The sequence below is a fragment of the Cryptomeria japonica genome, chromosome 6 (assembly GCF_030272615.1).
Source record: "Cryptomeria japonica chromosome 6, Sugi_1.0, whole genome shotgun sequence".
NCBI lineage: Eukaryota > Viridiplantae > Streptophyta > Pinopsida > Cupressales > Cupressaceae > Cryptomeria > Cryptomeria japonica.
In genome coordinates this window covers 404612836-404684924 of record NC_081410.1, presented here as the reverse complement: position 1 = coordinate 404684924, position 72089 = coordinate 404612836, and the positions used below count along the sequence as shown (strand labels likewise).

The following is a 72089-nucleotide window of genomic DNA, read 5'->3' as shown; positions in this document are numbered from 1 at the left end:
AAGATAGCAGATGAAAGAAAAAGAGATGTAGAAGAAGTTTTGTCAAAAGCTGAAAAAGCCAAAAGGCTTACTAAAGAAGCCCTAAGAGAAAATGATGCAATCATCATTGAAAAAGATGAAGAAATCTGAATTCTCACTCAGGAGAATGAAGCCATGCATGAGCATCTGCATGACAAAGCAGAGGAAAAGGAGAAGATGATGAAAGATATTGAACAACTCAAAAATGAGTTGAAAGATGCAAATGAGAGAAATGAAAAGTTGAGAAAATTTAATGAAAGCTCTGAGAAGATAAATGAACAATTAAAAGCTCAGAGGAGAACAAAGGATAGAACTGGTCTTGGTTACTCCGGTACAGGTCCTATGGAAACTAGAGAATCATCTAAATCCAAAAGGACGAAAGATGATAAAAGGAACAAATTAGGAATGAAAGGTATGAAGTTTTCTAAATCTTCTTGCAATTATTGTGGTAAAGGGTCATAAGTCTGATGTCTATAGAAATCAACCGGTTAGTCAAAAGAAGTCTCACCTTTGATGGTTATTGCTATAGCTGTCACAATATGGACACACTGCTTATGAGTGTATATCTCGATCTAGCAACATGTCTAGTAGAAGAAGTTTTAATGGATATTGCTTTACATACAATAAATATGGACACAAAGCTGAGGAATGCATGTTCAAGACAAATGCATCAAGATCACCATCCAAACCAGTTAGCCCTAGTAGAAAGAGTAATCAGTTCAATGCCACTTGTTCCACTTGTGGCAATGTTGGTCTTGGTGCAGTAAATTGTAGAATGAGAATGGGTCAGAGAAATAATGCAGGACCATGGAAGACAATTGGTATGACATGTTTCAATTACCATAAGATCGGTCACTTAGCCAGAGAATGCAAGAACCGATCCTATAACCGGTTTGAAGATTAGAACCCATTTGGCAAGAAGCAAGGGCCAAATGACTTGAAAGGAAAGAAGACAGTTGAAGAGGTGATGAATAAAATGAAAAAGACATGAACTAAGAAGAAAGAAAGAAAAGGAGAGAATCATTCTGAAACTAAGTCATCATCCACCGGTGATGACAGTTCCTCTTCAAACTAAGCATACCGATGCTCAAGGGGAGCACATATGGTAAGATCATTATTGAATCCCCTTGATCGACATGAGGTTATGTCTATCTGCATAGTTTAGATGCATAAAAGTTTATTTAAAGCTCTTATTTGGTAAATGTTTTGAGGGTTAGTGTAAATGTTGTTTGTGTACGGGTATCGGTAACAAGCAACTGGTAAGAAGTAAATCGGTGTACCTTAAGTTGTAAATGGTCAAAATTATACAAACTAGCTGTTGTATTGAAGCACTGATAAAACTTAACAAATAAATAAAGAAATGACAATACATTTCATGTACCTTTCTTTCTTGTGAACATTATTGAGCTCTTGTGCGACCTAAGGCAATCAAAATATTGCTACCGCTATTTGTGTGAAGTGATCAAGCAATGTGATAGTGGTGATTGGCAACCCTAGACGAGAAGGTATTCAAACCCTATTTTTGAAAAAAATGTTTGAAGTTCATCATGGCAGCTTCTATGTCGACTCCTATGTTGGTTGAAGCAATTAAAGAACCACAACCCGAGTTCAAGTTGCATCCTATGAAGGTTGGAGAGATCGACATGATCGGTGCCCTATCATCTGTGCCCTTCGATGTGTTACTGGTTGAAGATATTCGCTCCTTCATCCATTGCTACCTTGAAGAACTTGGAGATAAATTCATTCAAAATGAATTCAAAGGGTTATGTGATCATGATCTGTTGAAGGCAGAACATTTGCATCTGAAGACCAAAGGTTTCTCGAATGCTGTTGATTTTCTCGATTAATTTAATGCCTATTGGGCCAGGTATGTGCTAAGCAGAGTGCATGATCAATTTCTATGGCTAGAAGCTGAAACACCAATCAAAATCACAAAGGATGTGATCCAAAGAGTAACAGGGTTTAGCGCAACCGGTGAAGCACTAACCCTAAGGACAATATCAACCAATGAAGTCACTTGGTTAACTCAATCTTGGTGTGACAGGAGAGAAATGATAATCACTCACATTGAGGATGTGAAAGTGAGGTTTGCTTCTGCAGTGATGGGATACATGATTTATCAATCAAGTCGCATGAACATTGTGCTTATCGAATCATCAAGGAGGATGCTCTATTCAATATCTATGAGATGATCAAAAGTCAATTCCTGGTGAACATGGATCAAATTAAGAAGGATAAGAATCAATCATTCAAGTATAGTTCATTATTGGTATGTATACTCTTCTATGTGCAAAATTTCTTTCCTGGTAAGGGCAATGTAGTGTGGTCTGAAGATAAACCTATCATGGTTCAGATAGGTGAAATGATTAGAGATTTAGGTGATAAGTTTGGATAAACAATGTGGGGTTATTTTAAAGAATTCCAAACCAAAATGCACAAAAGAGAGAGAATCCCAGTCGATATAGTTCAAAAGTACAAGGACAACATTTGTTTTCTTGTTGACACTGATTGTTGCATTATTCAAGTGGTTCAACCTAGAACCTTTTGGGTACCTGCTATGGGTTATGAGGTCGAGGCAGGCATTACTAAAGTATATGCAAACATGTTACTTTCTAAACTGATAGACAAAAAAGAAAAGAGATTTGGAACTTGTCGAGGAGGCAATCTCCAAAATAAAAAGGTAACTCAGGGAGCCTATCATACAAAGGAGAGTAAGGAAAATGATTGACACATTAGACAAAAAGTATGGAGGTGAAGCATCTAGTGCCACTACTTCCACCAGTACAAGTGAACAAACAAGGGCCAAATCAAACAAAGATGAAGAACAAATAGGAGAAAAGAAGAAAATGTCAAAGGCAAAGCCCAAGGGTACTGCATCCAGCAAGTCGAAAACATACACAAAAGAAAAGGACTCAAATACTCCTGCATCTTCCCCAGGTATAGGTAGACCAGTAGGAGTAACATATGCAAGAAAGAAAAATAATGAAGGGACAGTCGACACAAAGGCTAAAAAGAATCCCAAGAAGGATGAAAAGGAGGGTGATAACACTAACACCCAATCTAATGTGGAAATAAAAGAATTCAAAAGAAGTGATAGAAATGTAGTTCCAATTGTTGATGAATTGGTCCATGGGATCAAAGAGTATGGAGGTATATCTGGTGTTGGGAGAAAATATCCCCTCTGCAATGAGGAGGACAAAAGAAAAATTGAAGAAGCACTTATCTAGAACATGCATAAGTTCTACAAAACTCCTAGTGAACTCTATGGAATAATACCATCAGACTTGCAAAATCAAATTGAAGGGAGATGGAAAACAACCCTACCAATTGAGAAAGATCACAGAATAAAAGCACTAATGGAAGTGCAACATGATTTAGATTTCAATCAAGCTTCAATAGTGGCAGAAGCATGTATTCAATGCTTCAAAATAAGGAACAGGATAGGGAGAGTGGCCATAGGAGATGTCCAAGGTGTGCATGATGAGGGTGTTGCCTTATGGAAAACAATTTTGAGCCAACAAAAGGAAGCTGAGGAGGAAATATAAAAAGAAGTAAAACAAGGACAAGATATAGCTGCTCATGAAAAGAGCAAAGGAAAAAAAAGGATACCACCAATGAATTTGATGTTTTTACAGTTGATGATATCATAGGTAATGTTGTGTCAGATATTCCTAATCTGACAAAGAATGTAGAGAAATTGGTTGAACACAAATCAACTATTGAAACTATTGATATTGATGTTTCATCAGTAAAGGGAACTACTCAAACTAAGCATCCCGGTGAAGATGAAGTCATAATTGAAGATATACCTTATAAAGATAAACCTCATAGAACTTCGGTAACAATAAATCCTACTGACAATGAACCTCTTTTGTCAAAAAAAGGTGTAGAGGAAGGGAATCCAAAGGTGATAAATTCATCAATACCACTTGTTGAAGAACCAGAGAAGAAGGAAACTGAGGAGAAGGATGAAAAACAAAAGGAAGCAAAAAAGAAGGAAGAAGAGATGAAGGAAATAGAGGAGACCAAGGAAGCAAAACATCACAAGAAGAAAGAGGATTCTTCATCTGGTCAACCTGAAGGTGGTAAGAAAACAATGGTGGACACTCCTCTGGTAAAGAGGAAGTTAGATTTAGAAAAGGAGAGTGAAAAGAAGAAAGCTAAACTCACCACCATAGCTAGGGTGAGGTTGAAGAAAAGAGGAGGAAGAAGAGGAAGACTCTGTAATCGACATAAAGAAGATGACCCCCAAACAATTAATGAAAGTTTCTGAAAAATTGAGAGTTCAAGCTGAAAAGCAAAAAACTTAGAGCAAAGAAAAAGAAGGCAAGATTTCTCAATTCTACCAAGACAATTATGTCTGATCTCATTCCTAATATTACTATTGATGACAATGCACCCATGATTGATCAGTTGGGCACTCTTGTCAAAGTAATCGGTTTAGACGCAACCGATCTAGAGAAGGTTGCAGTTAGACAATATGAAACAAAGGGAGGTGAAAAATTAATGGAACAAATATCAGTTGGCAAATTTTCTCTCCCCACCAGCATTGAAGAGGTCAAATCTATACTACAGGAAGTTGGCCAATTATTGGTCAAATCATCAAGCTTCACTGATTTAATCAAAGATCTTGAAGATAAAAGAGCTCAGACTCAAAAGGAAATCCAAGATCTGATAGGTTCTTTTGATCCTCTTACAAGCTCTACAACAACCTTTAGTGGAAAGGTCAAACAGTTAACTTATGAAATCAAAAAGTTAAAAGAGGAAGAGGATAAACGAGCTCTTAATCTGTTAGAGCTACAATGCTACCTTGCACCAATCATTGATTTCATGCAAAGGAATGTCAAAGAAGCAGAAAGCCTCATAAGTGCACCTGATTGTAAGATAGTAGATGATATGGAGGATTTTGTTACAATTTTGCATGGACAATTCAACACCATGAAATAGGTGAAGCCTTCATGGGAATCCTCTTTGCAAGCTACTAAGGAAAATTTCAAAGACATTTTTGCTTTACTTTCATGAATTCTTTTGTATATTCTTTTCCATTGATGTCAAAAGGGGGAGTTTGTATATATATAGGAGGTAGATAAAACAAGGGTCAGAACCGACACATACATGACTATTTTGTAGCAAAGTCATTGCACATTTTTTGTAGTGTTTGTCACCAATGCCAAAGGGGGAGTTTGTTGGCATTATGATGCATTTTGTATGACCGGTGAAATGGTTGTCATTTTTGGCAACATCAGCTTCTAAGTCTCTATAGTCCATCGGTAAAGGAGTAAAGGGTAATTGGTGAAGAACAGTAGTCCTTATTCCTATCGGCAGTGAGTAGACCGGTATACAGGGGTTAACCGACTAAGTAGAAAGTAGACCGATATATAGGAGTAACCGGTTAGGCAGAATTGGACCAGTACATAGGCGACAACCGACATCACAAGAGTGTCAACCGACAAACTTAGAAACATCTAGTTGAACCATCAGTCTCCCTTTTCAACCGATGAGCTTTTCGGCATGAACAGTTGTCTTGACCGATATTCCCAGAATGATTTTTGGAGAGCGATTTGAGGTGCGATAACAGATTTTTGAATCTAATTTTTGGAGGGAAAGTTGGCGCCAGAACCAAAGGCTAATTAATATATTCACACCTTTCATTCTGATTGTGTGTGTTGTCAATGTGAAAAATATTTGTGTGAATATTAATAGGGCGAATGAAGTAGAGTGCAATAGATAGAGGTATGAATCAGTGAAGCCATCACCGATCAGAAGAATAGAGCACACAAAGTGGATCTATGAGACAAAGGTAGTGTCATCAGATAGATCAATCATCTTTGTTGCCTTCTAACAATTGCAACATTGTAAATCCCTTAACAGGGTGAACCTTAATCGATTCTTCATGTAAAATATCTTAATAGAGTCACTTCTAATATGAAGTTGTAAAATCCTCTAGCAAGGTGAACTTTAACAGGGTATAAGGTATTCTTAACTGGATATCATAAGTTTTACAAATGATCAGCTTTGAAAACTCACTTGAAGACTAACTCTCTCTCAACTCAAACTCTTGATTTTATAGACTTTGAGAGGATAAGATGATGTGGCCAGGATCAACGGTCATGATCAAATCTGTAGATTTGGATGGCTGTGAACAAAGGTGAAGGTTGAGAGAAAGGGGGAAGGAGAAGACAAGTGTCACTCATCTCACCTTGACTGGGTTGCTGACTGAGGGAATCTAGGGATGGTTGGAGAAGATTTAGGCATGAGAGGACAAGTGGACTCAAGTCCTTCCTAAGATGTAAGGATATTGGAGAGAATATAGAAGGAGGTTATGAAATATGTGTACGTACACAATATTTCATTAAATTTGGAAGTTGAAGATAAATGATGAATTAATATTTAATAAATATTAATTTCCTTAGCCACATGATGGATGAGTTGGCAAAGGGAAGATGAAGTGGAGATGGAAGGTGAGTTGGAAAAAAGAATTAAACAATTTAGAAATTATTTAATAGTTGAGACTATAGGATAGAAGAATAATCATTAAATATTAGATATTTGAATGATTGAAGGAAATAATTAAATATTAGATATTTAATTAACTAGAGAAATAGGATAGATGAATTAATTAATAAAATATTTCAATTGAGTTAATTAATAGAAAGACACGAAAATGAATTAAATTAATTAATTTTTTCAAATTAACTATTTAATAGAAGAATAATTAAATATTTATTTAATCTCTCATAGCCTTTTTTATGTGTATACATTTTAAATTAATTAGGATAGTTGCAGACCGGTTAGTTTGAAAGTTTGAATTGTGTATAAACTGTTTTGACTGATTTGCCCCCCCTCTCAGTCATCGATTAATACTAACAATATATATATGTGTGTGTGTGTGTGTGTGTGTGTGTGTGTGTGTGTGTGTGTACATATGTATATACATATACATGTATATGTATATGTATATGTATATATACACACACACACACACACATATATAAATATGTATATGTATATATGTATATATATACATGTATATACATGTATGTATACACACACACACACACACACACATATATATATATGATGATGATGATGATGATGAAGTTGAAGGATAATGACTGAACCAGTAGAGGATATAAGATTGAAATTTTGTGGCTAGATGACATGATTAGTTATTTGTGTTGTCATTGATGGCAACTGATGTGAAATGATGTTTGATGATGATCAATGATGTTTGGTTTGTCATATAGGTGATTTGGTTTATCGGAGACAGGGTTTGCTGACAGAGAACTAAAGTCTTTGAAATAGGACTTTAACCGGTAAAACTGAAATGTTTTGCTTGAATCGAGCAATCGGTAATGTTTGGTGATTTGAGGTTTGAATGGTGAACTTTTATCATGGAAAGGAGTATTTGACTGGAACCACATATTGTGATGATTACTGGAAGAGGTGTTTCAAATTTTTGATGAAGTTTTGTTAAGGTTTTAGTAGGGTTTAAGGACTGGTGAAGATATCATCAAACTGGTAATGATTTCTGTTATGATGGTGATCGATGTTGAGTCTACATAAAGGAGGTAGCATGACACAACCCACATGAAAAGATTTGAATGTTTTTTTGGCATGAATTAAGGAAGATTTTCTTGGGAATCTGCAAAACACTTAGTAGAGTGTTTTAAGGTTTGACTTTGGTATAGATCGAATTTTTGTGATGAGTTACGATCAACCAACGGTTGTTATTGCATTGTAATTTGATGTAATGATTTGTATGATTGATCTGAGATGATCTCTTATGATCTGTATTGTAATTCATAATGTAATTTAGGGTTTAGTGGTCAACCTAGTTGAGATGGCTATTTATGTTGACACAGCTGATGTTCATTGTGTCGGTGGTCTTAGAGAATGTGTTGAGTCGTCCAAGTCAAGTGTGAGATCTTCCTAAGAGTTGTAGAGTGTTGAGCATAAATGGATCTGATTTAGCAAGCAGATAAGTGCAAGTAACAGATCATTTTCTTACTGTTGTTCCCTAACAAGAGTAGCAGGTTAAAACCCTTAACTAGGTAGGTCCTAAAAGGCCTTAAACATTTAAGTCCCCTAACAGGGCAGCTCTCAAAAGAGTGCTAAATCCTCTCACAAGGTTGATCCTAACAGGTCATCAAGCTCCTAATCGGGCTGCTAGGCAAATCTCTTAACCGGGTGACTCCTTACAGGGTCTGCTCCTAACAGGGTGTATTGTAAGCTCCTAACATGGCTAAGATCCTAACAAGGCATACTTCAAAAGAGTAAAAATACTTGTGGGTACCAACTCCCATCGTGGTTTTTCCCATTTGGGTTTCCACGTCAAAAACTTATGGTGTTCATGTGTGGAACATTTTTCATGTGATGTTCTTGTTTATGTTTCATTTCATGCATTATTTCTGAGACACCAGTTATGTTGTTTTATCAGAAGTTTATCAGAGGTTACCGGTATTGATAAGAAGTTGTTAGAGAAAGTATATGATCAAATTGATATGATTGCTTAAGTGGTGAAAGTATTGATAGTTGAGATAAATAATTTGATAAATTTGGTAAGGAAATCTGATCAAGAGGTTGTTAGATCTGATTAAAGAAGTTGAGATATTTGTTAAATGGTTTCAGATATTATGTATGTATGTATGCATATATGTATATATATTTATGTATGTATGTATGTATACATACACACACACATATGTACATATACATGTATATATACATATTATATATATACATGTGTATATATATGTATATATGTATGTATATATGTATATATGTATATGTATATGTATATGTATATGTATATGTATATGTATATGCATATGCATATGCATATCTACACACACACACACACACACACACACACACACACACACACACACACAAGTGACAACTTTCTATCCATTTCAAGTGATTATATTAGTTATCGCAAAAGGCAATAGTCATAACCACTATATGTATAGTCATAAAAGGCAATAGTTAGTTATTGATAACTAACTAATTCTTATAACCAAAACTGAAACTAACACCTAATATGTTGGAGTGTACATTCCAACACTTAATAATAGGATGACTGCCAAAATGCAACAATGTTTTACATTATCAAAATAGATATTTACTTCTAGAATACATTCTCTGTATAGTTTCTATGAGGGACTATAATAACATTTAAATTCATAGTTTTCCACATGGTTATAGCCAAATTATAGTTAGTTAACTCCTTAAGTTTTTTAGTTATTAAAAAATTAAATATCACAAGCTTACTACACACACACACATGTGTGTGTTTATGTACATGTATACATGTGTGTGTGTGTGTGTGTAGACACACACACACACACACACACACACACACACACATAAGTGGAAGCTTTCTATCCATTTCAAGAGATTATATTAGTTATCGCAAAAGGCAATAGTCATAACTGCTATATAAACCATTGACATTAAGATCAATGGCATATTCCTAGTTGACTAGCCACATAATTATCTACTACCCAATTATCAAGGTCCACTGAAATATGCATAGAGAGAAATAAACTTTTCTTGATATGACAATACAAGCATTAGTTCTAGTATATAGAATCTTAAGAAGTGTAGTTGTAGTTCCCTATATTCTTTTGTTAATATTAGGAAGGACCAAGAAGTCATGAGATCATGAAAACTTTATATTTAAGGTAAAAAGGAATTGGCATGTACATGCAACGTCATATCAATATCCCATCCAAGGTTTGGTTGGTACACTAACTTGTTATCTCATTTTTATAACAAATGTGCATATAATGTCTTAGTGAATTACAATATAAAGGTAACAAAGGAGGATGTATATAGATTAGGAATGGTTATGGAGAATACAAAATTGTTATTAATGGACCATAAATGAATAGGATAAAGGAATGTTATGGTGAAGAGAAGAAAAGGGAGGAAATGACAAGGATTCCATGACTTATATGTTTGAAAATGGATTTCATAATCTTTACTTTTCTACCCTCTTGTTTTGATTATGTTGTTGCAATTTTCCTATGCTGGAAGTGGAGTGTGGATACTAAGTTTTGACAATTGTATCTTATGGGTGAATAGATGGAAAGGAAGCTTCTAAGGGAATGTATAGTATAAGCTTATAAGTGATTTCTCATTGAAAACATTGTAATAATTATGTCATGAAGGGGCAAGAAACATTTTTTCTTTCCTTTCAAAGTTGGACTCCTATGTTAGGGGATGTGAGTGACCTAGACATTTGTGCCCATGGGCACAAGAGTCTTTGATAACACAATAACTCAAAGTTCTTGGGGTGCCAAGGGGTGTATTTCTAAGGTTTTGTGTTGTTTGTAGCATCTTTATATGGTCACAAAAATGGCCAAAAATAGGTAAAAGTGAACCTCAAATATATTAGGGGTTTGGGCACTAAAGTGAGCATAGAAAAATATGGCAAGATTACAAATTCAGCATAGTTGCACCTTGCATTAGAAAGTTAAGGTAGAACACAAATATGTTAGAATATGTGTATGAATGGGTAAAGGCTATGGGAATAGGCCCAAATTTGCATAGAATTAAACCATTTTAAATATATACATGTCTTGAGGATATCTCTCAAGTAGAGATAATTAATACCTAAAATAGTAAAATATATAATTAATCTAAATGTTAATATTAAAATACGAAATGATAAATCTAGATTGTAAAATTTATTCTTCTTTTATAAATGTTATATGCTCCTTTGAAAATTGTCTCCTATACATCATTTTTATGATAGAAATTATATGTAGGAAGGTGAAACAGATTCCATCTCATTTTCCTTTCCTTGGAAAATGTGAAAACCAACTTTTTTGAGCTCTAATAAAAAAAATTCTTGGATTAATTCCGCGTTTTTAAAAATGGTTATGCGTGTTCATATCTAGAATTTTAGTTTTATTATGAGGACTAAAGATATTTATTTTAATTACTATGAACATTAATGGATTTGCACACAAATAGAAGTGATTATGCATAAGCATCATCTTATTTATTCCCTTATATCTACATAATATGCAATCAACAAACTTCCTATTTTTTATACTTCTCAAATAAGATCAAAATTTGCTTACATTGAACCTATTATCCCATAAAGGTGTACAGGATCTTACAAATAATAAGATTGATATTATAATTAACATATAATATTTTTGTAACATCTCACCATTAAGGAACCGCTTTGCAACTTTCCTGCTCTCCCGATTTTTGAATTTCTTCAATGGTCGTCGTTTCTGCAGGGGAGGGCCTGTCCTCCCTGGAACCTAACCCCCCTACTAACCTGCAGCTGTGTCCAGATCTGGCTCTCGTGTTGTGCTCCCAGAGTGTTGGGTGGGCTCCCTTGGTTGGTGTCGTTAACGTTTGTAATGTGGTGTTGTACGAGGCTCCCTCCCATTTGAAGATTCCACATGAGACATCCATCTTATATTCTCCTAACAAGGTTCCCAAGACTGATCGTGTGGGGCCTTTGCCTAGGGAAGCTCAAGTGAGTACCTGGAAAGGTGCCCTTGTTGAAAACACAAAGTCAGGGTCGTCGACTCTGTTGCCAAAGGTTACTGCTAGTGAGGATGGTCCTGAGATTTGTCTCCCTAACAGTATTATGGATAATATTGCTTCCTCCCTACACCTCTTCTTGGTGGGGAGATTCTTAGCCTTCAGACCCACAATAGATATGGTCAGAAGATGGGCTGGTTCTAGATGGAAACTTAAAGGTAGTGTCTTTGTTTCTGCTATTGTTGGGGGGGCTCTTTTTATTCAGATTCACTATTGAAGAAGACTTCATTTACATTATGTCTGGTTCATGGTCTTATGACGAACACTGCTTAACTCTCTCTTAGTGGAAGTCGGGGTTTGACCCTAGTGCAGACCTCCTCAGACTGGGGCTGATATGGATGAGACTCCTTGGCCTCCCTTTGGAGTTCTAGGATGACACCATTTTTAGATGGATTGGTAACTCTTTTGGTCAGTTTGTTGCTGCTGACAGTGTGACGGTGCAAAAGTCTAGACTAGTTTATGCTCGCCTATGTGTGAATGTGGTTGTTAACAACCCCCTCCCTAAATTCATAGCTCTTAAATCCAAATGGGGTAAATGGACACAGGCTATTATCTATGAGAACACCTCCCTTTATTGTCAAAGGTGTGGAAAACATGGCCATGTAATAGCTGACTACCCAGTCCCTCCACCTCCAGAGGAAAAACTGAAGGAGAAGTTTTCGTCCCCAGGTATTGTCAATGTGGAGGCAACTCAAAATGTTACCCCCCCCAATCCCCCGGTTACTGAAAATATTGAGGATCAGACCAAGAACTTGAAGGAAAGGGAGGGTCCTCAAGATACTATTGAGGAGGGCTACCCCTTCTTGGAAGGCAATCTTAATATGATGAAAACCCCTGACCGCAAAATGACACCTCCCTCCTCGGGGTGATGCTTGGGCCCAGACTTAGAAGAGGGAAAGATATACCAGACGAAGGTAGAACAAGAAGGACTGAAAATGCTTTATGCTTCAAAGAGAAGAAAGGGCACAACGAGACCACTCCGTTAGTGCTCAAGCAGCTGAATCCCAACACTATGGGAGACAATGGGAGAAGCATATGGTGCACTAGGGCTGGGCCCACGCCTTCCAAAGGGAACGTCCTGGATCTGACCTCCTCTTCTTCTGCTACTATATCTATTGGGGAGATCGTTGTCCTCTCTCATGGAAGTCATTTTGCCCTATCATCACCTATAGATAAAGAGAAAGAGGAATGACAAGAACCTAAAAGGAAAACTAGAGGAAATAAGAAGGCGGATGTTGGAATTGACTCTAAACTAGGAAGACCCTTTGAGAGGACCCTCAGAACTAAGGTAATGGCCAGAGAAATTGCCAGTGGACGGAAATTAACTTTGGAGACATCTCTGAAAGGTAAGAAATGAAGTTCCTTTCATGGAACTTAAGGGGTATAAACAGCCCCTAGAAGCAGTATGCTCTTAAGCAATGCATAGTGACCAATAAGGTTGATATTATTCTAATCTAGGAGGTGAAAATGACCCATCAAATTTTTGCTACTCTTGTGGATAGTATATGGACGAGTGTTGCCTTCTATTATAGTGAGGTGGAAGGTGCTTAAGGGGGAATTTCTACTCTATGGAATAAGAGCAAGTTGGATGGGCATGTTGTTGACCTTTCTCACAGCTTTCTTACTACCAGGTTCACTATGAACAACTTCTCATGGTACTTCTTCAACATTTATGCTCCTAATACTAGATATGGTCGGGCTTTGGTCTGGGAGGAAATAACGAGTAACTTGATCTTGACCTTCAAGGGAATCCTTTCACCTGGTCTAACAATAGAAAAGACTCTAATCTGATTCAGGTCAGGCTGGATAGGTTTTTGATCTCTGCCGAATGGGACCTTGGTAACAATTCCTCACTCTTGTCTCTCCCGCGCACTATCTCTGACCATTCCCCAATCCTCCTTTCTTGGATTGACAAGCCAACTTCGGGCCTTGTACCCTTTAGGTATGAGATTATGTGGCACTCTCACCCAGACTTCAAACAGTGTATCCAAAATTGGTTGAACTCCCCTATTCAAGGTTCTACTATGTTTAGAATCGCAAAAAAGTTGGAGATAATCAAAAGAGAGGTCAGAGCTTGGAGAAATCTTCCTTTGGTGATATCTTCTAGAGAAAGGAGGTTGACGCCAATTTAGAACACCTCCAGAGAACCATTGCAGAGGGGATCACCTCAATGGATACCCACAATGAGGAGGAATGTTGGAGACAAAAATGGAAAGAAATCATGAGCCTTGAAGAAATCTACTGGAAGCAAAGATCTAGAATCCAGTGGTTAACTAAGGGGGATAGGAACACCTCCTTCTTTCATAGATCTGCTTCAAAGTACAAAAGGAGGAACACTATCCGATCCATATTCAATAATAGAAATGAGGAATTGGTGGGGAATAGAAAGATTGGTCAATGGGCTTCTCTATATTTTGCTAATGCTTACACGAATGATAGGGCCAACGAACCTACTGAGGTTAGTGATAAGCTTCTCAACCTTATCCCTCAAGTTCTGAATGAAGCTGACAATGAGCTGCTAATGAGTTGTGTGTCTAAAGATGAAGTTAAAGAGGCGGTTTTTGTGATGGATGCCTTTAAGGCCCCTAGACCTAACGGCTTCCCTCCGGCTTTCTTTCAGGTGTTCCTGGGAAACTATGAAGTATGACCTAATAAAAGCTACTAGGGACTTCATTCCCACTAAGAACCTTTTGAAGATATTGAATAACACTTTCATTGTTTTGGTTTCCAAAGTTCCTAACCCAAAGCTTATGACTGATTATCCCCCTATCAGCCTATGTAATTCAGTCTATATGATCTTCTCTAAAGTTGTTGTCAACAGAATTAAACCCCTTCTTGAAAGATGCATCAACCCCTCTTAGCGGGGTTTTGTTCCAGTTAAGCAGATTCTCGATGCGGTCATTACTACCCATGAGGTCATCCACTCCATGGAGAAAAGTTGCAACCTAGGTATGGCTCTTAAACTTGACATCTCTAAGGCTTATGATAAATTTAACTGGAAGTTCTTGTATGTTGTTCTTTCCAAGATGGGATTCAAGGGAAGATTCCTCAATATTATCAAGGTGGCGGTGGAAAGTGTTCACTATTTGGTGGTTGTCAATGGCACCCCTTCGGGATTCTTTAAGGCAGGGGGACCCTCTCTCACCTTATTTGTTTATTATGGTGGCAGAAGTTTTGAGCAGGAACTTCTCCCAATTAATCAAGACTAGAAAAATCTCAGGGGTGAAAGCTGCTTCTACCCTTCCTCCAGTGGCTATGCAGCAATTTGTTGATGACACCTTCCTGTTTGGCCATTCATCTGTTATAGAAGCAAAATAATGGACACACATGTTGGAGGATTATGCCCTTGCCTCAGGACAACTGATCAACTATAACAAGAGCAAAATTTATTTTTTCAACATTGATAGAAACCTCCAAGGTAAACTTATGCAAATCCTTGGATGTTGTGTTGTTGATCTTCCTGATTCCTACTTGGGTCTTCCCCTCATGATTAAAGAGGTCACCCCCCAATTCTAGGAGTCTATCTTAGAAATAATGCAGAAGAAACTTGCTAGGTGGACTGACAAAACTCTAAGTAGTGCTGGTAAACTCCAGCTTCTGTCGGCCTCTCTTCAAGGTGTCCCGGTCTATTTTATTTCTCTATTCAAGATATCCATTGCTATGGCTGAGAAACTTGAGAAAATCCAAAGAATTTTTATGTGGACAGGGATGGAGGAAAAGTCCAGACTCAACTTAGTCAATTGGGAGGTGGTGTGCAAAGCTAAGTACATGGGAGACCTAGGGATCAGAAAAATTGTAGACCTAAACAAGGCTTTGCTAACTAAAATTGGTTGGAATCTTATGAAGGACAAAGTAGACCGGTGCAAGATTATGCAAGAAAAGTATTTTAATCACACCCCTTCTCTTCCCTTCTTTCTTCTAATGAGCTTCCACCTGGTTCCAAGATATGGAACAACATTGTCAAAAATAGGAAGCTACTTAAATAGGGCCTAAAATGGCAGGTGGGCAATGGTGACAAAATTAAATTCTCAGAGGACAACTGGATTGGCGATAGACCCCTGGCCTCTTCCCGCTTTAGTTGCCTCATGGGAACTCTCAAGGATTTGTTGGGTCCTCTTGTGATGAATTACATTTCTCCCTCTTGCTGTTGGTTGAGGCTTGCTGATGGTTTGGGAGATAATACTCATTGGGACCATTTGGTGGGATAGTTACAATCTCTTCTTGAGGAGGTAAGGATCCCATGTTTCCCTCATGCTGATAAGTTTGTTTGGGCTATGAATCCCTCAGGGTCTTTCAGTGTAAATTCGCCCTACAATCTCCTATTCACCCCTATGAATGATTGCTACAACTGGAGAGAAGTTTGGAATTCTTATCTTATCCCTAAAATAAACTTCTTTTGGTGGACGACTCTGCATGGGAAGATCCTTACTATTGATAACCTTAAAAGGAGGGGCTTCTTGTTAGCCAATCAATGTGTTATGTGTAATTGTGCTGAGGAAAGAATAAATCATCTTTTTATCCATTTCCCCTTCGTTTCTATGGTCTGGCACAAAGTTTTACAAAAAATTAATATTGCGTGGACCTTCTTGGAAGACTTGTAGCAGTTTATCAGCAACTGGAAGTGCCCCTCTGCCCACCCTCCAATTAGATAGTTTTGGAAACTCATCCCTCCCCACATTTGTTGGCATATCTGGAAGCAAAGGAACAACTGGATCTTTTATGAGAATAATAACTCTGCTGACACAGTGGTTGGCATAACAGAAAAGCTCCTCAAGGAGAACACTTTGGTCTGCAAATGGAAAAAACCGCAATCTGCCCCTCTGGTGATGGATTGCAATTGGATTAGGACATGGATTCTGCCTAACAACTTCCTCCAATATGAAAACTCAAAAAGAATGGACAGGCTTAACACTAGATGGTCGGCCTTGCCCCCCTCATGGCTCAAACTTAACTTTGATGGTGTCACTCGCAGTGGAGTTGCGGTGGGAGGTGGAATTATTAGGGATAGCTTGGGCAACCTGATTCTGGCCTATGCAGGGAATTTTGGCTCTGTCTCAAGTAACATGGATGAAGCCCTTGCACTCTTCTGGGGGCTTAAATTGGCTCTCGATATCAATGCTAAAAGACAAATCATTGAAGGGGACTCTAAGATGATTATTGAGGTGGCTAAAGGAGTTTCAGGGATTAGCTAGATGATTAACAATATAATCAAGGACATATGGTCTATGATTGTCTGGATTGAGGAATTTCAAATTCAACACATTTATAGAGGGAAATTCGGTGGCAGACTCTCTAGTTGTGGGGGGCCTTGAGATAAAAGGTATGAGGTGCTGGAGACACCTAGATTCACTTTCTGACAGACAAAAGTCCCTAATCGGAAGAGACCAAAATTTCTCTACTAGTTAATGATTTGCTATGTCCTATTTTATGGGTGGACATTTTGGGTTGTCTACGATGTCAAGCTACAGGAGGGAAATTTAAATTTAAATTGGGCGGGCTATGCCAAGGTGGATTCCAATGGTCCCCATTTCCTCCACTGCATTGGTCTGGTGATGACGTGTCCGGCCACCGATAATTGTGTTACCAAAGGATTGAAGCGTCAACTTTTAATCATTAACTTGATAGACCATAACAAGTACATCACTTATTTCTATAACTGGAACTTAAGATTTCCCCATAATAAAGATTTTTGCAAGTTGGTGGACGAATTAAGAGGTGTCCCTTTGCATGATTACTGGAGCTAGCGGACGCATGCCTTAGGAAACACCATAAAAGATAATTATTGCAGCTCTCACCACACTTTGGCTAATTCTCTGTCAATTTTTCTTATCTTTCGCTCTGGTTTTTCCCTTTGCATAACCATTTTCAGTTCTGCGCTGCTTACCAACTTCACTCTGGAGGAAGTTGTTATGGGGGGGATTTATTCCGGGTTGAGCCGGACATTATTGACGATTGCTTCCGCAATGACCCATGCGTTTGGATGTATGCCAAGGAAAGGGGCATTATCCCGTTCATGGAAGCCATGACTAGGTTTGACGAAAACCTCTCCATGCAGTTTGTCAGCAGCTGGAATGACAGGAGAGTTGTTATGGGGGATATTTCATTTGAAATCAATGAGGATGTCGTCACCCAGGCTACTGGTCTTTCAACTGAGGGAAGGAAGTGGAAAAAAACCAGTAGGGTCACGGATGAGACCAGTATGAACAACTTCTACAAAAAAGGGTGAGGAACCTGTTAAGACAAGTGGGGGTTTCAACAGAGAATGCCTACCCTACCCGTGGGACCAAGTGTGCAAAATTATTATGAAATGCTTTACCCTTGAGGGAAGGTATGGTGTTTTCTATTATTACGATTTCTTGTTGCTCAATCATTTTTGCAACCATGATACTATTTCTTTTTCATTCTTTTTATTGCACGCCTTAGAATCTACTGTTAAAGAAGTCCGCCATTGCATGAGTCAAGACAACAATTTCACTATCCTCCACCAGGGTTTTATGTTTTGGCTCTACAATTTCCACAGGGGTCTGTGTCCTCCTAAACCCATCTCTGTTCAACCTGCTCCCTCCCTCCATGGCCCCCTTGCTGGTACTAAAAAAAGTAACAAAAAGACCTCAAAAAATTCTATTACGCCTTGTCAATCCCTTGACCACGCCCCTCTCATTTCCCCCAAAATTGGGGAGAAAAAAAAAAGCAACCCCTCTGCTACTAAACCTACCTCCAAGAAACCCAGGAAAGAACCTAAGATCCTGTTAGTTGAGTCTGATGCGGAGGACAATGTAACCCCGCGGAGGTCCAACAGATTTGTTGGGAAACCCCGTATGAAACAAATTATTGTGAGGAACAACTATGTCAATGAGGGTGAGGAAGATTCTGAGAAAGCAGAAAGTGATAAGTTTGAGGAGGATATGGAGGCCACGGAGGGCTCAGAGTCCTCCAAGCTGGATACTAATGCCCCTGACTTTGAGACTATTAAGGATGATAACAAGAACACCTCCCCTTATTCTGCCACTCCCCCCCTCGCAAATCTCTAAGGAGGACAAGAGAAAGTCTAAGGGCGGGCAGACTGTTGCTGAAGGTGGAGAGAAGGAGGAGGTGGTGCATTGTGCGGGTTGTAATACTATCTCTGAGGACCTGAATGGATTGAAGAAGAAGCTGGAATATCTGGATTCTCGTGTCAACAAAATTGCGAAATTTTCCATTAAAGTCATGCACTCCTCGACCACTTCAATGTGCCTACTGCACCAAGAAACAGTGAAACTAGGTGGGCTGGAAGGTGACACTACGAAGGAACTGTATGAGTTCCTAGCTGAAGATTGGACTGAGCTTCTGCTCTCCCAGCACATAGGAGCTCGAAAATATGATTAATGGTGGATGCTTTTCTTTTTTGTTATAGTTTTAATTTCAGGATCAGCTTGATCCCTGTTAAGTTTAATTTCTTTATCAGCCATATGAGGCTTGCCAAGACTCATGCTACTTTCTTTAGTTTTTATAGTATGAACAATATGCTTATCTCTAAAGATAGTTGGTTTAAGGTTAGTATCTTTTTGTTATTTTGTTGTTTAAGTTGCTATATGGACGAGATTGTTTATAATTTTGGGTTATTCTATAGCTGTAGATGGATTTTGTTTTTGATGATTAAGATAGGGATTAGTTGACTGTCATTTGGCGGCTGTGTTTGTGCTGGTTATGCTCTCTCTGAGGTTTACTGTGTATTCCGGGTCAGCCCCCTTGTTTTGGTTGCTTTATTATCAAAAAACACAGAAGCACAAATTAAAACCAACAACAAAGAAATTAATAATTTTTCTATGCTAATCATGATTGCATATGTTTTAAGATATATGATTCTACAACAATATCACATTGTGCAAACTATAATAAAGCTAGTTCTTAAACATAAATATAGTAAATATGTGTTCATTAATGTGTTAAAACCATTTATTCTCATGCAAATAATACTTTCTTATCACTTTATATTGAGTATTCTAGCTAATACCATTATTTAAACTATTAGGGAAAAGAGAGAATAGTATGATAGCACCTTTTTACCAATCATAGAGCCAACTCAATTCCCTACTCCTTGTAAACCACCTAAACATATTGGACCATTCCCCTTGATAGATGGAGTGATGACTAAGAAAGCCCTTAATTGACATGCATGTTGTCAAATATAAAAAGAATTGCACAAAAGTGAAGTTTCTATCAAATGTTGGAAAAAAAAATTGATGTTATGTGATGTATTTGTGTATACATGAAATTAGACATCTTTGTAAGTCAAAGCAATGCTAGCTGAGTCTGGAGTATTGTATTTGAAACATAATTTTTTACCTTGACCTACATGACTTTGTAGAATATCAATATTGTATTGTATTATTCCGCTTGCCAATAAATAATTAAACAAGAAAGAAACTATTGATCTAAGGTTTTTCACCCTTTCAAAACTTAAATTTCTCCTCTTTAATCATGATATGCCTTCATTCATTTACCTCTCCTTAAAGAAAAACTTTGTCAAATAAAATTATCAATTAGTCAAGAGAAGTAATTAAAGTTATTAAATGGGTACATGTTTTGTAGTTGGGAATATAATCAATATCAGTTACAAGCGACCCATAAATGGCTTTTCATTATTTCTCTATGAATAACTACTACTAATGATAGTTCAATTGTCAAACACCTTCCATAATGGAGACCCCATTTTATAAGGGCATATTGCCTAACAAATCAAATAAACAATATATTCCGCATAAACAAATCACTAACAAGTGTTATAATAACTAGTTTAACATTAATCTCAACAAGCAAGATTTATAATAATAATGTTAATATTAGCGTTAGTTGTATCTGTGTGGCTGATATAATACATAAGTATACAAATTTTCCTATGGAAGATATTAATTTTGTTGCATATGGACTAAAGCTATAAATACTTTGACACATGTTTTTAAGTCAATCCTATAGAATGAGAGAATATAATAAATAACATCAAAAGATGCTATTTCTTTGTTATTGAAAAAAAAATGGTGCTCGATCATGTCACACAAAAGGGATACAAAGATCTGTTGTTTCTAAAATAGCAAACAAACACTAAATAACTAAACATAATCTTGCATTGCAAAAGTGCCTTTTATATGCAATATTTGATAGCATTTATGACAACAAATATAGATTACAAATTATAGTTAATGAAACACATCAAGGTATATTTTTTGCCATGAACTGTAATTATAAATTGATTTGTTGAGTTTTTTCCCTTTTGGAAAGGTTACCAAGTTCAAAAAGTTTGCAAGTTTTGTATATCTTTTCACATGCCTACCACTTCTAAGCTCAGTTGAATAACTAGAGATAATTCAAATAAGATTTAAATGGAAAGAAATAGAGGAGGCATTTAAATGGAAAGAAATAGAGGAGGCATTCAAAAGTTGGATCTGATCATCATTATCTACTCTCCTCACTCATGGCTCTTGAGTCAATTTCTTTCACATAAAAAAAAGGAATATGTTTTGTTGGTGGGGGTTTTCCTTAGGTTGAACCCTAGTTTATGAATTAACCTTGAAATTGAAATAGTAATTGAACTTGGAAATAGAATAGAATTGAAGCAGGATGCTTTCCTTTTGAGGGAAAGGCTAGATCTAAAAATGCTTGAAATTGATCTTGATACTTGATGAAGCTTGCTTGAATCCTCATACCAAGGTTTAAGATGCAATGTAGAATGTCTTCATAGAATGTTGATCTTGAATTATTGAACTTGACTTGACTTGACCTCTCCTTTAATGCCTGATGAATATTTTGATTGCTTGCTCACTTGGGCTTGAATTTGATAGAGTGAAATTGCTTTCCAAATTGAAAGATCTCTTCTAGTTCCTCTAGTTACCAAATGAGGGGGGTGGGCTTCCTTTTATACCTAATCGTGTCATAATTATTTGAATTTTCAGAGCAGGACAACATGAGGCTAGATCCCACCCACATGAAGTGACCGCTAAGAGGTCTAATTTTGGGATCCTTTTGGGAAGACCAAGGTGCCAAGGGTGTCTTGGTATTTTCAATCAAAACTCAAAATTGAACAGGAGCTAGATAAAGAGTTGGAAATACAAATTCTATGATGGTGTGATCATAATCAAAGCAAGCATGGAGCACTAAAGGTCGGAATGCCAAGGTGAGGCCTAAGTGAGGACAAAATTGTGTAAGGGTACAATTTACAACACTACACTTACCAAGTATGATCCTAACTTCTCATTAATAGAAAAGAACAGCAAATTGAGAGCAACTTTGCTACAAAATCAAAAACTATAGTAAGGTACCACTAGGCAACTTGGGAGGGGAAGAAAAAAGATTTTGGGAACATGGTTGGAATGGGAAATTTCTATTTGTACACCAAAATTGGTGGAATTACAAAACTATTATGTAAAGGGATTATCATAATTGAGTGGAATATAGCCTATAGGCCAATACCACACACAATACCAAAATTTGATTGAAAGAGTTAATAAGAAGCACAAACAATTCTCTAATAAGGACAAAGTAGTGAGAATCCCACTTCTTCCCAACAAATAACTTAAAAGTTAGGCTACGCTTTTACTTAAATTACATAGAAATATAAGTTGCCCTGCACCATTTTGTGAAAGCCATATGACTGTATATGAACAATATTATGTTAACTAGAATGATTACATTGGAAAAAAACTAGTATAAATCAATGGCATATACATTCAATGAAATACAATGTTATGACTGAATCAACTTTAAAATGTTGAGAGTGCATTATCTGAATTAAAAATCCTCTAACCACAACTTATAGTGCACGGAAAAATCTTACACCATAAGTTCTAAGAACCAACAAAATAAACAAGTATAATTAATCTATTATAAATATTTTTTAAACATATGATCACATAGAACCTATATTTTATGTTCAGAAAAGATAGTTGAATGGAGAAGAGACAAAGCACATGGACACAGGTATTCGTGCATACAAGGTTACATAAATTTAAGAGATGATCAAGTGAACAAAGTGCATCAAATGGAACTAAGTATCTTTAATAGAAAAGTAACACTAATGGAATCACACAATGAGTTTGAAGGATGGAGTATAGAAAATATGTTTTGTTTACATGGACAAAAAACTAATTGAGTTTTGTGGAAGTGTTATGCAAAATAATAAATCTAAGGATCTGCATTACAAAGTGGTTATTGTTTAACTATTTGAACAATAGATTTGTTGATAGCCAATGTGAATGTTCTATAGATTTGGAATCTATGTAACATAAGTATTGTGGGTGAAATGTCATTTTGTATTATTCATATGTGATTGTGCAATATCTAGGAAATTTTGTTCAAGGAGATCTCCTTACAAACATCAATCAACATTTTCTTTGTGTCTATGTAATTGTGGAGGGGAAAAAGAAAGACGGGGTGACTAGGACCTAATCCCACTTAGCCAACACATTGGGAATATGAAAGAGCCTAGGGAGATAGCTCACTTTGGCTACTTCTTGTGAGAAAGAGAGAGCCAAGGATTATTTCTTAGGGTTTCTATTCCTCTTGTTGTATGTGATGAGAAAAATTAGGGTTTGAATGATCCACTAGACTAGGAGATGAACAATGAAGCATATATGAACTGAAATTGAACAAACTTGTAGATCTGAAACTGAGATACTGAAAGCAGAGAAGCAGGAGGAATCTGAATGTGTAATTGATGCTAAAAACTAAGACAAACTGACCAGGACGAGGGTGCCACACCACTATCCCCGATGATCTGATAGAGAGCTACAAGTGAAAGGCTGAAATCTGAAGGTCTTGAACTTGCAACCTGCCAAAAATCACTAATTTTGAGGGGGACTAGGGTGCCACGTCCCTTTCCCTGACAGATTTGAGCAATTTTGAGACTTTTGGGTGGTACTTATGCCTCTTTATGATCTAAAACTCCTTCTGGGTACCTGTTTTTGCACCTACAACTGAAAAGAGAGGGTTTGGGTGGCTATATAGGGTTTTGCCTCAATCAAACCCTTGTGTTGGTGATTTCCACCTTCACAAATAGCCTATCTATATAGTAAAATAGTGTGTGTGGGAATCTTGTGTGTGTGCAAGACCCTAAAATGAAAGCAAACAATCTAGAGCAACCCTAAAGAGTAAACCCTAATTGCTTATAATTGACAAAGTAAATGCTCTAAATCAATGATGCAAAGTGATCTAAAGCATGAATGTAAATATGTAAATTGATGTAATGAAGCTCATGTAAAGACATGAAAATAACATGAAACCATACCCAACCCCTAAGGGAGGGTTACAAGTCAATCGTCAGTCGATGATCTCCTATTATTCTTCAATGTCTTCAAGGCTCCTAATTGATGATGAATGCTTGATGAAATGTTGTTGAATGTTGTTGAATTTTGTTGAAGACTCCACATAGGCTTCTCTTTCACTACATAGAAGGCTCCTTGTGCTCCAAAAACCTGCTCTTAGATTCTTAGATAGATAGATATATCCCTTCAAATGAAGAAAGAAAGCTCTTAAGTATGAAACCCTAGACCTTAATTTCAAGTTTAGGCTGACTTAGAAATTTGAATTTCCCACCAATCTTTTGGGGTTAAGCATTATAATATCATAGAAGTATGCTCGAGAAATTTCGAGAAAAAAAGTTGAGGACCATGTGCACTTTTCACATGGTCCGACCAACTTTTCACCAAATTTTCAAGGTCGTTAGCTGATTTTGAGGTGTTTTGATATGCGAAATCGGGCCTTAAAGGTCGAAATAGGACATAATTAGGGTTTATGATTTAATGATTTATAAGAGGAATAAAATAAAAAGGGCACACTTAGGGTAAAGGGCCCAATTTATGATGTATGAAGTGATGAAATATGAATTTAGATTTAATTAAATTAATTAATTAAATGCCTAAAGGGAAATTACAATGCAAGATGCAAACACACTAAGGCAGGTGCTAAGCTAAGTGTGGAATTGTACCTCCCTAGCAGGGGTGTACAATTTACGACATTACAATAATATGCAAAGTAAATTGTGATGGTACGAAGGTTGCATGGCTCTAAATTACAATGTGTATTAGGCACAATCTATGTCAACAAGAGTGTCAAACAACAATGAGTAATGACATTCTCACCACTTGTGAGATTCACTTATTTGCCTTGATGGTTGCTCTATAATGGGTTAGGGCCCTTCCTATGCTTATCTAATCAAAACAATGAGTGATGACATGTGCTGCAATAGGCTTCATAAGGAGGAAAATGAGCACTTTTTTCCTTACATGTTCCAAATCACTTGCAAATGAAATGTAATTGTTATGTATTGTATAAAATGGTCAAAACATTTAATGTATTATGTGATATAGCTATAAAATTATAGTAGTTCAAATATTTGGTTCCTTGCTTGGATATTTTATCTAGCAAGAATTTGCAAATGTTCTATTGAACATTCATCATTGAGCTCTTGCAAAAAGGTAAATTGCATTGCATGAATTACATTTGTACCTTTTGGATGACTTTGTATGTAATGTTTTTGAAAAGTATGAGGGCCATGTCTGGTGTTGAAAACATTTGTTGTAAACTAGTACACACTTGTGCGTTGTTGTTCAAAATAACAACCTACAAAAATAATTGTTGAGGGTATGATCAAGAAATATGGATATGAAAAGTATATGTGAATGGTAAAAAATGTACAGTAGCCACATCTTGTTGCAGATAGCCATCTTTGATAGGTGCTTCAAATTGATTTTTGTTGACATAATAACTTGTGCCTAGCGCTCCAAGAATGGCGGGCATGATGGCTTCTACTAGATTGTTCAAAATTGGTTTAAACAAAATTATTAATCTTTTGACAATGACTAAATCTACAGATAGTCACAACACAAAAATTTCAAACGTATGGGCATAGAGCACTTTGTGATGTAAAGACAACCAGCCATGGAATAAGGATTTTCCACATAGTCTACTTTTGAAAATAGTTATTCAAAATAATTGGGACTATGTAGACATGGGATGGACCCATTGCCAAGATCAACTTGGTATATGGGTGCTTCGGAATAAGACTTTTTCCATCTAGATTGTAGGTTTCATACTACACATGTTACTGCCAATGAAAGCACTTAGAGATGTGAAGGGACTTGGTAACTCAACAACAAAGAATATATGACTTATGAAAAAAAGGAATTTTAGCAATCCATAGCAAGTTAGTAATAAAACATAATAAAACTCAATGGTAGGGGCAAGAATAAATGACTAGAGTTTTTGCAATGTTGACACTTTCCCCTCGTCATATTTAACTCTCCGAGTATGTCATGCTACTTACACATACCAAAGAAAATCCATATTCACAAAGCAACTGGGTATAATAAACTTACCCAAGTGATATCTCTAGACATCATTTAAAGGGATGGGCTTGAAGGTTTTTCCAAAGAAATATTTGAAGAGATCACATACAATTTTAGGGATGAAAACATCCCTTACATATGAAGCCATAACTTCTAGGTGGTTTGTTAACACACCTATACTTAATGCCTTCTTAAACCTTTTGGACAACCCAAGAAATTGGTCTATCAAGTCTTATGAAGTAGAGCATTAGGAAGATTTGGAAGACATTTTTGAAGAGGATAAAACTATAGTTTTGATGATAAAAAATATTTATGATACAAAAACACTTAAATATAGAAATGGAGAACAAAAAACCTAAAGCCTTTAGATATATAAACCCACAAAATAAGACCAAAATCCTATCTAGCCTGGATAAAATGATTCACAAGCTCAGATAACAATACAATGTATAAAGGCAGTTTCTTCCTATAGTGTGTTGGTTAAGTGGTGGAGTTGTTGTTGTGACTACCAAGGTTCAAACCTTGTTGAGCCATTGTTATTGCATGCTTGTGTCTTTGCTGATCTAATGTGCTTTTAAGTTTTAGCCCCAACTTTCAAGGGTTAAAAAATCTTACCCAACACTTAAAAAACAATGTATAAAGGCCTCTTATGTAAATCACATATTCAATTGAAAAAAAAATTGCATTGTCTTTGAATGAAATTGACATCAAACACTAGGAACTCTAAATTTATTCAACGACTCGAATCAACCTAACACGGACTAAGAGGCACGGGAAGAATTGAACACTTTTTTTCACATATCTAAACATGCAAATACATAGATTATCCAACTTGAGTCATATCAGTTCATTCTAGGTGGGTATAGAACCCTTTCCAAAATTGCATTCCTCAAATAGTTTGTCATTGGTTGCTACTCACTTCTAATGATGAAAATATAGTGTATAAGTACTAATTATTCTTTGCACAAACTTTATTTGCTAATAGTTCAGCCATTACGTTTATCATAGTAAATGTTTTGATGTTCAACCATGTCAGTGTACTTAATTACAACTTCTAGTTTCATACTATGACATCGTAATCATGCCCCAAGCTTATAGAAATAGCCAAAGCATCTTAGTATTGGTACAAGTCACAAAAAATCAGTTTACAAAATAATGACTCACAGAACTCAAGATTTTTGTGGTCCAACAACAATTCTATGATGACAAGCTTTGAATTCAAAGACACGATGTTTCCATGTACTATCTAGAAAATTGTAATCTTAGAACTTTTAGTTAGGGAGAGGACCCACTAGTTGAGCACCTTAACTTCGTGCTTCTCAAAATCTTATGTGAATATTTCAAATCACTTCCATTTTTTTACAGTAGCTTATTTGGCAAGTCCCCTACTCATAACTAAGGATCTAGGGCCACATCAGCATGCTTTTTGTCAAGATGTCCAAAACAGCCAAAAAAAAGAAGTGAGATTGATACTTGTGCAAAAGAGACTCATACTTGTGCGCTAATGTGGCATCCCATGATTTGTTGCTTTTTAGTGCTTAGGAATACATTTCATTCAATTATGGATAGTCATCATCACAATAACAACTTTAAAGTCACAACTATTGATACAATGTTGTCAAAAATATTAGACATCAAATGAACAAATGCTATCAAAACCATTGAAATATACTCAACTAATCCTATCCCCTATTTCACTGATCAGCCCAACAAGTTACAGATTGCTTAGTGACTAGATACAATCAATGTTAAGGCATAAAATGGGTAATAACAAACATTGGAAACAGAGTACAATCAAGATATAGCTATTATGCCCCATGTATAACAGCCCAAATCAAGTAGTGTATTTACAACCTTGAACATAACATTTCCCTATCACATCAGTCAAAAGGATTGAATAGACTCACAAGCTCAAACATATATGACACTCGCTACAATCATGAACAAAGAGATCACACAACTGAAATAGCAACGTAGTCAATTTACTTTTGATTGCATTCATGGCTTGTAAGATACATTTCAAACAATGTTTGCCCTGCACTAGATTCATACCACTGTTGCAGCATACCAAGCCATGAGACAGGCTTACCCTATAATGAACAAGCAGCAACCTCTCTGAGATTAAATATTAGACCTCTTGTTACTAGTCCAAACTCTTTGTTAAACTTTCTAATACAAAACAATGGTATTACAAGCATAGTTATGTCGTCTTTTACTGGGATTATGGATCAAGCATTTTGTAGACCACTGTTGAAGCATACAAAACCATGAGACAGACATAGCTTATAATGAACATGCAAAAACTTTATTGAGTTTAAGGATTAGACCTTTTATTACTAGCAAACTCTTTGTTAGACTTTTCCTCATACAAAACAATGGTATTACAGTTATCTTTTACTGGGGTTATAGATAAGCATTGTGTATAAGCCTTCATGGTTTTATTACAGTTCTATCATTCAACTGTAAGCGTTTTGCTTTTAATCTTGTTCGCATATATTCTTTGGATTTTAATAAGAAAGCAGATTCTTATGGGTTTAAGACATCCAAACAGAGTTCTCAGCCATCCTTTAAAAAGCTAAACTCGTATCTGAGGATTAGTGAATCCCTAAACGCAGTTTTAGTGCTCAAACATGCTCAAAACAAGGGCTTATCAAATGTACCCATTTAGCTGTCCAATGGGATTACATAAACAACCTATCCATAAAACAAAATTCTGTTTGAGACTTTATGCCATTAATGAGAAAGGTAGATATAAGACATAACTTCCAGCACAATCCCTTACTAAAGCTGCCTGCCGTACAAACCCTATATTCCCATTCAACAATAAGTAGATTCCTTACCATACATTACTCTGTTTGCTGTAGTTTATAAACATGACTGGTTTCTATGCATAGTTTGTCAATTAGTGCAGAATGAGACTCAAAACAAACATACTTAAGATTTTTTTATCCTAATATCTGCTTTAAACTAATATAGCGACTGGCGGACTCATATAGATGCTAAGATAATTCTTTATGACTGTAACAAGTGGAATGGATCAGAAAGATGTCAAATTTACCCTCTGTAAATGCTGTACCGCATGAATTGAAGGAGAATGGCTATGGAGACGACATATTTAAGTTCAACCCCTGATTTCAACAATTTAAGATTTCAGGTTAAAGAAAGATTGCTTGAGGCCTATCGATCTAACAGCAGTATTACTACTGTACCGCATGAATTGAAGGAGAATGGCTATGGAGACGACATATTTAAGTTCAACCCCTGATTTCAACAATTTAAGATTTCAGGTTAAAGAAAGATTGCTTGAGGCCTATCGATCTAACAACAGTATTACTATTTCCATTTTGTACTACCTAAGTGTTATGTAAACATTCACAAAAATAAATATTTCTTTTATGATTGGAATTGTGTGGGGGCCGCGCGGACGCGAGCCCCCTCTGTCACAAATTATGACGTGCACTCTCCACAATGGGAGATGCTAGACAGAGCCCCCTTCCTAGTGCAATGAAGGTGCTCTCTCTAGGCCATCGGCCTTCTTGATCACCGATTGACCCCGCCCAGGTAAGTATGCTTATACTTTACCCCTCTCCTCCTACTTGTACTCCCTCTTCTTCCTCTTTTTTTTCCTCTCTCGCATGTGGGATCTTGCTTTGCTTCTTCTCGCACTGTTATATTACTAAGATTGTAAGCATTTTGTTATTAATCTTGTTTGCGTTCTTCCTTTAAATTTTAATAAGAGCAGTTCCTTATAGTTCTTATAGACTATTAGAAACAGGATTCTCGATTCTTCTAAAAGGGGTAAACTTCCATCTAGGGAGGAGTTAATGCTCAGACATGCTCAGAACAAGACTTGAGTCAAATGTATTCACTTAGCTGCCCAAGAGAATTACATAAACAATCTATTCACATTTCTGTCTGTGACCACAATTCATTTTGGTATTAGCAAATGACGAGGGTGCAAATAAAAGATAACTCCCAGCATAATCCCTTACTTAAAAGATGCCATACTGCATCATTAGGATGCAAAACCTGGCCATACTAAGCTATGCTCATTCAACAATATGTAGATTCGTCAGTATATTACTCTGTTTACTGTTGTTTAGGAACATGTCTGGTTTCTATTCCTAGTAGTAATTCTAATGGCAACCAAATGTCATACTCAGTATGGAGGGGTATATAACAGTTTAAAATAATCATGACATACATAAAATTATACATGCCAGATAAGATTTTTCTGAAGAAGTTGTAACGACACGTTCTCTCTAGAAAGGACCGTAGTTGGGAATGACACAAGTTTTCTATCTTGATATCTTCTTTAAACTAGTGTGGCAAGGGGCACATCATATAAATGCCAAGTTTACTCTCTATGACCCTATAGACTGTAACAAGGGGAATGGATCAGACAGGTGATAGATTTACCCTGTATAAACTGTGCCAAGTGGGTTTGATGCTAAACTTACTCTTTATGATCCAATTGATTGTACTAAGGAGAACTGCCATTCAGATCAGAGATTTCAGTTCAACCTCTGATTCCAAAAAATTAAAGATTCAGAATGAAGAAAGATTTTTTGAGGACCATTGTTTCTTACAGCAAATATTCTATACACTGGCCTATGAATACAACATATTTACATTTCTGCTACCGAATAGAATGCTGTAAAATGTAAGTATATGTTTCACCTAGCAGTTAATGTTTTGTAGGAGCTGCGCGAATGCGAGCCTCCTCAATGAAGGTATATGTACCACTCATGTCCAATGTTCAAATAGATACCCCTAAATAGAAGCACTCTCTAAAATGTAGGACCTTTACACAAATTTATACTTAACTTACTAATATCCCAAAACAAAATTGAATCTATAACCTCAGCTATGGGACAAGATTAGAACTACTCAACCATGTGAGAGTAAGTTGGTGATGGATCAGAAGAGGTAGATCCCATAGAATCTCTTCCTACTCACTATCAACGACTCAATCTCACACAGATTAACCACATGGGAACAATTACAACACCTCTTTCCATATCTAAACGTGCGAATTCATAAAAATGTCCTACTCATTGAGACCACTTGAGTCATATCAGGTCATTCTAGGTGGGTATGAAATCCTTTCCAACATGACATTCCCCAAATAGTTTTCCTCTCGTTATTACTGTTGGAAGTGTCACGGTTCTGAGAGGGGGGGGTGAATCAGAACCGTACTGTTCTAATTGAAAACTCCTTACAAATTTTTGCACTAAGCAATATAAAACAGAATATTTACAATTTATGCAGGAGAAGCGTAAGCATTCATCATAAGCATAAAGAAATGAAACTCACAAACATGAAGAAACACCAAATTTGTGCCGAGTGGAAAACCCTCCAAAATCTCATGATTTTGTCATAGGGAGAAAAACCACTCCATGAACCTGTATCTTTCATTCATTCCAATCCTTTACAATCGACAGTCACTACTGCTCAGAAATTTAACACAACTCATATACATATACAAATGTGCATATATCACTCGTACATGTACACAAGTTTATGATCAAAACTTTCAGACCCACTTATCCTCAGATATATATATATATATATATATATATATATATATATATATATATATATATATATATATGTTTTTACACACACACCCATACATGCATCTAAAGATTACAAGTGTTATATATGAACTTCGAAACAGAACAGTTACATATTTCTAACTGAACCAGTTAGAATCTGTTCAACAAACTTCCTCTTAAAAAACTTCAAAAAAAAATAGTTTCAGATTACGAATTTGTTTTAGACAAAACTGATAATCATTAAGCTTCGTTTGTGAGATATTCGAAGACAGTTTCCATAACGGCATTATGCTTTGCAACTGACTGAAAACGTTTACACATTTCCTTTTGCTTTGAACCAACAAAAAACTTTATATAGTACCTTGGGTTTAAAACCCCAAAAGATTTATACAAACTTCTAAAACACTGCATAGCCATATTTCGGATTCGAGACCCTCTTTAGAAGTGAACAAGAACATAAACCTTCATACCTGTGAAGTTTAAGATTCTGCCCAAAGAACCTCATACCTGAAACACAAGACTCTGTTCGGCCTTAATACCTGAAACACAAGACTCTGTCTGGCCTTAGGAAGTTTTTTCCTTCTTTCATACGCCCCAGATTCTCATACATGAGCAAAAACGAACATATAAGCAAACTTTTATTCTTTCTGAGAAAGATAAATGCATAAACCTGAAACTTCATTTGAAATAAAAAACAAACAATGAACCTGCCTATATCCATCAATCAACTTCCCTGTTTCGCACAAAAATATCTTGACCCAACCGATTACTTCCTGTTTGTTTTACAGAATGAATTCAACTTTCAAAACGCAACAAAAACCGTTTGCTCAGAATAAACCGATACCCACAACCTTAATCAAATTTAACCAAAATTTGGAGTCCGCCATGCAAAGTCAATACTTGGTGAGAAAGGACTGACAATAATCAATAATGCGTTCAGACTTGTCAGTTTACAATGGTCTCAATTAAAACTACCGACAACATCATTAAACCTTTTCAATTTTTTCGCTTTAAACAAATGCCATCATATATTCCATGCCACGTCAAAAATGCCACATGTAACATTTTGCCAACAAAACAGATCTGCCACGTGTTTGCCGGATGACAGATAATTTAAATAGTTAACGATCTCCCCCATTTTTGATGCAAAAATTTTCACCATTTCATAAAATGAACTGAAATACCATGTTGATTATAAACAAGATAATGAACTGAAATGCCAAACAGATTTACCATGAAAACATGATTAACCCATGAACCAAGTGCATCCAAATACAAGAACCAAACCTGAACAAACCAAAACTGCTGTGCCAAAAGATCAAATCAAAACTGAACCTGTATGAACCCTGTATGAACCTGTGCCATATGAACCTGTATGAACCTGTGCAAATGATCAAATCAAAACTGAACTGTGATGATCAAACTGCCAAAACAAAACTGAACTTACTCCCCCAAAATTTATGCATCAAAAATCTAACGATCTGCTTTAAATGTTTTCTGTGAAAGAAGCAGAAACCTAACACAGAATATGAAAAGGGAAAAAAAAACTTATCCCAGCATAGATTGGGAGAAGACTCCCAATCGAATTCTGAACTGTTCAAACAATTCTCTAGGAAGAGCTTTGGTAAAAATATCAGCAACTTGTAATTTATAAGGTACATGAATAAGAATGACCTCATTTGATGACACATGTTCGCGAATAAACTGCAATTTGATGGCAACATGCTTAGTTCTAGAATGCATAACAGGATTTTTAGAAATCTGAATAGCACTGGTATTGTCACAAAGGATTTTTAGAGGTTTTTGAACATGAATACCCAAATCTGAAAGCTGATAAGACATCCAAATTAACTGAGTACAACATGTCGTTGCAGCAATAACTTCAGACTCAGCAGTAGAAATAGTGACACATTCTTGTTTTTTACTGTGCCAAGCAACTAACCGATCACCTAAGAAAAATGCAGCACCACTAGTACTTCGTTGATCATCTTTACATCCACCCCAATCAGCATCTGTATAACCAATGAGAGAAAAATCATCATTTTTTGGATACCACAAACCATAATCCAAAGTACCTTGTAAACATTTAAAGATACGATGAACAGCATTGAGATGAGATTGACGAGGAGCTGCTTGATATCTAGCAACTTGACATACAGAGTGCATTATATCTGGTCTAGAAGCAGTAAGATATAAAAGACTTCCTATCATAGATCGATACTCTCTTTGATCAACAAGAGGAGATTCATCAATTTTCATCAACTTACATCCAGTTTCCATTGGTGTACCAACTGGATTACAAGTATCCATTTGAAACCTTTTAAGCATTTCCTTAGCATATTTCAGTTGAGAGATAAACAAACCATGTTCAAGCTGAGAGACTTGAATTCCCAAGAAAAATGTCAAAGGTCCTAACATAGACATTTCAAATTCTGACTCCATGATTCCTGAAAAAGTTTGTGCTAAATGATCATTAGTAGAACCAAAAATAATATCATCAACATATATTTCAACAGCCAATAAATTTTCATTGTCCATTTTTGTATACAAAGTGCTGTCCACATTTCCTTTAATGAATCCATTTGCAATTAGATGTTTATCTAATCTGGAATACCAAGCTCGAGGAGCTTGTTTTAAACCATATAAGGCCTTTTTGAGACGAAGAACATAATCAGGCTTGTCAGAAGATTTGAAACCTTCTGGCTATTCCATATAAACTTCCTCCTCAAGATATCCATTTAGGAAAGCAGTTTTGACATCCATTTGGTAAACAGTGAAATTTTTATGAGTGGCATATGCAAGAAAGATTCTGATTGACTCCAACCTTGCAACTGGTGCAAAGGTTTCACCAAAATCAACTTCTTCTTGTTGTGCATATCCTTTGCAAACAAATCTGGCTTTATTTCTAATCACTACACCTTCCTCATTTAGTTTATTGCGGAATATCCATTTTCCACCAATAATATTTTTACCATCGGGTCTGGGAACAAGTTCCCAAATCTTGTTTTTCTCTATCTGATTTATTTCATCTAGCATAGCATTTTGCCAACTAGGATTTGATAGAGCTTCTGTTACATTCTTTGGTTCAAAATCTGCTATCAAACAAAATTGTTCAGCAATATTTACTTGTTCTCCTATTTTGGCTTTTCTTCTAGTTAAAATTCCTTTATCAATATCACCAATAACTTGAGACTCAGGATGTCTCTTAGCTATTATTCTAGAAGATGTTTTTATCTTTGATCCATCACTAGTGATTTTAGAATTGGAACAATTTTCTGATTCTATTTTTCTTGCAAGTTCATCTTCATCATCAGTTTCAACTTTATCTTGTTCACGATTTTCATTATGAAAACTTTCTGATTCTTGAAAAGATAAACTTTCATATTCTTCTTTGTCATTACAGCATACAGATGTTTCATCAAACATAACATTTATAGCTTCTACAATTTTGTTCAGCCTTTTATTGTAGCATTTATATGCTTTGCTATGTGTAGAGTACCCAAGGAAAATCCCTTCATCAAATCTTGAGTTAAAGTTTTCTATAGAATCATCATTCTTTCTGATAAAACATTTGCAACCAAATATTTTAAAGTTCTTAACATTTGCTATTTTCCCATACCATAATTCATATGGTGTATAAGCTGTCCTAATTCTGATTTGAGCTCTATTTAAAATATAGACAGCTGTATGAACAGCTTCTTTCCAAAACTTGTCAGGCAGCTTTGCTTCATTTAACATGGTCCTGGCCATTTCCTTGACAGTTCTATTTTTTCTCTCTACAACCCCATTTTGTTGTGGTGTCCTAGCAGTAGAGTATTGTCTTTTTATGCCTCGTTTTTCACAATACTCAATAAATTCTTGAGAAGTAAACTCTCCTCCTCTATCTGATCTTAAGCATTTCAGTTTTAAATCAGTTTCTCTTTCCAGCGTCTTCCTGAAAATTTTGAAACGTTCAAAGGCTTCTGATTTATGTTTCAAAAATGTTACCCAAACCATTCTTGAATAATCATCTATAAACAGCATGAAATATTTTTCATCATTTAAAGAGGCTGTTTTGGTTGGACCACATAAATCAATATGTACTAGTTCAAGTGGTCTATTTGTCAGATATTCTTTTGTTTTAAAAGAAACTCTTGTTTGCTTACCTTTTATACACTCTTCACAAACAGATGCAGGTTTAGTTATTTGTGGTAGTCCCCTGACCTTTTTGTTCTTGCTGATTCTAGCAAGATTATCAAAGTTCAAATGCCCCAGTCTTTTGTGCCATAGCCAATTTTCTTCCACTTGACTCATAAAGTAGGTATTGACCAATGATGTTTCTTGAATAGTTGAATCTATCAGATTATACAAATTACCATTTGTTCTTAACCCACTGGCAATGACTCTATCTTTCCCATTTTTAATATGACATTCTTTTGCATTGAAAGAGATAGAATATCCATTATCACATATCTGACTGACACTTAAAAGATTATGTTTCAACCCTTCAACAAAGTACACATCATGTATTGGTGTATCATTATTTAAGATTATTGAGCCTTTTCCTGTTATATAAGCTCCTGAGTTATCACCAAAACGTACAAAACCTCCATCAAAGTTTTCTAAGGTTTTGAATTTGTTCTTGCACCCAGTCATATGATGAGAACAGCCACTATCCAACACCCATGTTGCAGATTTTTGAGCAAATAAGACTGTTTCAACAATTAAGGACTTTTCATTTGTCTTTACTTGTTTCCATATCTGTTTAGGTCTCAGATTTAATTTACACTGATTTGCATAGTGACCATAGTAAAAACATTTGAAGCACCTAATAACTTTTCTTTTGCCTTGACTAGTGCTATTTTTACAAAAGATTGCTTTGTACCCAAAAACATTACAGTTGAAACAATATCCATTGAAAAGCAACTTTGTTTTCTGATTAGTAGATTCTTCAGAAGAACATTGCAAGATATTCAGTTTTTTATCCTTTTCTTCAAGTAAGAATTTTTGACTTTCTATAATTGAATTTGCTTTTATTAATTCATCTTGAAGTTTTTGATTTTCAGTCTCATGATTTGCAACTGATTTTTTTAACCTTTTAATTTCTTGCAGGGATTTTAGAAGTTCTTCTTCAAGATCTACTTCTATTTCTAAATCAGATGAGGATTCAGGCTCATTTGATTCAATTTTAGGAGTATGTACTATTTCAGCCATAAACAATTTTTCCCCTTCTTCATCTGCATCACTGGATTCTTCATTTGGATCCTCTTTTAAAAAAAAACTTTTCTTTTTGAAATCCTTAAACCTTTTATTCTGATTCCAAGGCTTCTTTCTAGAAAACTTCTCAGATTTCTCATCACAATCATCAAGTGCAATATTTGGACATCTAGCAACAAAATGTCCTAATTGACCACAACTGAAGCATTTAGGTTTGCTTTTATATTTCTTTGCCATTCTTTTAACCAATAATGCTTCTAAAGCATCAGTTAGATCTGAATCACTCTCATCATTCTTTTCAACCTTAAAGGCTGATTCTTTTGATGAAGAACTAGCTTGATTGCTAATTCTCATTTCATATGCAGTTAGAGTTCCTTGAAGTTGATGTAAGGTCATTTTTGAAAAGCTTTTCTTTTCTTCTAATGTAGAAATTTTTGTTTCAAATTTAGGTAGGACTGACCTAATAACCTTTGAAACAACATCATGTTCTTCTATGTCTTCACCTAGACCCTTCCTGGCATTCACAACTTCCTCAATTCTTAAAAAATATGCAGCAATGGTTTCATCCTCACTCATTTTCAGATTGTCAAACTGAGTTTTAAGAGTAATCAGTTTAGATTCTTTAACCTTGTCATCTCCTTGATAGATAGTTTCAAGTTTTACCCATATATCATTTGCAGATTTACAATAAATGACTTTGGCAAAGACATCTCTAGTAAGACCACAAAGAAGAGCATATCTAGCCTTCTTATCTAATTCAAATTTTAGTTTCTCATCAGCATCAGTAGGAACTGACGCTGGAACAGTGTATTTTGTTGTTACTACATCCCACATCCTTACATCTAGAGAATGTATAAATGCTTCCATTTTAACTTTCCAGAAAACATAATCATTTCCATAAAATAAAGGTGCCCTATTAAGGAAAGCTCCTTCAGAATGTGCCATAACTTCCAATAACCAGAGATCAATTCCTAAAGGGAATCCTACGCTCTGATACCACTTGTTGGAAGTGTCACGGTTCTGAGAGGGGGGGGGTGAATCAGAACCGTACTGTTCTAATTGAAAACTCCTTACAAATTTTTGCACTAAGCAATATAAAACAGAATATTTACAATTTATGCAAGAGAAGCGTAAGCATTCATCATAAGCATAAAGAAATGAAACTCACAAACATGAAGAAACACCAAATTTGTGCCGAGTGGAAAACCCTCCAAAATCTCATGATTTTGTCATAGGGAGAAAAACCACTCCATGAACCTGTATCTTTCATTCATTCCAATCCTTTACAATCGGCAGTCACTACTGCTCAGAAATTTAACACAACTCATATACATATACAAATGTGCATATATCACTCGTACATGTACACAAGTTTATGATCAAAACTTTCAGACCCACTTATCCTCATATATATATATATATATATATATATATATATGTTTTTACACACACACCCATACATGCATCTAAAGATTACAAGTGTTATATATGAACTTCAAAACAGAACAGTTACATATTTCTAACTGAACCAGTTAGAATCTGTTCAACAAACTTCCTCTTAAAAAACTTCAAAAAAAAATAGTTTCAGATTACGAATCTGTTTTAGACAAAACTGATAATCATTAAGCTTCGTTTGTGAGATATTCGAAGACAGTTTCCATAACGGCATTATGCTTTGCAACTGACTGAAAACGTTTACACATTTCCTTTTGCTTTGAACCAACAAAAAACTTTATATAGTACCTTGGGTTTAAAACCCCAAAAGATTTATACAAACTTCTAAAACACTGCATAGCCATATTTCGGATTCGAGACCCTCTTTAGAAGTGAACAAGAACATAAACCTTCATACCTGTGAAGTTTAAGATTCTGCCCAAAGAACCTCATACCTGAAACACAAGACTCTGTTCGGCCTTAATACCTGAAACACAAGACTCTGTCTGGCCTTAGGAAGTTTTTTCCTTCTTTCATACGCCCCAGATTCTCATACATGAGCAAAAACGAACATATAAGCAAACTTTTATTCTTTCTGAGAAAGATAAATGCATAAACCTGAAACTTCATTTGAAATAAAAAACAAACAATGAACCTGCCTGTATCCATCAATCAACTTCCCTGTTTCGCACAAAAATATCTTGACCCAACCGATTACTTCCTGTTTGTTTTACAGAATGAATTCAACTTTCAAAACGCAACAAAAACCGTTTGCTCAGAATAAACCGATACCCACAACCTTAATCAAATTTAACCAAAATTTGGAGTCCGCCATGCAAAGTCAATACTTGGCGAGAAAGGACTGACAATAATCAATAATGCGTTCAGACTTGTCAGTTTACAGTGGTCTCAATTAAAACTGCCGACAACATCATTAAACCTTTTCAATTTTTTCGCTTTAAACAAATGCCATCATATATTCCATGCCACGTCAAAAATGCCACATGTAACATTTTGCCAACAAAACAGATCTGCCACGTGTTTGCCAGATGACAGATAATTTAAATAGTTAACAATTACTCACTTCTAATGGTAAAAATTCACAATGTATAGTGTGTAAGTACCCATTCTTTGCACAAACATCATCTGCTAATAGTTCAGCCAGTACATTTTATCATAGTAAATGGTTTGTTGTTAGAACATGTCAGTGCAGTTGATTGCATGTCAGTGCATTGTAATCATGTAACAAGCTTATAGAAGTAAGCGAAGCATCCAAGTACCGGTACAAGTCCCAAGAAATCAGTTTACAGAAAAAATAATGGCTCACAGGCCTCAAAGATCAGAGCAACTGTGTAGAACATGTCACGAATCACATTTGCCTTTACCACTTATGTATACAGTAGGGGATGCTTGTGTGCAGCCACAATTCTTTTCCAGCACTTGACACTTTTCTACAAATGTTTTACTTTATGTTTCATATAAATAGTTGAATTAATCACTGTTCAGAATTTGAAGATATGATATTTCCAGATACCTATCAGAATTAGTTTGAAAGCTTTTGGTAGAAAATTGTGAGTACTCTTATAGAAATCTTAGCTATTTCACTGGTCACCCCCAACAAGTAATGGATCACTTGTGACAAGATACAATCAACTAAGGCATAAACCAGATAATAACAAATACATTGAAGACAGGGTACAATCAAGTCACAGCTATTATGCCTTATTTTTAACAAGCCCAATTCAAGAAGTGTATATCCATCCCTGTACATAACATTTCCCTATTGGATCAATCAAAACGATTGAACAGTCTGATAAGTTCAGACATAATATAACAAGGTATGATCATTAATCAAAAGGATTGAACATAATCATTAATCGAAAGGATTGAACAGTCTCATAAATTCAGACATAATATAACAAGGTACAATCATGAACAAAGAGATCAGACAATTGAAATAGCAACATAGACAATTTATGTTTGATTACATTCATAGCTTGTAAGGTACATTTCAAACGATGTTTTCCCTGCACTAGATTCATACCACTGTTGCAGCATACCAAACCATAAGACAGACTCAGCCTATAATGAACAAGCAGCAACATCTCTGATTTTAAAGCAGACCTCTTGTTACAAGTATAGTTGTGCCATCTTTGGCTACGGATCAAGCATTGCGTATAAGCCTTCGTGGAGTTTATTACTGTGTTACAGTTCTATCATTGAATTATAAGTATTTTACTTTTAATCTTGTTTTCATACATTCTTTGGATTTTAATGAGAAAACAACTCCTTATGAGTCTAAGACATCCAAACAGAGTTCTCAGTCATCCTAAAAAAAGCTACACTCCTATCTGAGTAGGGAATCCCTAAACACAGTTCTAATGCTCAACCATACTCAAAACAAGTACTAATCAAATGTATTGATTTAGAGCTGTCCAAAGAACTACATAAACAACCTATCCATTATCCATTTTCTGTTTGTCACTACATATCATTAATAATGACGAATGTACAAATAAAAGATAACTCCCACAACAATCCCTCACTAATATCTGATTTAAACTAACATAGCGACTGGTCGACTCATATAGATGTTAATGTTAACTCTCTATAACTTTAACAAGTGAAATGGATCAGAAAGATGTTAAATTTACCCTCTGTAAATACTGTATCACGGGAATTGAAGGAGAAAGACTATGGAAATCTCAAAGTTCAGTTCAACCTGATGTCAACAATTTAAGATTTCATGATAAAGAGAGATTGCTTCAGGCCCATCAATTATATTTCTGCTACAGAATAAAATGCCCTGTAAATAGTCACAAAAGTAGATATTTCTTATGAATGGTATTATGTGGGGGGCCGCGCGAACGCGAGCCCCCTCTGTCACAAATTATGACGTCCATTCTCCACAATGGGAGATGTTAGACAGAACCCCCTTCTGTTAGTGCAATGAAGGTGCTCTCTCTAGGCCATCGGTCTTCGTGATCACCGATCGACCCCGCCCAGGTATGAATGCTTAAATCTTATCCCTCTCCTTCCTCTTGTACTCCCTCTTCTCCCGTTTTTTTCTTCTTTTCACGCATGTGGGTTCATTAACAACCTGTTGCAATTAACAGATCTCATCAGCAGAATACCAAGAAAGGAATGATGAGGATTACAAATTCGGAGAGCAAAATAGGATGAATGTAACTCTGCCACATTATAACAATTAAACTTGCTGCAGACTCGCCTACCCAAACTCACAATTTCACAAATATATGTCACAGGAGCCAAGTAATCATAACGTCTCTGAGAGATTAGATCTTTCGCTGCGAAAACTCATGTACTTAGCAAGCGCATCCGCCCGCCTTAAAACACTCTACCAGATCGACTTCTATAAGGATTTCATATGAATTTGGAAATTTTTTGCACAAGGGCATACCTACGACACACTTGGATGCGATGCTAGTGTAACATTTATAATTTCTAGAAGTGCCCAATCAATATTGGCAATTTTTTTAGTTCTTATGAAATGGTAAAGGTGAAAATTTTAATCTTTGTCAATAGTTCTTTGGTTGTAGGTGAAGTTGAATGGTTTTGAAGGAGCCCATCAAGGAACAAGTCTTGTTGAGTGCAATGTCTCAACATCATGAGGGATGAGGCTCTAACCGTAGACGCATTTGGCGAAATGGATATCTCTCAATCCTTGACTCTTAGTCAAAGAGGTTTCAGCCTAAAAACTTGTGCTCTTGTTTTGGGTAATTAAGAGTTTATTGTGTAGAGAGATTGCAATCTTTATAATCTACATGTTTCTCATATGTTTTAATTTTTTTTTAATCTAGTTTATTGTTTTAGCAATAACTAGCATATAAATCATCCATTCTTAATTAGAATGCTACTTAAGTTTTCATTGGTATTAATTTTTCACATTTTAAGAATTCAAATTTGACTTACAAATTATCTATTTCCTACTTTTGATTCTACTACATAAAATTGATTCATGTATTTCTTAAACCAAATTATAAATTGTGACAATGTCATCTCCTTTTAACAAGTTATTACCTACCAACTTGAGTGTGAAATATTTTAAATTATATTCAATAATGTGGATAAAGAAAGTCATGCCTTATTTCATTATAATTCTCTAGGATCAAGGGGACTTACTAATTAAATAATCTTGTAAAAGATCAAGATGTTACATTAACATTTAGCACTAGATATCTATGGTAACACATAACTAGGCTTACATCTACATTTGTTATCATATATAACTTCTCTACTGAAAGTAGATCATAAATATACTTCATTTATTAGGTCACTTGATTTCAACTTGTGAACTTCTAGTCATGTATATGTCAAAAGACTAAAGTTAGAAATTATTCTCAAGATATTTATCACATCCAAACGGGATATTAATTTCCTTGTCACTATCAATCTTTAACAAACCCTCCATAACGTAGATATAGATTGAAAATATTTATACATAATAAAGTATATACATTAAGTAAATAAATTTAAGTTTTTATAATAGAAAGAGAGTCAAAATGCAACAATGTTGTGTATCATCATGGTATTATACTTCTAAAATCAATTCTATGTATGGTTTCTATAAGGAACTATAATACCATTTATATTCATACTTTTCCACATGGTTATAGACAATTTTTAGATTAGTTTAAATACCAATTTTATTATTATTAAAGATTTAAATTTATTATCACAAGCCTACTAAACAAATACATATATAAGTATGCTCAATGCTTATGTATCATTTTATGGGAAGCTTTGTAACCTATCGAAGTGGTTGTATCAACTATCACATAGACAAGGAAATAGTCTAAAGCATTAAGATCTATTGCATATTACAATTTGATTGGGCAAGTAATTATCTACTACACAATCATTAGGGCCCATTAAATGTATATGTAGAGAGGAAGAGATATGTCTTGATATGATGATACGAGTTTCCATTAGTTCTAGGTATATAAAATCTCAATCAGTCTAGTGCCTCAAATTCTTGTGTCAAAATTAGCAAGACCAAGAAAGAAGACATGAGATCATGAAAAATTTATATTCCGAGTCAAAATAAATTCATGCACATACATGTAACATCATATGAATATCCCATCCAAGATTTAGTACACTAACTTCTTATCTCATTGTACAACACATGCATATAATGCCTTAGTACATCACAATATAAGGGTAACAATGGGGGATGTATGTCGATTTAGGAATGGTTGTGGAGAATGTAAAATTATTACTAAGGATCCACAAATGAATAGGATAGATGAATATATATGGCGAAGAGAAGAAAGGAAAGAAAACTATAGGGATTTCATGGCTTGTATGCTCAAATGGATCTCACATCACTTTGTCACCTCTTGTTTTGATTATGTTCTTACAACTTTTTATGTTGAAAGTGGATAGAGGGTATTAAGTTTTTAAAATTGTATCTTACAAGTGAGTGGAAGGAAAGGAATCTCATAAGGGAATGTATACTATAAGTGTTTTAGTGATTTACCATTAAAACATGTTGAGGATTGTGTCTTGAAAGAACGTGAAACACTTTTTATTTCCTTTCAAAGTTGGACTCCTATGTTAGAGGATTAAGCCATTACCTTATATATCATAGTTTCCATCTAAATAAGAAAAATATTACTAATATCAACCATGATAAGATAATTTTTTGACAAATAAGAATATTATATACATTTTATATAGCATCCCAAAAGATCATCCCTAACTCATTGATAATTTATTCAAAGGTTTTGATACCTTTCTTAAACCATGGTCTAAAAGGACATAAGGGATCCAAATAAATATTAGAAATATCCCATTGAATGAAATACCTTCTAACTTGCTCCCAAGCCTTCTAGATTGACTTGAAGACTAATTAACCACTAGTAAAGCATTTAAAATTTCCAAACAACTGATTGATTGACCCAACGCCTTTCCAATTAGGTCAAGATTTAAGAGAACCACTACAAGCATTATTCTTAGCTAGCACTTTCCAAGGCTCACATCCATCTAAGTCCTTCATGATCTATTTTATAGCCAAAGAAACACCTTAAGCATATAATTTTTTCAAAGACATGCCCCCAAATTCTATAGCCTTGCAACACCACACCTAATTGATGTCATGATCCTTTTTTATTGTCCTTTCCATCAAACAAAATGAAAGACTAGATAATATTTTTAAGATGCTTCAAATGAGAGGAACACACTAACCAAGAAAAGAAAAAAATCATAGTAAGAAGTGAAAATATCTTGAAAAATTCAAATATAAGTTCCATATAAAGAAAATTTGAGCAACATTTACCCATTTTTCACAACTTTAGCTGTTATCCAATTCCACATTTTTCTCAAAGAAGGAGAAAAATAAAATTGCATGCACAAATATCTTACTAGCCAATTAGGAAGCTCCTCTTTACAACATAACTATACTATCATAAGTTGTAACTTCTTTACAATTTCACACTCCTTTTGGGCCCTTTCTTTAACTTGCCTCCTTCTAGGTCATTTTGAGCCTATTTGGGCCTTATCTCATCCACATTGTTCTCATATGCTCACAAGGTGACCCAATCCTAGGTCCTGGGCCTATGTACTTTGCAACCATCTTTCTTTTATCCCTTTTTAGGTGGACTATGGCACCTAGTGCCATAGTATTAGTGGACTATGGCACCTTGCATCTTAGTTCCTCCAAAACAGACCCTCAATTCCCACTATTTGTGATCCAATCCTAGTATTTTGATATGATAGTTGGAAGTCAACCTAAATGTAAAAATACCTTGAGAATCCTATATAGGGAAATCATTTATCATTCACAAGCCTTTCATTCTCATTCAAGAGTCTTAATTTCTTCATCAAGAGTAGATCTGAGTACAATGAGCATAAAGCCACAACAACTTATCTTCAAACATGTTTTCATGATGGATTTTGTTATGATTCATCATTTTATTGCATCACCACTATTATCAATCCTAAGGTATGATCTTATCAATTCAACATTTCATTTCTATAATGGTGGAAAAGTTGGGTTAGGGTTAAATCAAAGACAATACAACCACTAAATGACCTAATTAACCATTACATTGGGGAGGAGAGAAATCTAATCGATTTATTCTTGAAAGACCAAGATTCTAATCAGATTCCAGGCTCCTTTTATAGAACTTTCTCCTCCTTAAATTGAATTGAATTGATTGGTTGAAGATTAGGACAAGATAGTGAACTATTGAAGCAATCTAATAGAAATAGTAAGCTACATATGTCGTACGGAGACACCAACCTGCATCTGAGTAAAATAATATGTTTTGAATCAGTTCCCAAAAATTCAAGTTGATTTTTTAGGACCAAGTAGTATCAATTTTCCATGGTCCTCCAATTTATCATCATTGAAAGTTGAACCTATTCGTCTTCGTGAATTTTGTTGATCCTCCTTATTACAACTCTATACCTATTCCAACACATAGAGAAAAGGGGAAATATGTTTGGAATAGGGGTTTTCCTTAGGCCAAACCCCAGTTTTGGAATTAACCATGAAATTGAATTGAAAAATGTAAATGAAAGACTGCTGTAAAATACTTTCCTTTTGAGGGAAAGGCTGAAAATACTTGAAACATTAATGATATACCTCAATGAATTTTTTTTTGTCTTCACAAAGGAATCAGGGTCTTGTTGGTGTTTTTTCCTACAACCCTCAATCCTAAGGATTTCATCACATCTTGAGTTAGAGATAAAACCTTCAATGTGATCTCTAAACTATCAACAAACTAAGGACAAGTAATTCCAACAGTAACAAGGCTCTCATAACCTTCTTCACTTCGAGCTCCATCATGCTCAGGAGGGTATTCCTATTTTGGGCCTTCATAGATAACAAAATTACAACATCTCTTCCTACAGGCCTACAAAAGATGGAGTTTTTTCAAATACATAAGGACATTACATGTATTGCTTTAGATTTGAGCTAAATACCATTTTCTCTGCCTCTAAGAATATTTGAAAACACAAAGAATAGAATAAATTTAAGAGAGGGGAAACGGGTTAGAGGGAGGATTGATTATGGAAATGTTTTTGAAACAAATCCTGGACCACAATAGGATAGTGTCTATCCTAAGGCACAAAGTTTATTCTTAGGTCACAGATGTAAACCCAAACAGTAACTAGCTTTGAATTAGTGATATTTTCAAACATCAATGCCTTACATTAATGCAACTCCTTCTATTGTTACATAAACCATTCTTGTTAATCCATAAACTATTTCCTAGGTTCGCAGTGATTTGCATATAGACTTTAGTTCCTTCCTTGAAGGAAACCCATATGCACAATCACTCGTTGACATAAAAATATATCAAGACAAATCAAAACATCCTTAACATTTCAATTTGAATGAAATCTGGAAATACAAATGGAGACAGTTTTGCAACAATTTAACAATTTGCTCATATACTAATTGAAATTACTGAAAAAAATTTACATTCATTCCCCCGGGAATTTTTCTCCAACGATAGACTACACACAACCCTATTCTAATTATCCAAAAAATGAAAAAACTCAGAACCCCTAATACAACCATGGTATTTCTTTTTATAACATAAGGAATGCACAAGCTATAGGCTGCTTACAACTGGCTAATTTTAAGAATGACACGTCATCCCTATGTGCCAAAAGAAACCACCTTGCTAGTTCTAGAAGAGACAAAAACCCGGCATGCACATCCTAACCATCTGATGGAGAATTAAAACCTATTGTCGCCTAATTGTTTTGAGTCATGCCACCATCACATGGTCATTGCTTCTATGGAGGAAAGATGAGCACCAAACCAACTAGAAAAGAGGACTCCAAACTAGCAGAGAAGCTAGACAAATAAAATATTGGAGCACCCTCAAACTAGAGGAAGAGCTCATAGTCCTAGACTGGAAGCAATGAAAGTAGAAGGAGAAGCTTATAGATGAATATTGTAAGTAGGGAAGGGGTTGCAGCTTCCATAATCTTGCAACATCGTACAAAAGCTGCTTCTAAACCATCCACCTCCACCAGCTGCCTTTCACCAATCCTCTTTCATTTTCGTCAGGCCATGGTGTAGGGGAAAATATGGACAACCCTTGAAAGGTTCTTGCGATTGAAATTTCCTTTCAAGTCCCCTTCGATTGTCCAACACATTTTCAAGGCCCCTTCGGTTGTGAAACAATTAGTCTTAATATTCTCCATCCTATGTCATAAAACTTAGAACCCAAGAATCCACAATATTGCTCCGTAAACGGAAATCCTTCTTCTGCAACCATCTTCATGATAACATGCAGTATTATTGTGACAACTACTTGCTTGAGACACAACTCAATTTCATTTCTATAAGGATTTGGGATTATTGAAAATAGCTCATCTTCATATTATTACACATGCATGCTATTTTTCCTGCTTTATGCTTTTAAAATTGTCCCTATTTTATCCCCACCGCCAATTTAGTCGTCTTTCTTTTTTTTTTAAATACCGCTATAGTTATCCATGCAATCTCTTGTCGTCGTCACTGTGATTTCTTTGTCCCATCATCTGTAAACAACTACCATTTATTCTATGAGACTCACCCTAAATAGATGATTTTGCCATGATATGTATACTTCTTGATCACACATTTCACACCTTGGAATGTGGTGTGCTTCACTCGTGCCAATTTTGATCTTTGTTGTTTACTTGATTACTGCCTACAACCATTCATATAACCGACCTTGGCACTTGATAATGATACGTGTCACCTCATTGTGATTCTCTTCATATCCTTGTACACCCTCTTCATGAACTTGGGGCTCACTAAAGTGGACTTTGGCATCTCGCCGAGTGTCGAGTTGACATCTCATATTCCTCTTTACAAGAGACCCACTTCTTCCTTTTACTCAGGGCTCAGTGATATTAATTAAGGCATCTCATCGAGTATTGAGTTTCCAACTCAGACTCCACACAACACACATCATCTCGTTCGCTCGGGACTCATCAAAGTGTAAAGACATTCCCACTGAGTCACGAGTGATTTCCCAAGGGATACCCTAGGAAATTCAAGTACACTGAGTGGGATCATAGGACTCGGGACCCATCTTTGGCATGAGTTGACAAGGATTTATTTTCCCGCCAGCCTTATTTAAAATAATTTACAAGGCCTTGATGAGCTCTAATGGGGCCAAAATTTAGGGTTAATAGGTTTCATATAAGTTGTCTTCGTAAAACATATATCATGAATGTCATCTCCAATGCTTGAATCTTGACTTCATTTCTCTTCTAATTCTTGATGGAAGACTGATTGCTTGCTAAATTTAATTTAGGATCTCAATTTTTATTTCTTGAGTTGATTAGGAATTGACTTAGGGTTAAAATAAGAGGGGTAAACCTCCTTTTATACTTTCTTGTCAAAAATCCAATTAAATTTTCATAAGAGGCCGACACGGGGCTAGTTTTCTCGTGCACCAAAGATGACCATTAGAGGGGGCCAATTTGGGGCCAATTTAAGAGGCTCATGGCGTATACGCCCTAGTCTTAATTTAGGACGAAGGCATGGTACGTCTTGGTCCTAAAAATCAGAACTCCAAGCTGGGGGTAAACTGGAAAATTGATGAAAATGTGAACTAGATGGGTGGTGTGAGCAAAATCAATATTGAAATCAGGCTTTGGAGTATGAAACAACACAGTGAGGCCTAAATTGTAGGCAAGTACAATTTAGGACACTACATGTAGCCTCCAATTTAGCGAGAGTATGAGACTAAGTATACTCAAGATAAAGTACACAAAGGGTTGCATTGAGACGAGATGCACTAATCCCCCAGGAAGTTTAGTATCTTAATACTCCAATATCAAGATAAAAGGGACATCATAAGAAAGAAGAAAGAGAGAGACAACATGACTACTATCCTAGTAAGATTTCCTTACTACGAGTCATGAAAAAAAAAATTACAAAGCAAAAGGCTCAATTTGCAAAGCAACTTGAGTATTGAAACATGACATGATGTACATGCCTAAAGTATAACATTGAGCAGAGTGTATGCCCCCACGTTAAAGAAATTGCATACACCTTATCGAGAGCAATTTATTTAAGGTAGCATACATCCAAAATACAAGCATGTTACCACAATGAGATGCCCCCAAGAAAGGACAAATCAAAGGATAATGGCCACAAAACATAAAAGCACATAAGGGATCCACTAACTCCAGGGCCAATATTCTCTTATGATAAATAATGCATATCATGAATATTTGCATTGAATTGACCTCGTCCCCCAAAGGTAGTGGAACTACATGCACAATGGAAGAAGAGCACATGTGTCTTTTGAGTCAACATTGAAGAGGTCAAAAGAGATCTCAAAGCTTTGCATCATCCCCAAGTAGACAACACAAGGGACAACATATAAAAGAATTGAGATACAAATAGAGGAATTTCACAAGATTCAACCTCTTTATTACCTTGTTCCAACAAAGTAACAAGGGTCATCTGAAGAGAACCTAACAAAAACACATCACGAGGGAAACACATTACAAACAAATAAATAGACAAGAGAGGATCTACAACACGAATGTAGCTAATCAAACAAATCATCTGCCTCCTAATCTTGCTAGACATTATTTTGGGAAGGTGGACAATATGCAAGAGGAGATAATTCAATCATGATAGATAGAGCTACCACAATTTCTAAACAAGGACTATGCTTTAATGATGATTCACTTTGTTTGTTACTAGGAGCTAGGGTTAATGCTTTTCGAAAAATGTGAATATAAATCATGATTAACATCAAAAATCTCATACATATCATCAAAATCATTAGAATCAAAATTGTTAGCATGAACAACATCATCATCCATTTCATCATCTAGATTAATAAAAATAGGATCGCTAATACGAAAAGAGCATGAACCATCATTTTTCTTAAGCATTTTTAATCTTGGTGATTTAGGTTGAACTTCCTCCATAGGTTTAGGAGAATGCTAGACAAATGGGACCAAGTCAACATTTGGTGTCTTCGGGGAGGAAATAGTTTGAGAAGCAAGTTTAGGAGGCTTGGTACGACATCTTCATCAACATTCTCTTGCATGATGATTCCTTTTAGTTTTAGCTGAGGTTTATTAAGGTTGAGGATCAATGGACATAGGCTTTTTTTCTTCCTGTAGAGTAGGAGGAACAAAATAAACCACCTTAGGCTAGGACATAGAAGATTCCAAGCACTTTCCTTTGTAGGATGTAGGAGGTGGAACTGCAGCATATATAGGAGGAATAGAAGGTGTGGGAAGAATACTAGGTCCATCATGAAGAGGATGAATATGTTTAGGGTCTCTAGGCTTACTCAAAGATATTTTCATCTCATTTTTCCATTTTTGAAAAGATATAAAAATGACATCATTTCGAGGCTTGATAGGCTCAATTTGTTTAAGCCAAAAGTAATCAAGGGTGAAATTACCACGCTTTGTCGTGGGTTGGTAAAGGCTATGATTAATTATTATGATAGTGCCATTATGATGATATTTTAAATATTTATGAATAGTGGAAGGCATAGCTTTCATGGAAGAGGGCCAAGGATGTCCCAACTTTACACAAAATTGATTTGATGTAGGAATGATAGCAAAAGTCGCATCTAAGCACTTAGTACCAACCTCAACAGGGAGACTAATAGAACCAATAGTATGGAAAGAGAAACCATCATACACTTTGACCATAACATTAGATTTATCATATGTCAGTTGATGCAATTGTAAAATGTAGAGATATTCTTCAATTCTCACATTCACCATACACACTGGATTGATGAGCACCCCTCATGAGAGTTTGTCTTTGATCTTCGTAGTGATACACAATTGGCCATTAGGTGCAACAATAGTCTCACTAGGATCAAAGGTAATGCATAAGTCCTTAGGAGGTGTAGGTTTGTCAACAAGATTCACAACATTATTAGACTCAATACCAAGGTCATCAGTAAAAAAGGCAAGAGACTCATATTCAAAAACATTAGTAGAGTGGAAAGGCAAAGGATTAGTGAATATTTGGAGATTTTGCTTAGGTTACTCTATGGATTTGTTTCCTTTGTCATTCACACTAGTTACAGATATGGTATTATTATCAATGAAGTCTTGAATCTTACTCCTTAAAGTATAACACTTCTCAGTATCATGATTGGTTTAATAGTGATATTGGCAAAAGGCTTTGGGGTCATGATAAGATGGAAAAGGTTTAGAGGTATCAATTGGCTTGATGGGAGGAAGTTCCAACATATTAGTATTTATCAACCTCGACATTATACTATGCACAGACTCAAAAAGAGGAGAAAATTCGTTTCTAAAGTATTTGGATAAAGGGGCCACACTTGATGTTGTGGCTACCACTTGAGTATTGATGTTTTCATTTATCTTGATGTATCCTTTATTCAATTTAAACTTCACAAAATATTGTTGAGCACTCTCATTCTTATCAACCAGAGCCATTGAAGGGGATGATTCAAACTGACTCACTTGAAGTTGATAATTATGAAGCATTACACACAATTGCGTAAAGGAAGTAAATTCATAAAATAGAAGCTTATCCCTAATATATTTTTGTAAATTAGAAATAAAAATTCTTTGAACATCATGATCAAGCATAGGATAAACAATTTGAGAATACAAATGTTTATATCTACCACTAAAATCAGTCACTTTTTATTTAACTCCTTGCTTGCAATGAATCAAATTAGTCAAAGTAATTTTAGGACCAATATTATTGTAAAATTGTTGAATACAATAATTAGCTAATTGGTGAAATAATGTAATAGAATAAGGAGACAAAGAACAAAACCATTGCAAAGTTTTATCCCTAAAGGTTTGAGTAAATAATTTAGCCATAAGTCTTTGGTCATGAGCAAAATCACTACATAAAGTTTGAAATGTTTTCACATGAGTCAAGGGGTCACCTTTTCCATTGTACAACTCCAATTGTGGGACTTCCATATGTTTAGGAGTGACAACATGAACAATATCATCATATAATGTGATTGCTACATCAAATGTGGGCACATTAAACTTGGATTAAGTAATGGAAGCTAATTGTTGTTGTAAGGATATAATGGTTTGGTCTAGATTGTCAATGGTTGCTTCAATAGAAGGATTGAAATTGGACATATTGGATTGTGATGGAGGATTAATATTGTTGTATGTGGGTGAAGGCTGAGAATATGGAGTTGGAAAATTATGGTATGTGGGTATAAAAGCTAATTGGGATACAAATGGAAGACTCACAGAAGGAGGGATATAAGAATATTGATTAATATGATTTCCCCCATGACTAACATGTGAAGGATTAACATTTTGTGTGGAAGTAGTCATGATAGAAGATGCAAAAGTAAGCACACTAGGCAAGGATGTAGGCATAGGAATATAATGATTAGTTTGACTAGTGGGTTGATAGTAACCAAGGACATCAACACAACTTTTTCTTGGCATGATATTAGTGTAAATAATATGAGCAAGGCCACACAACAAATCAACCCCAATTTAATCACTTTGTACCATTCTTTTTAATCCTTCAATCAATGGCATTGCCTCACTTTTCGGGTATTGTTGACTCATCCATTGTTGAAGATTTTCAAATTCATTGCCAATCTTCTCCAATTGGTCAATGGTAACCCTAGTTAGTGATTCATCCTCATCATGAGAATTATGAACAACATGGGGATAAATGACATTATTTGTTGGGTTGGAAGAAGCACTAACCTTTTCATGAAAGAAGTTATCCAAATTAGGCTCCATATCCTTAGTGATTAAACCTTGAGAAGCCTTAATTCCACAAATTCTTCTCATGAGAATATTGTAGGTAGGACTAATGGAAACAAAACTCATGCACAAAGGAGGGAAATTTGAAAGCACAAATTGAAGATTATGATTAAACAATGCATTTTTTATAAAAATGATTGATTGACCAATTAATTAAGCAATTTGAATTCTGAATTTGAATGATAAATGCCTCTAAATCATAGCATAACAAGTCATAAAGATCATAGATGAAAATAGACTTGAAAAATTATGCAACAGACAAGTAAGTTTTAGAATTATAAATTAGGGTTTTTTTGAATTTAACCTCTAAATTTATGTAATTCAATTGAAAAGGAGATCTATGAGTGCAAATTTGAATTTTAATATGCATAAATAATTAGATTCGAGACAATGAATCAAAATTATGCAATCCAGAAGTTTAAATTTTAAATTATAAATTAGGGTTTTTGTGAATTTAACCTCTAAATTTTTGTAATTCAATTGAAAATAAAAATTGTGAATGCAAATTAGAATTTGAAAATGCATGCAAATCAAATTTGAGATCACAAATCATAAATCAAGGTGCAAGAAGTTGGGTTCACCAAAATGTAAGGGTGAAAATTAGGGTTAGGGTTAAATCAAGATAATAAACTAAATGACCTAGTTAACCATTACATTAGGGAGGAGAGAAATCTAATAGATCTAGTCTTGAAAGACTAAGATTCTGATTAGATTCTTGGCTCCTTTGATATAGCTTTCTCCTCCTTAAATTGAATTGAATTGATTTGTTGAAGATTAGGGAAAGATAATGAACTATTGAAGCAACTTGACATAAACAGTAAGCTACAGATGTTGTATGGAGCCACCAACCTGGATCTGAGCAAAATAATATGTTTTGAATCAGTTCCTCAAAGTTCGGGCTGATTTTTGAAGACCAAGTAGTACCAATTCTCCATGGTCCTCCAAATTTTTTGTCACCGAAAGCTAAACTTGTTCGTCTCTATAAATTTTGTCAATCCTCCTTATTATAGCTTTGTACTTGTTCCTACACATAGAGAAAAGCGGAAATATGTTGGGAATAGGGATTTGCCTTAGGTCAAACCCCAGTTTTGGAATTAACCATGAAATTGAATTAAAAAATGTAAATGAAAGATTGTTGTAAAATACTTTCCTTTTGAGGGAAAGACTAAAAATGCTTGAAACACTAATAATATACCTCAATGAAGTTTTATTTGTCTTCACAAAGGAATTATGGTTTCATGTAGGTTGTCTTCATAAAACATAGATCATGAATGTCATCTCCAATGCTTGAATCTTGACTTCACTTCTTCTCTAATGCTTGATGGAAGACTGATTGATTGCTCACTTGAATTTAGGATCTCTATTTTGCTTTCTTGAGTTGATTAGGAATTGAATTAGGGTTAAATTAAGAGGGGTAGACCTCCTTTTATACTTGTCAAAAATCTGATTAAATTTCTGAAAGAGGCCAACATGGGGATAGTTTTCCTACTCACTAAAGATGACCATTAGTGGGGGCCAATTTAAGAGGGACATGGCATGGTACATCGTGGTCTTGATTTGGGACCAGGGTGTGGTACGTCCTGGTCCTGGAAATCAAGACTCCAAACTGGGGGCTAAATTAGAAAATTGATGAAAATGTGAAGTAGATGGGTGGTGTGAGCAGAATTAGTATTGCAATCAGGCCTTGGAGGACAAAATGCCAAAGTGAGGCCTAAGTGAGGACAAAATTGTAGTTGAGTACAATTTAGGACACTAAAATTTCCAATTTAGCTTCTCCTGTACCAAGGGCAATCTCTCTTTTTCATCATCGTAGTTGTAGTATAGTTGGAAACACCAACATGGTGTTTGACTTGAGAAAGCTCCTACATAGCACAATCATTTTCCCATCTTATCTATACATAGGTTATAAATTTGGAAATAGAGAGTTGTAGAATTGTGTAGAGCACATTGAGTTGCACAGTTCCAATTTTTGAAGAGGTGAAAACCCTTAGACTATCAATTAGTGCCATACTTTTATACTCTTAGGTTAAATTTTGGAGGGAAAGATCCACACAACCTCTCGATCCAAAATCTAAAGTGTCAGCTAACGAAAAGACCTTTAGGACTAGGGCGCTTTGCTCCATAGTCTAGCACTTTTAGCTCCATATTTTAGTTATGGGTTCTCCACATCTAATTTCAAAATTTGTACTTCTTTTTTCGTTTCCAATTTTGTCTTTCTATTTATGTTGAATATTGTCAATTTTGCATTTTTTTACCTATTCATTACACATTCATATTAAATCAAACCAAGTCAAAAGAGGAAATAATCACACATAGCACCCGACTCTCCTTTAGGACTAAAGTTGACCTTGATATTGATTTTGGATCTAGTTTATGTCTCTAGACTAGGACCTTATTTCAATTTCAATAACATAATAGGTTCACATGTTAATAAAAATTCTAAATCTAAAATTAATACAATAACAACTTAATATCACATATAGATTATCAAAATTTTCCTTTTAAAGAACAAAGAAAAGAGAAATATCATCTACAAATTGTCATTATATTAGAATCTCGTTATTAATAAAATTTAAATCTTTAAGAGGAGATCCTATATTAGAGTGTGTAAAAATTTAATAACAATAATAACCAAGAATGGATTCAATGGGCATCCTCATCTAATAGGTATTTATATCTAAAATGGGAAAGACAAAACAACATTCATATTGAAATGACTTAAATTATCTCAAAATATAACACTAATTTTTTTCAAAACATATAGATCTAAACCCCAAAGATCTCATAACATCTAAAATGAAATTCCATTTAATTCTATCACAAGGTTTTTTTTTTAATCAATTAACATCATAGATGCATTTTGCCTAGAACCCTCAACCCAATTCATGTCTTCCTAACTAGGAAGGATTTTCTCCAAAATGTATCTCCTCTCCAACTTTATTAGAAGATATTAAGTTTATGAAAATCCCTTGGAATATATTAGCCAACAACTTGGCATAAGTCTTATAATAAATATTTAATAATATAATAGGCCTTTAATTCTTGATGAGAGAGGGGTCACCCTCCCTAGGTAACAACTTGATAATTGTAGTACCCCTCCCTGATTCATCTTGCCTTTTTGTATATCAATGGATCATATTGATATAGCTTAGTCCACTCTATGATGATTTGATGGTCTCCTACTATGTACTAACCCTATTTCATGATTATATTAGATATGATGATGATTATGATAGTGCTTAGTTGTTGTGGCTGTCTTCTACTGCATTGTGATAAAGACAATGTCATACCACTCATTCATGAGCACGATATGATATTATGATTCCCTTTAGTTGTCTTCCTATTTCATGTATATGTTATTGTATATATTGTTGTATATGTATTGGTGGTGACAGCTTTGCAAGTATTAGACATTGACTCCACCTGGCTTCACAAGTCTGAGCATGTCTTTATCCCAATGGCAAGTTGATTAGAGATGACATGAGTTCCTTCCACACACTCTAGGTTTAAGTTGATTACCCTTGTCATTTTAGTGTCTTGGTGTGAGATGTTATTTAGCGTCAAGTTGTCTATTGAGTTATCCTATGTTGGATTGTTTTGAAGTGTTATGATTATTGATTAATTAATTAATTGATTTATATAGTTTAATAGTTAAATTAATTTAATGGATCTACATAGTTTATAATAATAAATTTAAATAAATAATTGAAATTAATATTTAATATTAATTAGAGATTAATATTAGGATTTATATTTAATAAGTGATTTTATATTATTGGTTATTTATTTATTGATTATTGGATATTTATCATTTATTAATTTGGGTATTTATTTATATACCTTGGTTATTTTATTAATGGGCTTTTATATTTAATCATGCCCATGGTTTAAATTATCATTGGTTGTTTATATTATTATTTCCCTTTTTTATCCTATTGGGTTAATTAAATATTATATTCTTTACCTACCCTGTTTTATGATTGGATGAGTATATTGGGTAAGTTATTTAAATAATGTTTTATATATTTTACCTCGATTTTGGAAGGGATTGGTATAGAATATGGTTTTTGGGTATTTTTTGATTGGTCAAATTCTTTCTATAGTTTTGGTTTTAATTTTTATTTATTGGCTTTCTCTATGCGTTGCCAAGGTTAGATTCTCTGTGAAAATATGAGTATTGTGGGAGATTTTGGTTTGCTTGTGCTTGGATTTTATTGATTGAAGCTTGTGGGATTTGAAATTGGATCTTGGCTCTTCTTCGATTTTCATTTGCCTTACCTTCGATTTCCAGGTTGGTTCGATTTTCTCTCTCTGCAGATTTGCTTTTGGGAAAGATTGTCTTCTTCGTGCTTGCTTACTACATGTGGAAAATATTGTTGAGAAAAGCATAAAATAATATGGTTTACAGATTTATTGTAATTTTGGGTGGATAAATGTATTTATACATATATATGTGTACTATTGTGGTAGTGTTTTTGTAGCTTGCCATGAAAAGCATATGTGAAGACTATGTGATTTGTATTCCCATCCTCGGCCCTAAAGAAAGCTTGCATTTTATCAATTGTATCATTGGTGATGGTATTTCTACCTTGTAATATCTCTGGGATATGTTATGTGTGTTTTGGGTGTTGTCCTTGATTGAGTGTGAGTATAAGCTATTGAGTATGTATGTTAAATTTCCCTTGTGAGGTCTTGGTGTTCTAATTATGCCTTGCTTTAGCTTTGTCTTGGTCTTACGCACCTTCTAGAAGTGAATTTGAGACCTTATGTGCTATTATGATCAATTTTGGGTGGATCCATAACTTATTTCCTTCCATTTTTGCCATTTCTTTGTCTCTGTCACCATGTGTTACAGAATGTTATATATGCGCTAAAGAATTAGTTGTATGTGCTAAAAGTTGAGTTCTATGTGCTATTCTGGACCCCATATGCACCTTTGTATGTGTTGTAAGTGCCATTTGATTTATCTTTTGATTTTTAGACTTTTCATGGATGTGCTAAAAGAAGTTCTCTGTGCGCTAAAAGAAGTGCTCTATGCGCTACTCTTTCCCATGGATGCACTAAATTGCCCTATTCTGGTACTTTTTGTCATTTTGTGATATATTTTTGGATTCTGATTTTGTTCCAAAAGCATTTGATGATTTCCTTGTGATTCTTAGAGTGGATTGTGCTTTAGTTTTAGCTATTTTATTATTGTTTTAGCTCCGACAAGAGGAATTTATACCTTGTTATTGAGGATTATGTCATGTTTTCTCTAGCAAGATGAGTGATCCTTGTTGTGGAGGATATACGTGTTGCTCCAGAAAGAGGACCAATGCCTCGCTGTAGAGGTGATCTACAATTTGGCTATGCAAGAGGATTTATACCCCGCTTTGCTTATTTGTGTATTTAGTTTCTTGAGGCTCTTGATTTGAATGTTGGATTTATGGCTCTTGTCATGTTTCATATTTGTATAAGTGCAAGATTGATGTTGTTGATATTATTGTAATGTTGACCTTGGTTAATTGGGTTATGTTGTATTGAGAGCCCTCATTCATGTATATGAGTGATTTTACCCTAAGGCCTAGGAGCATGATTAGGGAGAGTGGGCTTCCTTGAGTTTGTTGAGGTCATGAGGAATGAACTACTAGGATTCCTTGAGATATGGAGTCGAGGTCTAGACCGTTGGGATAGCTCATTGGAGTTTTATTGTAATAATCAAGTGATAACATAATAAACTAATCATAGGAGGGATGGTAGTAGTAACTTATCTTAATAAGATAAGAAATGGATTGGTGATGCCTCATCTCATGGCCTGGAGTAGACCAAAGTGAGGTATGGGAAGATCCGATAACCAGATAAATTGAATTCCCTTGATTTCCTCACAGGTTGAGATGGTTCCACATGTGTATCATGGATGTCAGGACTAAGTTTTAGGATATCCTTTATTGTTGGTGATAGCATGTGATGACACTCTTCCCTACATGTGGATCCTAGTTCCTTAAGCTTTGTTGTCATGATGCCTCTGGAGGTCTTATGTTTTGTTGAGCTTGAATTTAGCTACATGATGTGTGTAGTGTTATCCTTTGGTTGTTAGGTGTTAGGCTAGATCCAGTGTGTGTGTGGGATCTTGTGTCATCTCCTAGCACATGGGGTGGTTCCTTATGGTTCCACATGGTCGGGTGGTTTGATGCCTTCTTCCATTGGGATGTTCTTCATTGGATGCTCTTGTGTGTAATGTGGACTCTTCTCTCTTCAACTATGGATGGATACTTGTAACTTATGTATATGATTCATATGAAACATGTATGTGTAGAATTCATGATGTAATTATATTCATAGTCAAGAAATATGCTCCTTGATGTAAAATGATTGATGTGTATGTAATGGTCTACAGATGATGCATTAGGCCATGATCATAATACTTGTAAGAGAATGTAATGTTGTATCATGTTGTATCTTGGATAATTCTCATTAATGGAATTAATTCTATGGATATGCATTTAGTGTTATGTGAGTGTCTATGATGATTAAAGGAAATAGAATAGTAATATGGTAATTAGCATTGGAAATGGAATAATGATGCTAGGATGTTGAATAGGTAATTGGGCTTAGAAACATTTGGATTGGTGCTCTTAAAATGAACCTTAGGGGTTTAATGGGATTTATATTAATAATGGATGTATCCATGATAGATAGACTAGATAGGTATGTTATGTATGCATGAAAAGAGAGTGTTAGTTGAGTTAGAATGCATTGGTTATGGTAGAAATGCATGGTGTTATGCTTATGTTGATATGTTCTCGAGGATGTTATATGATATTGAATACCCTAGGGAAGAATAATTGTAGAGTTATGTTTATTTCCGCTTGCGTAATGAGTTCATATGATTATGCCTTTAAGTTGTGTTCATGATGATTAATTATTTATCATGTTAATGGATGTTAAATGCACATGAGTAGTTGATTATATATGTTGCATTAAGTGATGTTTTAAAAAAAAAATCTTTATTTGTTAGTTAGATTAGTTGTTTTCTCTAGGGTATTTTGGCGGGCATTACAATAATACCTCTATTAATATCCTCATTGTAGAGTTATGACCAATAAGGAGAAATTTATATTTTATTACACTTATAAAACTTATCAAATAGACCATAGCCCCAAGGACTTTATCATTAGCAAAGTATGAATGATAGAAGTTGTTTGATTTATTGTAAGAGGCTCCTCAAGTTTCAATGCATGATCATTAGTCTTCCTAATACGACTTCTATTTTTGAAAATAATAGAATTCACACAAGTGGAAGTGAATAGGTCAATATAATTTTTTTTCTAAAGCCTCCCTTATTTTAGTCTCACAAGAAACCATTAATAATTATAGCAAAATTTTTGTGTCTCATAGTTTTAGTTTTTAGATAGTTAAATAATGCTTTTGAACCTTTATCACCCACCTTCAGCCAATTAATCTATACCTAATTTTAGACCCTTTAGCCTTTTATACATTTTCACACCCAAACTATGCTTGAGCTTAGCAACTTATATTTTAAATTTTTCATTAACAAGGTCATTTTGCAATATTAACTTAACATCCAACTACTTCTCTAAAATAACTCTAAAATAATCTACCCTCCTAGTAGCCTAAACGTTACCATATGATCTAAACAATTATACTTAGCATCAATAACATTGGAACAATTAGAAACACAAGACATCCCTTTACCCTCTGCAAAGTATAAGAAATATCAAAACTATAAAAAAAATACTTGACAGAGTGATGATTAGATAGTGGATAAGGATGAACTCTTACCACATCTTTTTCACTAGAAAAATTGAAAAATTATTGTAAAAAAGGATCTATCAATTTTGCAAAAGACTCTTCTATTCCATTTCTCATATTAGACCACAAAAATTACACATTAGAATTTCCTTTTCTATTTCCACTCATGGTATCAAGGAAATTCAATGTACAATTCATATTAGAACAAAAAAGTTTGTTTAGCATGGGAATCTCAAACCCCCCAAACTTATCCTCTCTACCCTCACCAATAACCCAAGGGGTCCTAGATACATTAGAACACATCCATGGCCATAAATTAAATGTTTCCTTGTAGTAATTAGGATTGTACACTAAGAATAGTTCAAACACCTTATTCTTGACCATCAACTTAACCCAAAAAATCTTAGTGCAAGAATACAATTCTTAATCAATAATGTAGCCTACTAGTTTATTATTCAATTAACATTACCCACCTTCTTGTATATTATGACTAGAAACACTACAAATAGATTTAGGATAAATTAATTTTAAAGCATTATCTAATGTATATCATACAAATTTTACTTCTAATAGAAACAAGGCTCATCCAAATGCACTATCTTTTTTCAAAAATAGTCTAACAACAAACCTTCTTTTATATTCCTCAAAATTTCAAATATTCCAAATTAAAATCTTCATAAAAACAAGCAAAGAAAGGGGGTAGAGTAAAATTTCAAATATTCGAAATTAAAATCTTTTAAAGAACCTCGTTTACCTCTATAAAGATTCTTGAAATTGGGAGGAAGTTTAATCTCTTTTTTACAACTTTGTTAAACACAAGCAAACTTCAATGTATCAATATTAGAACTATCACCATCACTTGTAGATAATTTATATTCCTTTGAAATGAGATAGTCAAGATTATTCCTAGCTCACTCACTTCTTTTGGTAAATATATTTGACTTACCAATGATACTTTAACTAAAATTAGTTGGACACAACTAATCTGGCTCCAAAATGGCTGACTAACCTTCGTGTTATACACACAACCGAAAAATAAAAGATGCAACTAGTTCTGTCGAGCACGACTGAGATCTATAATTTTTTGAATTACCCTCGTGTTATGCATAAATCATGGCATTTTTGAAGCTAGATTAGCTACCACCAAATTAGTTAAGAGAGGGTCATGATAGGTCTTTCTCTTGATAGAATTATCTAACTCCATACCATATTTACTAAAAGATAGAGATTTATATCTTGGGATGCTATTGGGGTTAGGGTAAAAGGGATAATTTCTCTAACCACCTCATACTCAACAATATCAGGTTCAACCAATCTATTGACCTTTTTTACCATCAACAATATTTTTAATATTTAATCTGATATTTGAAGAGTCGTATTCTTTATGGAAGTCTTTACTAACCCTAGTATTAGGGTATTTTGTTATCATGTGCCTATTATTTTTATAAATAAAACAATAACCAAGGCCCCTTAGACTAATTGTTGAGGCTAAAGTTGAACTCCAAAGAAATATCCTGAAACTTGTTAATCCATCATATAATATAAAAGAAAGCTACAAGAAATATTTAGCTTCAACCAATGAAACAACATGAAATAAAAGTAAATAAAAGAGATTATACCTCATGATTTATGTCTAATTGTGTCCTAACTCCACTGTTCCTGGTTGCAGATGATTTGCTCTCAGACAAGCACTGGTAGCTTCCAAGATGGCATATGAAGAATGAAATGATAGTTAACTGATACTATGAGATGAATATGCAAATGATTTAAGCTAACATGATATTAAGCTATGATAAAAATTCTAAAATTGCTAACTGCTTCAAACTCAAACTCACGGATGCAAGATAAAGACTCCTAGAATGACTATATGATTAGCTATTAGTTGCAAAATGACTTAGGAGACTTCTTTTTATAGATTTTGAGTGCATGAGCTTAGGTGGCAGAGATCAACGATCATGATTGAATCTTGCAAATTGGATGGCTATGAGCAAGAGGTTGAAGGTTGAGAGAAAGGGGGAAGGAGAAGACAAGTGTCATTCATCTCACCTTGACTGAGTTGAAGACTTGAGAGGATATAGGATAGATGGAGAAGATGTAGGAATGATAGGACAAGTGGACTCAAGTCCTCCTAAGATATAGGGGTGTTGGAGAGAATATAGAAGAAGGTTAGGAAATATGTGTACCTACACAATATTTCATTTATTTTGGAGATTGGAGATAAGTGGCTAATAAATGATTTTATTTTATTTTATTTTGTTGAATTAATTTAGCCACATGATGGATGAGTTGGCAAAGAAGAAGTGATGTGGAGAATGAAAGGTGAGTTGGAAAAGGGATTAAATAATTAAGAAACTATTTAGTTAATGAGATTATAGGATAGTAGATAGAGGCATAATTAAATATTAGATATTTAATTAATTGATTAGAAGAAAAGGATATAACAAATTAATTAATAAAATGTTTCAATTAAATTAATTAATAGAAGGACATGAAATGAATTAAATAAATTAATCTTTTCAAATTAACTATTTGGTTGCTATAGAAATGAGCTCTGCTATGGTTTGAGGTTGCGTATTATGTATTGCTTTCTTCAGACCGCATTTACTATGGGATTTTTGTGTTTATTATGGCTTTGGCCAACTTTAGCCCAGTAGTTGATGCTGGTGTTGGAGTTGCTACGACGGACCCTCATGGTGCCTCAGAACAAGCACCCTTGCAAATTTGTTTTGAAAGTGTTTCACGAGGTATGTCCTCGCCTGATGTTGTACTTCCTGTTCAATATTTTGATAATGTCTGTTAGTGGCTTGAAAAATGCACTTTGATAGGATATTTTGTGGGTCGGATCCCTACTGAAAGCATGCTTTGTGATTGGGTCACCAAAGCTTGGTCTCCTCATGGAGTCTGGCTTGATGGCATCCAAAGTCTCACGAAGGGTTTCTTTTTGTTTCACTTTTCGAACCCTTCCCATGTTGAGGCCATCCTCTCCCATGGGCCATGGACCATTCGGTCTTCCCTCCTAGTTTTTCAGCGCTGGTCTCACAACTTTTCTGTCTCAAATGATAAAAAAATGTGGGTTTCGGTCTGGGTTGAGTTCCCTGGTCTTCCTTTGCCTTGTTGGCCTTTCGGGCAAACCATTGCTCAATCTGTTGGCAAAGTTGTTTTCCTTGAGCCAAACCAATTTTTTAATGCTCGCCCTCAAAAGAGGGTTTGTGTTGAGGTCAACCTTTCACACGACCTGAAAGAAACTGTTGATATCCAAGTGGGAGGCAATACCTTCACCCAGAAGGTGCTTTATTTGAACCTTCCCAACACTTGTTATAGGTGCCAGTCGACGGAACACAAGATCATTGATTGTCCCTTGTCTGAAAATAAAACCCCCTGTTAAGGAATCCAACTCTCGACCTATGGAGGGAGCTAAGAAGGATGAATGGACCACTGTAGTTCGCAAAGGCAAAAACTTTGTGGCTTTGGCCCAAAAGACTCCTGTCGGTTCCAGTTCTTAGTCGACGATAGAACCTCCTACGTAGACATCGTCTACCCAGGCGGTTTCTACTTCGGTTTCAAACCCTGACCAATAGGGGAAGGAATCTTCTGAGGGTGTCGCTCAACCACCTTGGGTGCACACTCCTCAGGCTATGTCTGTGATTTTTTCTCCACACTCTCTGCGCCGCTCTCGTAGCCCTTCTGGGCATGTTGAGATTGCAGATGGTGGTTCAGAAAAACGACGAGTCATCTCCGGTGGGGATTCATATTTTTTGTGCAATAGCTTTTCCTCTCTTGGGGATGAGGAAGATATGCAAGTTCTCTCATGAATTACATCTCATGGAATGTTTGAGGTCTCACAAACCTCACCAAAAAGTATTCTGTTCGAGATGCTCGTCAACATGTTGTAGGCCTAGATGTTCTCTACCTCCAGGAAGTCAAAATTGTTGGTTTCATGCTCAATACTGCATGTTGTGTTATTTGGCCGGATAGCCTTGTTTTTGCCTCCCAACATGAAGTTGTTCAAGGTGGAGTTGCTACACTCATTTTACCTTGTTGGCTCTCTACGGTATTTTTTCACGGTTTTGATCCCATGCAGTGCACCATTTGGATTTTGTTGTCAATTGATAATCATTTCGTTGGGATCATTAATGTTTATGCTCCCAATGATGCAGTTGATAGATCATACCTATGGCACTGGATTGCTAACAATCTGCCAATTGCAACCTGGGTCATGTGTGGGGACTTCAATATGGTTGAGGTGGTGACCGATTAAGGATGAAATTTTACCTTTTCGCTAGACAGTTGGTGAGCAGGAAGCCTGGTACTATATGCGTAATAATTTGGGTATTTTTGACCCCAACACCAATCGTCGCCGCCTTGGTGGGGTCTGGCACACTTGGTCTAATTTCAGAGTTGGCTCTGATAGAATTCTTAAAAGGCTTGATCGTGCTATGATAACTGTGCAATCTTTTTTTTCTTTATCTGAAGATCAAGATCTACCCGTCACTCCTCTTGTTTATGTGACATTGTCCGATCACTTCCCCATAAAGTTTAGCATTGAATGATAGCTAGCTAGGCAACGTCCTTCCAAAACACAGTTCTACCTCAACACGTCTCTCTTGCATCATCAAACCACAATGGCCCACACTCAAAGGGTTTGTCATTTAGAGCCAAGGCCTCATCATCACACTAGTTGGATTGCGTGGTGGCATGACGCCATTACCCGCTCTATGAGGTTTCTGCGCATTTATGGTAGACAACTTGCAATGTACCACAAGTGATCATATGATGTGACCACTAAAGATCTTTGTGCTACCACAAAAGCCTTGGCATTGAATCCTTTTGATTCTAAACTACAACTTTGTTTATCCCAGCTCTGCCATCAAAAACAAGTTGCAGATAACCATTTTGCCAGAGGAGCTCAAATCAAAGCTAGGTTACATTGGCTCAAGGTGGGAGATAGGGCCTTCAAGGAATTTTTCTTGGCTTTGCGTGCCCGTCATACCTCTATAGGGATCAAGAAAATCAAAGAGGGGCAGGCTCTTCTCACTGAGCTGCCTGATATTCTACAAGCTTTTGTCCATCATTATGAGAACGTATTCATAGCGCAGGGAGACTCTCCAACCAAAGCCCAAGCTTTACAAGATTGCTTAACTGTTGTTCCCAAATGACTTTCTGAGTCTTAACAGGCTTTCTATGATCTCTTACTAACCATTGATGATCTCAAGGAAGTTGTTTTTACTATGGCAAATGATAAAGCCCCTGGGTGTGATGGCTTCCCCTGTGAATTCTAAAAAGCTCTTTGGCCTTGTGTTGGTCCTGACCTCCATAAGGTCTATCTGGAAACTTTTCATTCCCAATCCCTGGGAAAAATGATTAACCGAGGTAACATGAAGTTTATCCCTAAGGTTGGGGATCCATAGGACATTTGCAATTGGAGGCCTATTACCTTTCTCAATGTCTTGTACAAGATCATTGCCAAAGCCTTGGCTCTCAAGATTCGCCATCTCCTGCCTCTTGTTGTTCATCTGAAGCAAATTGGATTTATCAAATCCAGGTTTGTTTTGGATAATATTATTGCTATTTGGGAAGGGATAGACTGGGCTAGACACTCTAAACAACGAGGAATATCTCTTAAGATTGACTTCGCTAAGGTGTATGATCGCATTGAGTGGCCATTTATCTTGGCTATGCTCAAAGCCCTTGGCTTCAGTCCCAGATTCATTCAGTTTGTGCAAATGTTATTTGGAGATGCCTCGGCTTGTATCACCATTAATGGTCGACAGTCTGAGGCTTTTGGTCTTTTCATATCCATTCACCAGGGATGTCCTCTAGCTACTGCTTTATATGTTCTTGCGGCGGAAGGGTTTGGTTACTTACTTGCTAATGCTATCTCTATTGGACGTGTCTGTGGTATCTCCCTGCCTGAGTCACCTTCTCAACTTGTCAATGGCCATTTTACGAATGATTCCTTCCTCACTCTCATTGAGGAAGAAGACACCGCGCAGGCCGGTCTTCAATTTTTGAACACCTTTTGCTTGGCTTCTGGTTTGGTCATTCAATGGTACAAGACGCAATGTTATAGGCAGTCTTTTCTTCCCGCCCTGCCTTGGATTTTCATTATGACTGGAAATGGCTTCATCATGGCGAAATTTTTCATTTTCTAGGCATTCCCTTTGCCTTTCAAGCTTCGCATATGGATCTTTGGAATGTTGTTTTAGTCAAGATTGAGAAAAATTTGGCCTACTAGATTACCAAGCCTCTCTCTCTGGCTGGTAAATTCCAAATTTGTTCTAAGGTGTTGGATGCCACCCATGTCTATTATTCCTCATGTTGGGCTCCTTCGAAGGCCTCTTACATGAAGTTGGAAAGGCTTTTGCGACCTTTTCTTTGGGCTTCTAGGTCTGACCATCAAGGCTTCCACAATGTCACTTGGGAGTATTGTTGTCTTCCCAAGGAGTTCGGAGGGATCAACCTTATTTCCACCCAGAAACAAGGGCTTGCCTTATGTGCTAAATGGATTATCAGAGCCTTATCTGGCAACGAGGCCTGGAAAATCCTTCTTCGACATTGCATTTCTTCAGGATTTCCTCCCAACAGGCCGGCTTGGAAGGGGATTGGTTTTCAAACCTTGCTCATTATGAAGGACCCCATTCAGATATAGGGTAATTTTGTGGTTAAAAGCATCTGGCGTGCTTGGGAAGCTATCAAGTCATGGCTTCGATGGGCGGGTGATGGTTTTCATGACGAGATATCCATGAATCACACAAGCTCTGGTGGTCACCTCTTTTTCAGGTGCAAGGGTTACCACTGGCCAAAATCTAGGGTGTTAGTGCTCTACATTTTCACAAACGCGACATTAGAACACCTAAGGATCTATTTTCCAAAGCTTTTATGAGCCTCCGGTCATGGGAGGACCTTTAGGTCCAGTTTCATCTGTCTCGACCAGATCGACAAACTTATGACCTTCTGGTCTCGGCCTTACCCTCACATTTGTTACATAAGTTTGGCATTCAGTCTGTTCGACCTTGGTGGAAGGATTGGAAGTGGTATCCTTGGACTCCTTTCACCAGCTACAAACCCAAAATGGGTTTTCTCTGGCTGGTTCCTCATTTGCCTATGGTCCATATCCTCAACTAGCGGTGGCACTTGCAGTCTTCTCATACTTCCTAGAGATTCAAGTTTCTTGTTGTTTGGTCCACCACCACTGAACCCAAGATTGCACACTTTTCTTGGTGTGTGCTTTTTCAAGGGTTGCCTTTGGGTTCTAGACTTAAGCATTTGGGGGTTCCTGTCCCGATGCCCTTTTTGTGGTCACCGAGAAACTTTTATGCACATTTTTTGGTTATGTAGAAGAGCTCAGCAATACTGGAGCTGGATTCATGATTTCTTTCAGCTTTTTCAGCCTGAGCCCTTTTCTTGGTATATGGTTCTTCTGGGCGATTTGCCTAGAATCCCCTTCAAATTTTCCCAGATATGGCATGCTCTTAGAATGGAGATCCTATTCCCTCTTTGGAAGGATACAAATGTAGTTCTTTTTACTCACAACTTTTTGGATATTAATGTCTTGCTTTATACTAAAGCTTGCATTTGTGTTAATGTATTAATGTAGATTCAGGTACAAGGTGACAAAGTGGCTCTGTAGGTGGGCCACCTACAGGATCTCCTCCAGTACTAGGGCAACACCCCTTGTACGGTTACCAGAGTGTCATCGGATTTTGTCTCTATTGACCGCACTTCGCCCCATGGCCGCAGTTCCTCTGCTAGCCGCTCTCAAACCCCATGGTCCTAAGATCCTTGCCGCTCCTCTAATGGGAGAGATGATGCTTGGAGGCACCACTCGGCTTCTCCTCTGTGTCATGGTTCTGCCTCGGGGTGGCCTTCTGCTGCTCCTGTGAATTTTGCTCCTCCTACTGGTGATGGCTTTAGGTGGCCTTCTGCCACCCCTTCCAAGTTTCCTCGTCTGGCTCTGGCGATTTCGCCTCCCAAGTGGGAGGAAGGAGAAATTGACAAAGATCCTGAAGATGGGTGGTCCGTGCTGGACCCGACTCTTGACCCCACTGATGTATGGGGAAAGAATGATGATCTCGATCCTCCTCCCTCAACTGCCTCTGCTTTGGCTGCTTGAGGATGTTTTTTGATGAATAGCTTTTTTTTTTTAATTCCGGCCACTGGTCGTGTGACTCTTGCGGGGTGATCTTGTATCCCCTGGCCTTTTTTGTGAATATGTACTTTAATATTTTTAATTAATAGAGAAGGCCTTTTCATCAAAAAATTAACTATTTAATAAAAGAATAATTATTAAATAAATATAAATTATTTATTTAATTGCTCATAGCCAATGTTATGTGTATACATTTTTCCCCTCTTTGAAATGATGTTGAGACAATATTGTTTCAAAGATTAAATCAAGTCTCGATAATGCGCCTGATGAAGATAAAAATCCTGATTGTGTGCCCCCTCGAGAGACTGATCATGAAATTATTAAAAAAATTGGATTGAGTGATTGATCTCAGGATAATTGATTGAAATTTCTATAACTTTGGTTGATGAAATTGTCCGCTCTTTGATTACTTTGATGTTTTGCTTGATTTGATGATTGATAGAGTTTGATTGAACTCATGATCAATGAGAGTCAATGATATAAAATCAAATCTTTGATGATCTGATAGGATAGAGTTTGATTGACTTCATGATTGATGAACGATAATGATGTAAACTCAAGAATGGATAGACTAGATGTGTAACCTCATGATGAATGAACGTCACTAATATGTGGTCAAAGAGATTGATAGAAATCTCAAGTGAGAGGATAAAATAGTTGATTGATTGATCAAAATGATTTATTGGATCAAGAACTGACATGTTGTTGATATCATGTTTCAAGAGGATCTAGATGTATTGATTCATCCAGGGGGAAACAGGATGATCAACAAGGCCTACAACATCTGAAAAAAGTGGTTCTCTTCGTCCTAGTTGACATATTGATATGGGACATTGATTTATATCATGGGACATTGTATTTTATTGAATATTTCTTTGATATCATTGTATACTTGGACTGTTTATTGTTTTATGATGATATGTAGACATGGACCCTATATGATGTTGATGATTCATTATTTATTATGTATGTTACTCTATATGATAATGATCTATATGCATTGATATAGATTATATATATGCAATGATGGATGATGTTATGATGATATTTTATTTCCTTTATTTTCATGATGATGTTCTATATGATGCAGTGATGATGAAATGAAAATGCATTTGATTTTTGATTTTGATGATCATGGATGCAAATGAAATTAATTCCATAATGCTTTATTTAAATGATGCAAATGCAATGATCTATATGAGAATGCTTCTAATGATCACGCATGCAAATGAATGTTGATTTTTTTTTAATTTTAATGTGTATGCATATAATGATTTGAAATGCAAATGATCTACATGAAATGTATTTGATTTCAAGTTTGATAATTTTAAATGCAAATGATGATTATGAATGCTATGCTTGATGAAACTTATGCAATGGATGCTTATATGCAATGCTTATGATGATAAATGAATCCAAGTGCAAAGATGCAACTAAATGACCTTAATGGATAAAAAGAACTACAATGATAATGATCCTAATGCAAATAATAATGATGATATACTACATTACTATGAAATACACTTAATGAAATGCAAACTAATGCAATGTAAATGATTATGATCAAAATGCAAACCTAATGAAATGAATGAAACTAAATGCAAATTGTTTTGGTTTGTCCAAGTAAACTCAATCTTTATTTATAACCATTGATCTCTAAATGGAATGAAATTCTTATAATGCAACTGACAATGAATGCTTATAATGTATATGAATAATGAGCTAATCTAAAATGATCTAACTAAAATGATACTTCCATTCTTCACATGTTGTCTTATAACAGTGCTTGATTTCATCATTGAGCTTTTAAAATGTTGTAAGAAAATACAAGCATCTTGACATAATGATTCAAGTTGACCTGAGCATTTCTTACATGCATTTTTATATAGCAAGTTTATACAAGCAACTTAATATGACGAATCAATTTGACCTGAGTATTTCTTGTAGAACAGACAAGGATTATCCCCTTTCATGCATGACGTGGAACATCCTCCTTGATCTTTTACTGGTCATATCCTTAAACAACTGCATACCTTAATAAGAGATAAACCACAGACAACAAACAAAGAAAATAATCATGCCCCATCATAGCTTCTCTAGTCATGGACATCCTTGAGTCACATAGAGTACATCATTAGCAATAAATCAAGATATAAACACTGAATCTTGTATGTCATTCACATTTTATCATGGTCATTAACTGATATAATCATCTTGATCAATAATCATTGATAATCCTTTATTGCTTGTTGGTTGAATCTTTGTTTTCTGAGTTTCATGATTTAGTTGTTACAAAATGCCTTGATCTTTGTTGCTTTGTTGCTCGTTATCTGTTTCAAAACCCTAGGTGTTTTGTTTTTCTAAGTTTTGCAAATGTTTTGGATTTTCAAAGATTTAAAAGATCACCTTAGCAAAAGGAACTAGGATTTTTCCCCCAGCGAAAACAAAACTTTATTATGGATGTATGAAAAAAATGATCAAAATCCAAACCGTGGTGGGATATAATGCATATATGATTTATAAAATCCAAGACAGTGACTACACTAAGTATGTCAAATATTGATAATTATTGGTAAGGTTCAAAGCAATGAATGTGAAAGATGAAATGGATAAGCTAGGATAGATGGAAACAATAGGATGGATATATGCGATAGGATAGATAGATGCCATACGATGGATATATGCGCAAAGAGATCTCATAGATGGAAGAACCCACTTTTAGATAGCACCTGTTTACCAGGTTTTCACCATCTAAATTTATTGCATTTTTTTATTGTTATAATTTTTTCTGTATTTTTCTTGATTTTTTATTTTTTATTTATTTTTATTTTTAGAGAGATGAAATATGTGTTGCCATCAATTGATAAAGACAAGACTAACTAGGACAAAATCTCACAGTCACACTGATCTATGTCATTATTTTGATTGTTCAATGATTGACATGAATGTTTGGTTCCAAAGAGTAAGTACCTCGTATAAGACCGACCTGTCTAGTTTCAAGCATACCTTTCCCTGTATAAGACACGTTGATGCTAATATATGGATCGATTAACAAGACATGTTGATCAGTTTGATTGTAGTCCTTGAGAGTTTGCCTGATGTTAATCTGATTTGATGGATGGTCCATGTTGTCATACTTTGATTTTTAATTTTTTATTTGATTTTGTTGATTTTTTTCATTTTTGGTTTTTGGACAATTTGTGCTTTTTAGAATTTTTGAATTAGAAACAAGATGTATTTGTTTGTCCCAATGTCTAACAAGACAAGGAATATTATGAATGGATGAATGAACTTTGAGGTGAAGATGAATGGGTGAAAGATGGAGGTAACTTATTATGG

At 35.5% G+C, this 72089-nt stretch overlaps 1 long non-coding RNA gene and 2 other non-coding genes across 3 annotated transcripts; all 3 read right to left on the bottom strand.

The window, feature by feature from the left end:
* Positions 1 to 29316: 29316 nt before the first annotated feature.
* Positions 29317 to 29476, bottom strand: LOC131065865 (U1 spliceosomal RNA). The gene has a single exon (XR_009111489.1). It is a non-coding gene; the product is annotated as a U1 spliceosomal RNA (small nuclear RNA).
* An 11361-nt stretch (positions 29477 to 40837) lies between these two features.
* LOC131065795 (uncharacterized) lies at positions 40838 to 41501 on the bottom strand. Its single transcript, XR_009111475.2, has 2 exons — positions 41339 to 41501; positions 40838 to 41195 (listed from the first exon to the last, which is right to left on the bottom strand). It is a non-coding gene; the product is annotated as an uncharacterized LOC131065795 (long non-coding RNA).
* LOC131065885 (U1 spliceosomal RNA) lies at positions 40948 to 41109 on the bottom strand. Its single transcript, XR_009111509.2, has one exon. It is a non-coding gene; the product is annotated as a U1 spliceosomal RNA (small nuclear RNA).
* Positions 41502 to 72089: the final 30588 nt, after the last annotated feature.